The sequence below is a fragment of the Saccopteryx leptura genome, chromosome 6 (genome assembly GCF_036850995.1).
Source record: "Saccopteryx leptura isolate mSacLep1 chromosome 6, mSacLep1_pri_phased_curated, whole genome shotgun sequence".
Classification (NCBI taxonomy): Eukaryota; Metazoa; Chordata; class Mammalia; order Chiroptera; family Emballonuridae; genus Saccopteryx; species Saccopteryx leptura.
In genome coordinates, this window is record NC_089508.1 from 9105991 (window position 1) to 9166938 (window position 60948).

Genomic DNA, 60948 nt, shown 5'->3' on the forward strand with positions numbered 1-60948 from the left:
TCCAGAGGAGGAAGGGAGGGAGCCGGAGGAACATGTCCTCCTGGCCCCTCAGGCTCCTTGTCCTACAGTAAGTCGCATGTAGAGATGGACAGGACCCTTTAAAGCATGGGGCTCAGGGACGCCTCCCGCCCGGGCCTGCCCTGCCCTGAGAGGTGCCCACCTCCATCACAGCCACAGGCGCCTCTCTGCTCCCTCCTCGCTGTGGGCGGGCAGCCCACCTGAGGATCTTTACACTTTGTCAAGAAATCCAGATTTCCCATTGCTGTTGTCGTTGGCAACAAATTACCTTTCACAGCATTGTGCAGGCCGACAGGCTTTCTGGGTGAGCTCAGAGCGTTGGCCTTCCTGGCCTGAGCCCTTGGTTTCCACGTGATGACTTTGTGGAAATTTGTTGAACTGTACCCGTTAGGCTGTGTGCATTTTTCTGTCTGTATGTCATACTTCAATAGAAAGGTTTTTATTACAACAAAACAGTCATGCCCAGCCCCCTAGAGAAGAGGTCTGAGGACTCGGTTCGGCTCAGAACTCACCTTTGATTTTGCTGGGCAGGGTCTGGATGCACGCAAGGACATTTTGATCAATTTCCTGTGCCGTTTAGGGCTCTCCCTGGGTGGGAACATAAGCTTAATGGAGGAGGCATTTCTCATACAGTGGAGGGCAGAGAGGGGCCTGGAACCCACCCTGCCCAGTTGGCATCTTGACCTGTGCACATTTCTAACACCACACTGCCCCCTGCTGGCTGGGGCCCACTGCGTTTTTCCAGGGCTGGCAAGTCGTGGAACCGTCTGGGGGAAATTTTGAGGAATGAATTAAACACAACGGAGTGTTCTGGGCAATGCAGGATTTTGGATGGGTTTCTAGAGAGCGAGCCTCAGTGTGTTCTCTGTCTCTGCCGATCATCTTCTGTTTTGTTTCTTCTTTTGTTGTAAGAACACTTAACATAGGGATCTACCCTCCTAGCAAATTTAAAGTTTATGATATTGTGTTGTTAGTAATAGACAAGCTTGTTTATTTTGTCACAGATTTCACATTATTTAACTATTTCTTTATTTGCTTCTTGTCTACGTTTACCATCAGAATGTGGTAGATATACTTTCTTTTGTTCACTTACGCACCCCAGTATCTGGACGAGTGCCTGGCACGTAGTAGGTGCTCAATCATTAATCGATGGATAAGTGAATAGGTGAACCTCAGTTTTTTCTTCTACAAACTGGAGACTTGGCCTCTGGCCTGGGCTGCCAGCCTGCTTGGGAGCTCCTCCTCCGGTTCCGGTCACCTCCTGGCCCCCAGCGTTCCCCCTGTCCACACCTACACCCTACTGTCTTCAGCTGACCATTGGTACCCCCACCTCTGAGACAAAGAACGGGGTCCTGCATGGTTCCCTGTGATGTCAGAGCCCCGCCCGCAGAGGTGGTGTGGGAAGGGCCGGTGGATGGTGGTGGGGAGATGTCAGCTCAGGAGCGCCTGTCCAGAGGGTCAGTGCTGGACTGGGAAGTGCTTTGTAAACTCTAAGGGCAGCAGGGCCACAAGCGTTGGTTACCGTGGTAGTTAATAATGTCGTTCGTGTGGTTTGCAGAACAGGCCCGCAGCCGCCTTGTATAAAAATACTGATCACAGTAAATACGGATCACAGCTGTTTCTGCCGTGCCCGGCTCAGACCAGATCTGCTGGGGCCTGAATCAGAGTCAACAGGGGCCCGATGAGTCCCAGCGGAAAATTACCCACAGCCAAGCTCCCAGAGTCACTGGGGGCTCACTGTCTCGGGAACTGTCCCTCTCCTCCCTCTTCTGATTTTTTGATTTTTTTAGGATTTTATTTATTGATTTCAGAGGGGGGGCGGGGAAATGAGAAGCATTGACTCATAGCAGCTGCTTCTCACATGTGCCTTGACCGGACAAGCCCAGGGTTTCGAACCAGCGACCTCAGCATTCCAGGTGGACGCTTTCTCCACTGCGCCACCACAGGTCAGGCCCTCCTCCTCCTTTTCCTAAGAGCCTCTAGGCTCTGCCGGCTCCAGGAGGGAGTGTGTGTGTGTTGGGGGGAGGCATTCCACCAGGCACGGAGGGGAGGGGAGGCTGCATGTGCCATCCCAGCTCCTCTGGTTTCTGCACTCGCCCCTTCGTGTAGAGTATGTGCCTGGGCTGGGCGTTGTGGGGACACACGGGTGATTCTAAGGGGACTTTGCCCCCTGGTGGGACAGGCAGACTTGTCCAGGAGAGGGCAGCACACCTGCCCCTCCAGCTCAAGTGGCTCCTGGCCAGCCGTGAAGAGCTGTCTGGTTATTTATTGACAGGCCCGCTGACGGTCGCCCCAGGAAGCCCATCTTCTCAAACCAGTAAAGCACCAAGGCAGCAGGCAAACAATACAAACCTGTGTGTTCACAAAGTTATTATCAGTGCTATCAGGGACGGTGGCAGTGGGAGCAGGGGACATTTCTGGGATGGCTGGCCTCGCCGTCACCACTCAGAATGTAACGTAGCAGCACCGAACTGTGGGCTGCTGCTTTGTTTTCCTGAAAAAAAATCTTGCTATGAGCTGTCATTTCAAAATGACACTCCTCATGAGGAGATAGTCTCTCAGGTGGTGTCCGTTCCTCTGAGGTCTGCCTGCTGCCCGCTGCCGGAGGGCCCGAGGCTGGGCAGGGGGACTGAGACTGGGCAGGGGGACTGAGACTGGGCAGGGGACCCGAGACTGGGCAGGGGGACTGAGACTGGGCAGGGGGACTGAGACTGGGCAGGGGACCCGAGACTGGGCAGGGGGACTGAGACTGGGCAGGGGGACTGAGACTGGGCAGGGGGACTGAGACTGGGCAGGGGGACTGAGACTGGGCAGGGGACTGAGACTGGGCAGGGGGACTGAGACTGGGCAGGGGGACTGAGACTGGGCAGGGGGACTGAGACTGGGCAGGGGGACTGAGACTGGGCAGGGGGACTGAGACTGGGCAGGGGACTGAGACTGGGCAGGGGGACTGAGACTGGGCAGGGGGACTGAGACTGGGCAGGGGGACTTGGCAGGGGGACTGAGACTGGGCAGGGGGACTGAGCAGGGGGACTGAGACTGGGCAGGGGGCCCGGGGCTGGGCAGGGGGGCTGAGACTGGGCAGGGGGACTGAGACTGGGCAGGGGACCCGAGACTGGGCAGGGGGACTGAGACTGGGCAGGGGGACTGAGCAGGGGGACTGAGACTGGGCAGGGGGCCCGGGGCTGGGCAGGGGGGCTGAGACTGGGCAGGGGGACTGAGACTGGGCAGGGGGACTGAGACTGGGCAGGGGGACTGAGACTGGGCAGGGGGCCCGGGGCTGGGCAGGGGGGACTGAGACTGGGCAGGGGGACTGAGACTGGGCAGGGGGACTGAGACTGGGCAGGGGGCCCGGGGCTGGGCAGGGGGACTGAGACTGGGCAGGGGGACTGAGACTGGGCAGGGGGACTGAGACTGGGCAGGGGGCCCGGGGCTGGGCAGGGGACTGAGACTGGGCAGGGGGACTGAGACTGGGCAGGGGGACTGAGACTGGGCAGGGGGCCCGGGGCTGGGCAGGGGGACTGAGACTGGGCAGGGGGAGGGGGACTGGGCAGGGGGACTGAGACTGGGCAGGGGGACTGAGACTGGGCAGGGGGACTGAGACTGGGCAGGGGGACTGAGACTGGGCAGGGGACTGAGACTGGGCAGGGGGACTGAGACTGGGCAGGGGACTGAGACTGGGCAGGGGGACTGAGACTGGGCAGGGGACTGAGACTGGGCAGGGGGACTGAGACTGGGCAGGGGGACTGAGACTGGGCAGGGGGCCCGGGGCTGGGCAGGGGGACTGAGACTGGGCAGGGGGACTGAGACTGGGCAGGGGACTGAGACTGGGCAGGGGGACTGAGACTGGGCAGGGGGACTGAGACTGGGCAGGGGGCCCGGGGCTGGGCAGGGGGACTGAGACTGGGCAGGGGGACTGAGACTGGGCAGGGGGACTGAGACTGGGCAGGGGGCCCGGGGCTGGGCAGGGGGACTGAGACTGGGCAGGGGGACTGAGACTGGGCAGGGGGACTGGGCAGGGGGACTGAGACTGGGCAGGGGACTGAGACTGGGCAGGGGGGCTGAGACTGGGCAGGGGGGCTGAGACTGGGCAGGGGGACTGAGACTGGGCAGGGGGACTGAGACTGGGCAGGGGGACTGAGACTGGGCAGGGGGGCTGAGACTGGGCAGGGGGAATGAGACTGGGCAGGGGGGCTGAGACTGGGCAGGGGGACTGAGACTGGGCAGGGGACTGAGACTGGGCAGGGGACTGAGACTGGGCAGGGGGACTGAGACTGGGCAGGGGGACTGAGACTGGGCAGGGGACTGAGACTGGGCAGGGGGAGGGGGACTGGGCAGGGGACTGAGACTGGGCAGGGGGGCTGAGACTGGGCAGGGGACTGAGACTGGGCAGGGGGACTGAGACTGGGCAGGGGGCCCGGGGCTGGGCAGGGGGCCCGAGGCTGGGCAGGGGGCCCGAGGCTGGGCAGGGGGGCCGAGGCTGGGCAGGGGGCCCGAGCTGGGGGCAGGCAGAGGTGCTGGGGACGATGACCGGAGGCGCAGGTTTGAGAAGCCAATCGGGAGTCACTTCTCAGCTTCCTTGCTGTCTCCCATCCCAGACACGGTGCTTGGGTACATCGGATGGCAGCCCGTTGCCACCACGGCTCCTCCTCCTCACACTGACACTCAGGGCCACTTCAGGCTGGTTTCTTTTTCTTTCAATTAATTAATTAATTTTAGTGAGGCGAGAAAGAGAGAGAAGGGGTTGTGGGGGGGAGAGCAGGAAGCATCAACTCCCATATGTGCCTTGACCGGGCAAGCCCAGGGTTTCGAACCAGCAACCTCAGCGTTCCAGGTTGACCCTTGATCCACTGCTCTACCACAGGTCGGACAGGTCAAGCAGTTCAGGCTGGTTTCAATCACTGCCTTGACCTCCAGGTCCAGCCTGGCTTCCTGTAGTCCAAGCTGCAGTGCTGTGTGTGTGTGTGTGTGTGTGTGTGTGTGTGTGTGTGTGTTGGGGGTGGTGGGGGTGGAGGAAAGAGTACATTGACAACCCAAGGCTTCATGGTCATAAAACCCTTGACACTTCACCCATGAATCTCTGGACTGGCATACCCTCTCCTGCACCTGCTCCAAAGCTGGACCTTCCTACCCTTCAGGATGACCAGTCTTTAAGTTGGCACCCAGAGCTTTCGGTTCAAGCTCCACTAGCTGTCTGCTCCTGCATAAGCCACTGACCCCACCAGTCCTTAGCACCCACCCCCCACGGCGGACCTCCTTTAGGGGCTAGTCTGGAGTCTTCAGAAGGGATCCTGGTGCAGAACCCAGTACTTGGGTCCCTATCGTTTCAGCATGAAACACTTGACAGTGACGTTGTTTGTGCCCTTCTCTCCGCAGAACCGTGTTCCGGGGTAGAGCTGCTCACTGGCCCAGGTCCCTGCTCCTGGCACAGGGACCCCAACAGTCAGTGCCCAGCAAATGTTGAGACGGCATTTTACAGGCATCAGAGAATGGACTCTGAGCCAGTCCTGGATTCCGGTCCTGGTCGACCCTCACCAGCTGCACGGTCTTGGGTGAGACACCTCTCCACGCCTCAGTTGTCTCATCTGTAAAAACAGGACCACGGTAGTACCTCCTTCATACAGTGTTGTGATCAAGTGAGTTACTGCATGCGTCAAGAGCTCCCAGAAGTGCTACATGTTGGTTGTTATCAAGTACAGAATGAATCAAACTAACTGCACGCTCACGGTCCCAGCTTGTGTTGAGACTTACTGCGTGGGTCTTTCAGATGTCAGGCATCCATTCCCCGAGTGTGCTCGGTGTTTCCCACAAGCCAGGCACTGTGCTAGGTGCAAGGGGTAAAGCGTTGAATACGATAAACTGCTCTCAGGTGACTCAGCGGGCGGGGGTCATGTGTGATGGTAGGTGTGAGAGAGGAGAAACCAGAAGGATGCAGAGGAGAGGGGCCTGCCATGTCTGGGGTCTTACGCTCCACCCTGGGACCTCAGTGTTCAGGACGGAGGGAGCAAGGGCAGACAGAAAAGTTTGAACAATAACAAACCACAGCTGTGGACCTTCCTTGTTACCAGTTCCTTGAAATGAACTTGCAGTTCCAGAGAGAAGAACAAGTAATAAGTCAAGGACAGACCCTCCGGGCTCCTCTCTCACCCCCACCCCTCCCGGAGACACGAGTCCTGTAGGCCTGTAGGCAAAGAAGTCGCAGACAGCAGGCATTTGTCACGCGAGAGCTAAAGCTGTAAAGGTGTAGAAGATGTAAGGAATCTAACTCCAGGGATCACGTGTTTTGTTGCCTCTTTTGGGGTCACGCTGCTCCGCCAGCTAAATAAATCCTGCTTCCTTCATCACGTTGTCAGGGTGCCTTTGTCCCCTTTGCTTCCTGCGACAGGCGAGCAGAGCTTCTGGGAGTCGCTGCAGGTGTGACGATGGGGAGGCTCAGAGCGGGGGACACAGGGAGTGAGGGGACCATCCTGCCCGGGGGGGCAGGAGGAGCAGCAGAGTGGGGGTGACACTGAGCTGAGCCTCGCAGAGCCGTGCGGACCGTTCCCAAAGCACAGGCTGGACGCGGATTCCTTTTCTTTACTTTTAATTGTCATAATAGAAAATGATCACAACAGCAACAGTGCTAACAGGACACAGTTCCACAGCCACATGGTTACACCCATTGAAGTTAGATAGTTTTCATCCAAAGAGTACATTGAAACCCTACTTAAGAAATAGCCTTGTCACTGTAGTAAAGGTTTGTGAGTTTGAGTAGCAAAGGACTACGAGGAGAGTTAAAATATCTTTCTATTCAGTAAACCACTTACACGCTGATTATGAAAACGTTAGTAAAACATGGGAACGTTTCCAATTCTCCGGGAAGAACTGGTATCTGGGGGGAGGGGGGCTGGCTAGTTACAAGAATAAGTTTTCTGTAAGACTTTAGAGAGTAGAAAGAGTGTTAGTAAGCTTCCAACTAGGGGGCAGGGCAGGGTGCAGGGAGAGGGTCAGAAACAAGAGAACGCATAGCTTTGCCCAAAGGCTGGTAAGCAACCCCACTCCTGCCCTAACGAACCTTCTCCCCAAGCCATGCTTCACAGGGGCCTTGGCGGGACACCAAGTCCCTCACGGTCCCAGAGAGGCACCGTTACTGGGTGGGGGCACACGGGACAAGTTCAGCCCCACCCCGCCGCTTTGTAAGGTTTTCTGCTCCGTCCGGGCTGAGACGCCCCGTGAAAGGTGAAGACAGGGGAAACCCCAGGGATTTCCAAGGACGTGCTGGCTTCCGGATCACCGTCCTCGCTGGGACTGATGGCTGCTTTGCTCTGAGGAGCTTTGACTCAGTGGCTCACAGACAGAGGAGCGGGGACCTTGGGGCAACACCAGTTTTGGAACTGGAGATAGTGCAGGCACTGCTGGGGCTCCTAACCTCAGCGGCACTGGCATCTTGGGGCCAGAGATTTGCCATGGGGACTGTCCAGCTGTATCACTGACTTCTCTCCACCAGCTGCCAGGAGACCCCCTCGCTCCCCTGCAAGTGTGAAATGCAAAATTGTCTCCAGACCTTGCCAAAGGTCCCCTGGGGGACAACACTCTCCCCGGTTGAGAAGCAAAGGCCCAGTGGTTCAGAAATCTTGTAGACAGATGTCCTGTGCTCAAGACCCCCCTCTCCTGCTGGCCGGCCTGGCCTGGCAGCCCTCCAAACCTCTCAGAGACTCAGTTTTCTCAAGTGGGAAAGGTTGGAAGCTCCCTGCCTGCCAGTAAGGCGAGGCCTGGTCAGAACCACCTGGATGGTTGGGGCAATGCATTTCCCCAATTACAATGTCGGGGACAAGATGGCTAATGAGATGAACTCTGGGCCGTGGCGGCCGCTCCAGCACAGGAGGCGTGCGGTGAGGAATGGGGCCTGGTTCCCCCACAGACGTGAGCGGTCTGGGCAGGCGCAAGGCGGTGCCGTGCACAGTACACACCAGGCACCGTCCGCCTGCCCGCGGGCTTTCTCTGCCTTTATTGTGCATCTTGATAAAGAGTTATAACTTTTACAGCGACTCAGAACAGCGCAGACTTGCGTTCCAAAATTTATGCAGTCAATTTTATGCACTTCCAACCACTCCATTGCGCTCCTGATAGTGTTTCCTGGCTCTGGGGCAATCCTTCCTCTTGAGTCACTAGGGTCCTCACTGTGTTGTCCTCTGCTACCCCCATCCCTGACTCCACCCCACCCCCCCCCCAGCCCAGAAAAAGGGAAAGGACATGCTCAAGTCTCTGGGACCACCGCCCTCCGTTTAACTCCGGTTACCTGGGTTTCTCGGACTGGCTTCTGCTTGGAGAGGACAGGCTCTGTCCCTCAGTGTAGGGAAACGGCTGAGATTAGACTGCTGCCCTGAAACAAGTCTTGGGTGTGGACTTCGGAATGCCGCAAGCACTGGTAAGACTGTTTAAAGGAAGCAGCTGATCCCTATAGCCATTTCCAGCATACCCGAAAGGTATTAGTTCTGCACCTGAATCCATTCTAGGCTACTTCGACCCGGGCTCTGCTAGTTTGTTTGATGATTACAGAAACGAATAAACACGATGAGGCTGCAGAGATCTGGGCTCTCAGTTCTAGAGGCTGGGGGTCCCCTGTGCCCACCTTTTCTCTATGTTGTGTCGTGTGTGTTCTTTCTAAAGTCCTGCAGCGCCTTCCTCTCGTGCCCGCCCTCTGCCGAGCTGGTCTCTGCCTTGCGGCTCTCAGGGCTCAGTTCACCCGTCCTCTCCCTGGTCCCTCTCACTGAGTGACCCGGGTCAGGGCCCGAGGAGCAGGCAGGGCCCGAGAGGCGGCGGCAGACACTGAGCATTCCGGCACCATCTGCTCCGTCCAGCCCGAGCGCTGCCCCTTGGGCGTCCAGTCATGGCAACTCAGCTCGCTTGCTCTGGGGCCAAAGGGCCTTTGCCAGAACATGGCGAAGGAGCCAGGTGACAGCTGGCAGAGACCATGATGCCTGTCCCAGGGCTGGGGCTCACCTGGGGCCATCCCGGATCTCTGCTGAATGCCCAGCGTGCTGGGAGGTGGGGCCTGGGCCAGGCGTGGGGAGCCTTGTCAGCTCCCCACAAACTTACTGCGTGGCCCCAGCTGCCCTCCCCCAAATGGAAGGGCCTGATCAGAGGCTCCCGAAGGCCTATCACAGCTGGGAGGGCTGCCCGGCCCCTTCCAGAACTTAAACCGGAAATTCCTTCTCCAGGATCAAAACAAGCCCAGTTTCCGAGGTCCGTTCTGGACAGCCATTCATTCGGGGGCTCATCACGGAGGACGTGGACGCTGGGGGGTGTCGGGTGATTACTCGGCCTGGACAGCCGACAGCGCTGAGTCCCAGTCACAGCTCCTGAGCTGGGGGTTCTCGGGCACACAGCCCGGCCTCCGTTCCTCCACAGAGAAGTGGGACAATAATAAACAACGTGCATTTCTCCGCACCCTCACTCCTGCTCGAGGGGTGATGTGAGAATCAGTGATGTGAGAAAGCACACAGCACAGGAAGTTGCAGAATCAAGGACAGCAGGAAGGGTGATGGTATTAATATCACTAACAATGCAGGAAGGTCATGCTTGCTCCTGACGGAGTGCAGCCGGTCTGGAAGGTACCGACCGGGAGGCGCTGTGCGGACGGCGAACCTCCCCCGTCCCGAGGGACAGAGCCCGACACAAGCCAGGGGGCTGCTGGGTGCCCATGCCTTCCATTTAGAACAGGCTGGAAGAGGGCCTGTGGCTGCTCCCCCGAGTGCTACAAACCTGCCCTCCCTCGGCCCCCGGACTACGGTGTCTGGGAGAGATACAATCATCTCTCTCTAGGGAGGGGGTTAGAGAGGGTTAGGGGAGTCCATTTTGCCTCTTGACCTTGACCTCACAGGAATGGGGACGGGCAGTGGGGACAGAGCGGGAGGCGGCAGAGGTCACCTTGCCCAGGCCCCGACCGGAGGTGGGCCCCTTAGGACACACCAGGCTAACGTGTCCTCTGGCCTCTCCACCCACGCTCCAGGGACAAGACCCACAACCTCATAAAGCAGGTGTTCTGCAGTGTCCCTCCTGCAAACGAGCACCGGTGGGAGACCCCTACAACCTGCAAAAGGGAAATGGAGTTCCAATGTGCACGGAGAACGTTCTAGGAAATGCAGGACCCCTTCTCTAGGAGCAGCCATGGGAGAGGCCAGCCGCACCTCCTTCTCAGCACTGGCTCCTCAGGTCCAGGCGGGCTCTGGGGCCACCTCCCCCAGGAAAGCCCAGAACGGGAGTCCCAGGCTAGGGTCCGAGAGTACATGCCTGTCCTCCTGCTCCGGGGAGCCTCGGGGTTCAACAGGAAGCCCGAGCTCTGGCTGGAGCCCCACTTGCAACACAGACCATCCTACAACCCTCTCACAATCCTGCTGCATGCGCCTCACTCCTTGGGCCCTGGGTGGGTCTCCCCTCTGCATGCGTCCCGAGAAAGCTGGTCTCGGGGGGCTTCTCTGGCCATACAATCTGCTCACCTTTAAAGAGCAGGCAGGCTGCAGAGATCACCACCCGGAAGCCTGGGCAGAGAGAGGGTGTGGGGCAGGGGCATGAGCGTGGAAGGTCAGACTTCTACCTGTGGAAGCCAGAACTGGCCCAGGCCACAGCACGATGTGGGACTTTGGGAAATGACCTCTGTAGACTCAAGGACTGGTTTAAGTGTGCACTAGAGGTGCCAGCCAACCACTGGAGGCGGAATGGTGTTGCAGAAAAAGCCTGGCTTCAGCGCTGGATGGTGCAGGTTCAAATCCCAGCTCATCCCTTTCATGCTGCGTGGCCTCAGGCAACTTACTCCACTGCTCTGAGCTTCCGGTTCCTTATCATGTGTATGGGAGCAGTGATGCTGTAAGGTAACTGTGAGCATTAAATATGTGCATGCGAGTCTAGCACGGAGCCTGGGCATAAGTCTCGAACAATGATGTCCCATCTCTTTTTGTCCTTTACCTAAGATTCAACACAGAACCCCAACTCAGGAGGGAGAGCGCATAGCACTCTGGCTAAGAATTAATCACCCGCATCCATCCTCACTGTTATCTGAGCAGTGGGGGGCGGGCAGACAATGAACCCTAGGAGGCTGGGAGAAAATGACACTGCACAAGTCGTGTAATCTGCGAAATGCAAAGCTTGGGCAAGATGGTCCCTACAGCTCCTTCCTGCCTATCCACGGCCTTGACGCTGAAAAGAGATGAAGACAGGAAAGTTGAACTGAACTGACATTCACGCCAGGGGGACAAAAACAATTCAGGAGCAAGACCTCTGAGCCCGGAAGTACCCAGCGAACACCAGCAGCGAGGGCTGCGAGGAGGCTGAGGTCCTCCACCCTCCCCTCCCCACACCACGGGAAACAGAGAGCCGCCCTCCAGTGCCACCTCCGCAGGCCGTCTGGAGAACGGGGAGCTGCCACCTGCCTCTCCCAGGGCTGCAGGCTCCCCCCCCCCCCACCCGTGCCAGAAGACGAAGAATCAGAGTGTTTGGGCTGGAGTGACCTCCATGAAGATGTCACCTTGTCCCCGCTCCCTGGCTCTGACTTCCCTCCTTGGGATCTCCGTCTAAGAAAGACCTTGCTCATGGGCTTGATGGAGAAGAGTTTGGCTGGGACAAGGGGCAAGCAATGGCTACCTCACCAGCCCCGTCTCCAGGCTGGTCCTGCACAGAGCAGGACTGCATCGGTGATTCCAGAAGGCGTCCAGGCTGAAGGTCCCTCATCCCTTCCCCTCTCTGCAATGTCACACCAGCTCTCTGTGCTCCTGACCCTCCTGACTCAAGCCGAAGCATTTGTGGATGGCTATGCCGCTGCGGCGACAGATGTGACCAATAAAAGCCGGTGGCCATCTGCGAGCGCTGTCTGGAGGTCAGGCCGGTGATCCAGTTATCACGGCAGCTCAGGGCCAGTCTCCCCGAGGCGAGTGGCTGCCTCTGGACAATGAAGCTGTCCCTTTGCCTGTCAGCAGAATCACTCATTTCTCCTGAGTACAGTGACCAATTCAGCCTTTCTGCACAAGGGCTTCTTAACCAGTCTTTCTAGTTTCTCAACCACAGAAGGAGAGTTGGTGTCATTTATTTTGTCTTGTACAGAGCAGGGAGAAAGCAGAGAGACAGCCGCCGTGTGCCGTAGGGGAGTGTGCCCCACCTCTCCCGCTCTGTTGCACAGGGGGGCTGCCCGAAGAACGGGGTCCCGTGCAATGACCGTTCCTGAGGTCGGAAGGAAAACGAGCCCTTTCCCATGCTGCTTCCCCTGCATGTCCCATCCCACTCTGGTTGTCACATCGGGGCTCCCTGTTTGCCAGGCCCCCAGCTACTGACTTCTAAGACTGTAAGGAACCGACCCGGGCAGAACGCACTGACGTCTGCAACAGAGCACATGGTAGCCAAGCCGAGTTTACCCTGCAGGCGTCTGAATGCGCTGTCCACCTTGCACGCAGTTCAAGACCCTCTGGATACTGTCCCCGAGGACAGCTGAGAAGGCAGTACTCTGCTCAAGAGAGGGCTTAGAGAGAACCCTGAGCAGAGTCAGGTCGTGTCCCTCCTGATCTGGCTCTCCCGTGAGCATGCCCGGTGACCAGAGGCAAGCCACACCCCTCCCCCACCCCGCTGGGGCGGCCAGAGCCTCACGCATCTCTAAAATCCCGTGATTTCTCGCAGGACAAAGAACATCTTCGTGGGGGTGGCCTGGAGAGTTAACTAGCTGGCGGATCTAACTTGTCAAGGTGCCCTCTCCTGTTGTTAAGACGAAGAGAAAGTCCACCCGGCGGATGAAGTCTGCATCCTCAGGTTTCCTGATGCTTTTGTGTCTTAGAAGGGGCCAGGTCTCTGGTGAGAAAGGTGCTATTTACAAGTCAAATGAGGAATGTTCTATAGCCCTTCAAGTGACCACCACCTACATTCCCAGGGGGCTGTGATGCGGGTGGGCACGCTCAAGCTCTGAGGGGGCTCTTGCTCCAGCTCCCCACACACCGAGCGCGATCAGTCTGCATGAAAACAAGACACGTGGGTGATTATTTACTACCAGCAAGCGAGGGTCCGGCCGTGCCTGTGTTTTGAACCTCACCGGCAGTTCCCTCGGGTCTCTCGTTCTTGGAGAGCAGTTTTAATGATTCATTCTCCCATCTGCTCCTCGAAGGCCTCACACCATGGTACTTACAGGGGCTGGGAGACCAAGCTCCCTTGTTTTCTGGAGCAACATGGCCACAGCACGGTGTATTTGCGGGCAGGGCCGCTTGGGGAGAAATTCCAGACGCGTGGGCGCTTGCCCCTGGAGAAGGAGGGCGTGTGGTCGGAATGCCCGGTTCCAGGCCGTGGGCACAGCCAGAGCGGGCACCGGCGGGGAGCCCTGCGCGGGGTGGGCGGAGCCGGCGCTCAGAAGGTGAAGGCGTACACCACCCCCACCACCACAATGTTGCCCAGCGTCGCTATGATGGCAATCCAGAGCAGGACAGCGTCGTTGGAGGACCGCGGAGGCTCCTCCGGCGGGCCCTGGCCGTTGGAGGCCGCGTGGATGTTGGTGGAGGAGTTGAAGAGGGAGTACTCGGCGCCGAAGTCCTCGTTGGACGAGTCCATGAAGGCGCCTCCCATCATGGGCAGCTGTGGAGAGGGAGAGGGACAGTTAACCGGGGCCACGGGACTTGGGGACACTGCTCTCCACACAGGGACGTTGGCCTGGTCCAGCCGCCCCATGTGAAGAAACATCTCACAACGCTTTGCTTTTGCTTTTGTAACTGGTGGTGTTTACTTTAACCCATAAAAGTCAGCAGGCACAGAACCTGGGGAGGCTGGCACTCCCATTCCGCAGATAGAAAGCAGCATTAAGGCACAGACCTGCCCTTTTCCCACAGGACCCCCAGGGCCTTGAACATCACAGACACTCCGACAAACACACAAACAAAAAATAGGTGAACTAATGAATTCCAGGACCATCAGCCAAGAATCCTGAGGGCATGATGAGATTTGGCCCCAAAGCCAGCATGTCCTTGCTGTGTGGTCTAAGGCCATTTCTTAACCTTTCTGAGGTTCGGTGTCTCATTTTGAAGTGAGGAAATTAATATAAGCTTTCTCACGCATGACAGCAGTTTCACGATGTGAAAAACGCTTTCTAGAGGGGAAAGGCCAGCCACAAAATAAACTCAGGCACCGCCCCTGAAGTGAACAACGCCCCGACAGCATATTACTGTATGCAACTCATGGATCCACATATAACAGGTAAGTAAAACTGTAACTATGGACTGTGAACAGTGGTCCCCAACCCCCGGGCCACGGACCGGTACCGGTCCGTGGGCCATTTGGTACTGGTCCGCAGAGAAAGAATAAATAACTTACATTATTTCCATTTTATTTATATTTAAGTATGAATGATGTTTTATTTTTAAAAAATGACCAGATTCCCTCTGGTTACATCCATCTAAGACTCACTCTTGATGCTTGTCTCGTACGTTCGACAATTATATTTAAAAATACTACAGTTTTTAAGCCAGTCGCATAACTTTATTTTGTGCATTTATCCGTCCCACCCTAAAGGCCGGTCCGTGAAAATATTTTCTGACATTAAACCAGTCCGTGGCCCAAAAAAAGGTTGGGGACCACTGATTGTGAAGGTACAAGTCAGATCCACGATGGCAGCTGCCCCCGAGAAAGGGGGACGTGGGGACAAAGGAGACTGAGGTTGTCTGTCAAAGTTTATTATAAGAAAAAGGTGAGCAAACATGATGTAATACTTTTTTTAAAAAAGACCTATTCTGGTCCATAGGCAGAGGAATGTCCGTTCCTTTTTGGTATTTTTAAGCTTTCTAACCTTAGGAGCGATGCTTTAAGCGATGACACTGGGCTTAAGCATCGCTCCTAAGGTTAGAAAGCTTTAAGGTTTAACCTTAGGCGAGAGTGCGTCACACGAGATGGTTGTGATCCCCACGGTGGGACCGGTGGCTGTCTGCAGCCGGGATGGTGCCCCAGGCCGCAGTGTCCCGTCCCTCGTCTCGGGGTCACCACGGTGGTGAGCACTGTGTGTGGAGGGGTTCCCGGAGGGCACGGCTGTCGTGGACACTGGGGCCCCGCCCCCTGGAGGCCACACAGCCCTCACGCGTCCCTCCCTAGCAGAGCTGCTCAGAGGAAGGAGGCAGCCTCCTCGTCTCCATCTGCTCCTGCCGAGGAGACAGAGGTTAAATAAATCTCCCCTCAGCTGGGCCGTTCTTGGAAAAGGAACAGAAACGTCTTTCAAAAGAAGATCTTCAAAGCGCGGTCACCAGACGTGGCCCAGGCCCTTTCCTGACTAATGACCGTCCTTCGGGAGGGGACGTGGAAGCCAGAGAGAATGGGGTTTTGTTGGCAGAGGTTCCGGGAGGGGGGCTGCTGGCTGTACCCTGCTGTGAGCCCCCCTGCTTTGGGGAGGCCACCCTCTGGGCCCCGGCACTGCAGAGGCCAGGCCAAAATTAGAAATCCTCAAATAGGGAGATTTTAAAGTTAAATTTGTTCTGGGAGTAAAAACATTCATATTGTGCCCCCATCTCCTTGGGGCCAGGAGGTGGGGTTCTGGCCCCACGGGAGCCCTGCCCCCCTCTCTGGGCCTCCCTCCCTGGGGAGTGAGTGCCAAGGTCAAGTCCAGGGCTCAGAAGTCCTTGCCAGATACCGAGGAGGCAGCAGTCAGTGTCAGATGGCCCTAAGGTGGGAGCGTGGGTAGTGAAGACTGTCAGATAAACCCTTAGATAAAACCCTCAGAGGAAAAACAAGACACCCCGCTAAATCTGAATTTCAGATGAAACAACAACAAAATAACTTTTTTCTTTTTTTTTTGGTTAAATTTATCCCAAATATTGCACTGAACATCATTATAAGTAAAATTTCATACTTATCTTAAAAATAACATCTGACATTCACGTTAAACTGGGTGTCCTGTATTTTTATTTGCTAAATCTGGCAACTCTACGGGTAGCCAATCTAAGAAATAGCAACAATTTCAGAATTTGCTCAAGGGACCATGCCCTCAGTTTTGTCTGGTCAGAACACACCATCTATGGCCCAGGCTTGCTGGGTGACCTAGTTCATCGGAAAATTCCAGGGCTTCCTCCAGCCAGCCTGCAAACATTATATATAACTTCTTGTATCACTGAATTCTTACAGGGTCTCCGTGATCCAAATATAAGGGCTAGATAGATTCAGAGTGCCATCTGTCCATTCATTTATTCACTCAACAAATGCTGAAGGCCCACTCTGCTCCGGAAGGTGTTGGACAGATACTAGGATGCCGAGGGTAACCCGTGACCGCTAACCTGGAAGTACTCAACATGGAAAGGGAACACAGAACCAAACACGGTCATAAAATGGCATCACATATCACATGCCCTTTAACAGAGGTCAGGACCAGGTATGGGGGTCTCACACATAAAGCAGTGTGGGTTGGGGTGAATTCCTTGGAGTCGGGCATGACACTGGGCTTCTGTGCTGTTCCTTTCCGGCTGTGTGACATGGGCAAGTGCCTGACCCTCTCTGGGCCTTGATTCCTCTGTTTATAAAAAGTGGATGACAGCAGAGAGCACCCTGTACGGTGGTGTGGGGATGAAACACGCTCACGAGTCTGAAACGCGGCCGGCTGTAATACGCGACACCCACGAGCCACGGCTGTGAGTACCCTTCTCGCCGGGTGGGCCCAGGTGCCCAGGGGGACCGCCCGGCCTCGCCCTAGTGGAGCACTTTTGATTTTCTCCATTTTCCACTTGTGGATCGCACTCCTTTCCAGTGAATTCCGTTGGGAACACGCGAGTAGAAATGTTCTGAAGGTCTGGGTGAAGGCCCCAGGGCGGGGGCACCAGGGAGAGAGAGATGACCGGGCTCTCCCCTCTGCGCAACCTCATTAATCAGCACGGACTCCCAGGACGCCGGTGGGGACCCGGCTGCACACTGGCAAAGCCACTGGGCTCCTAACCCGGGAGCGGGGACACCATCGGCCAAGAACAGGCGGGAGATGCCTCCCAGGAGGACCCGTCCTCCTGGCTCTGGGTCCCACTGTGCTACTCCTGGGTCTGCTTACTCTCCACAGTGAGGATGACAGCCGCAGACCCAGGGGATCCTTATGAAAAAGTTAAAGTGCAGTTGACGGGCTTGGGGTGCCTGCCACGCCCAGTATAGAACACAGCAAGGCCCCCAGGACCTGCCAGGCGGGCAGTGGGGAGCAGGTGCTTTGGAGGAAGGAGAAATCGGGACACGCATTCTGGGTTCTCCTCCCTTATCTCCCAGTTTCTACAGCAAAAGCCCTCAGAGAAACCCCTACATTCTAGACAGAGGACTGGGAAGAGGGGCTTATGGGGCTGGAGAGTTTGAGGGGAACCCCCCAATTCTTTTCCCTTTATTCTTTTCTCTCTCCGGGCCCGCCCCAAGGACAGCCTCGGTCGCTGGGCTGCGTGGCTGTGGCAGTGATGGTGGTGGCGGGGACATGGGAGTCTAAACTGTAAGAGAAAACCCTTCTCTCCAGCCAGAGGCACCGAGGAAAGGGCCCTGTGGTCAGAAGAGAGTGGGGGAGTTTCCCTTGCCTCTTCTTTCTCGTTTTTCTCCTGCTTTTCCCAGCTGGCATGTGGCAGGGCAGAGCTGTGCCCTAGCACAGGACAATAACATGGACAGAGACACTGAATGTCTAGCCAGAGGGTTGGGAGAAAAGGCCGCTGGGAGCCAAGGAGTGTCCCAGGGGGAGAAGGCTGGCAAATGGGGACCTCTATCCTGTGTATAAACCTATACGGGTTCTGGGCTTGCCCCAAGCTGAGCAGGCATGGAAGTAACCCAAGGACACGTGGTCAAGTCTCTGAGGATGAAACTGAGGCATAAACCCCTGCCTGGGTGCAGACGCACCCCTGAGGGGTGGTGTATAGCAGTGGTCCCCAACCTTTTATGGGTCATGGACCGGTTTAATGTCAGAAAATATTTTCATGGACCGGCCTTTAGGGTGGGACGGATAAATGTATCACGTGACCAAGACAAGGGTCAAGAGTGAGTCTTAGACGGATGTAACAGAGGGAATCTGATCATTTTTTAATAATAAAACATCGTTCAGACTTAAATATAAATAAAACGGAAATAATGTAAGTTCTTTATTCTTTCTCTGCGGACCGGTACCAAATGACCCACGGACCGGTACCGGTCTGCAGCCTGGGGGTTGGGGACCACTGGTGTGTAGCACAGACCCGGACAGTGATGCCAAGGCTTCCCAGGGGGAATGGACATTGAGACCACAGTGTGCAGAACAGGTAAAAACGTCTTAGAAAAAAAAAAAAAAATCTCCAAATGGTTTCATTAGCCAATTCTACCAAAAATGTAAGGAAGAATAATACCCTTTCCACACAGTCTCTTTCAGGACACAGAAGAGGGGAGGACACTTTGCCTGTCATTTTACGGAACACTTCCCAAGTCACGTCAACGATGCCAGCATTACTCTGCCACCCAAACCAAAGACGTGACAAGAAAACTGCACATTACTTCAGGATAAAGCACAAACAAAAGGCAGACACAGATATTAGCAAATAGAATCCAACAATGTATAAAAAGGACAATGCGAGGCTGGCTCAACATTCAAATATCAATGAATGTCACTTATCACGCCAGCCTAAGTAAAAAGAAACATGCACCGTCCTATCAATAAATGCAGAAAAAATGGGGTGAAGCTAAGCATGTATTCAGGTAGAAACTCCTAGCGAACCAGTAGTAGAAGGGAACGCCCTAAATCTGATAAAGAACATCTACAAAAACACAAACTAACTAACAAAAAAACAGCCTAGAGATAACAGCATACTTAAAATATTAAAAAGAAATATAAATTGCATTTCTATTTTCAAGCAATAACGATTAGAATTAAAAAGTCCCAATTACAAGAGCGCCAAAATATAAAACACTAACTATAAATATAAACAATACAATATTGAATACAATATTGATGAAATAAATCAAAGGATACCTCAATAAATGCAAAGAAATACTACGGTCATGAACTGGAAGATTCATTATCGTTAAGATGGGAGTTCTTCCCCAATTGGTGTCTAAATTCAACACAATCCTAAACAAAATCCTAGCAGAAATTTTTATATGTATCGACCAACTGATTCCAACACAATATGCAAAGACAAAGGACCAAGTCTAGCCAAAAAAAAGTCTTGAAAAAGAAAAACAGAATTCATGAACTCACAGTACTTTACTTCAAGACTTACAATAAAGCTACTGTTATCAAGCTGGTGTCGTTTTGGCAAAAGAAAAAAAAAAGATACATAGATCAGTGGAACAGAACAGAGGGTCCAGAAAGAGACTCACATAATGATGGCCGATTAATACACACACACACACACACACACACACACGCGCACACACACATACACACACACACACACACTTTAAATTATGGTTGGCTGGAACTATGGCTCCATGTCTACAAAGCACAACCTAGCCCCTGACCACAGAGAAATACCAGCCCCAGATGTCCATAGTGTACAGGCTGAGAAATCCTAGTCTTTATGAAGGTCGAAAGCAGGCAAAACTGGTGTCAGATCAGGATGCGAGTCGCTCGCCCCCGGGTGCAGGGGGTGTAGGGGTGTGGGGTCTGGGAAGGGGCAGGAGGGGTTTCCAGCCGAGGGGCTGGCTATGTTCTGCTCTGGGCCCCGGTTTCCAGCCGAGGGGCTGGCTATGTTCTGCTCTGGGCCCCGGTTTCCAGCCGAGGGGCTGGCTATGTTCTGCTCTGGGTCCCGGTTTCCAGCCGAGGAGCTGGCTATGTTCTGCTCTGGGTCCCGGTTTCCAGCCGAGGGGCTGGCTATGTTCTGCTCTGGGTCCCGGTTTCCAGCCGAGGGGCTGGCTATGTTCTGCTCTGGGCCCCGGTTACCCGGGTACCTGCAGGGCGTGCAGAAGCTGTGCACTGTCCTGTGTTTATTGTCCCTCGGCAGTTGTCCTTCAGGAAGATGCAGGACAAGGCGGCCTCCCACAGGAATCTGGAATTTGATTCAAATGACTTTGGAGACGGAGCCTCCACTCAGACTGCTCACGCCGCCTGGGGTGTCACTTCCCCTTTCAACACGTCAGTGGCTCAGAACGAGCTCACCTGTCCTTGCACAGAGCAGAGCGTGCCAACGCGGCGGGCACCAACCCACACTGGTTAGCTGCCTGCCAGGGACTCGGCGGGCCCCAGGATGGCAAGATGGGGGGGTTGCGGGGCACCCTGAGGGCAGAGGCCAGAGCAGGAAGCAGGGAGGGCAGCTGCTGACCTGTCGCACCCTCAGCCTGGAGGCCCAGGGCTGCCAGGGACACAGGGAGGGTGCTTTTATTGATGCCGTCCACAGAAACTGCCTCCAGAAAGGGCTCGGGGGGCTGCCCAAGGTCGGTCCCTCAGCTGGCAAGGGCACGAGCCAGAAGTGCTGCGCGTGCGTGCATGCGTGAGTGTGTGCATGCATGTGTGTGTGTGTGACGGGACGGACACGTGTCACAAGAACACTTCTGCAAACAAGGGAATAAAACTCGCAATCCACAGACCAGTTCAAACTCAGAATCTCGGTCTACTGGTAACACGCCTTAAATGACACCTCTTCCCCCAAGGCCTCGTATTTCTACTAACAGGGTTTGCATTTTATCCCCCAAGGGCTTCCCTAGGGAGGGAGCCAGGAGAGAGGACGGGCTGGGGCAGAGGGGATGAGGAGATGAGGACAGGGCAGGGAAGCAGGTCCAGAGAGAAAGAGAGAGGGTGGGCTGAGTCCACTCCGGGGACCCAAGGGAAGGACAGCTGCTATGCCTTGTGGGACGCTAAGGAGGAAATCCTTCACTTAGAAAGTAACAAGCAGATGAAGATCATGGATTCTGGGCACCTAAGCGTTCACCTCCAAGGGTAACGCTCACCTCACTAAGGACAAACAGGGCCCTCCCCAGTGGGAACCTCCTCTGGCCAAAGGGCCCACAGCTCATGGGCTCCTAGCCCAGCTCTGGCTACCGGTGTTGAAGTCCAGGGGAACATTTCAACAAATCTGCCCAGCTGAACGCAAAAGGCAACTCCTGTCCCGAGAGCAGGGCTCTGGGCTGTGGGTATTTAGTGGAAAGAGCATGCTTTCTTGTTCTCTTGATTCCTTCTCATGAGATCTTTGGAAAGTGCTGGAAGAAATGCTAACGAGCACAGGTTTGACGACTTTGCCTTAATGAGGGGTTTATGCCAACAGCACCTTATAGACTTCCAGGTTGTGTGAAGGTTGACATGGCTTGAGCTGGGAAGAAGGGACCCCAAAATAGAGCAAGAGCCACCCCTCTGAAACAGCGCGTACTGAAGTCTTTTGAGATGGAAGAGGAAGGCTGCATCTCACGGAGTCCAGCTCAAAGCCATCAGTTTCCTTCCACTCCGCCTCGTGAGTAATTAACTCATGAAGGCCAGGTCGGATATCAGGCTCTGAACCCTGGGCTGTGGAGGCCAGTAGAAGAGGCCGAGGCCTTCACAAGCTGTCCCACCTGCCCAGGCCAGCTGACAGCTGCCTCAGCACCCCGAAGGCCACCATGCAGCCCTCTCGTGGCTCCTGCTCCGTGGCCATCCCATCCCTGTCCTCGTTAGCCGAAGTGCCTCGAAAGGAGGTGGTATTTCTCCATCATACAGATAACAAAACCAAGGACTCAATAAGTTCAACATTTCCAAAGTCCCAGAGCCTAAATTCAAACTGCTTGAGTATCATGGAGCTTGTTGTAATACTTCCAGGATTATTATTACGAAATCAGTAGTCTCCACCGTATTCCAGTGCTCAGCACCTGGAGCATCTAACGTGTTCAAGGTGACAAGGTAAATATTCCAGGATTATTGTTATGGAATCAGTAGTCTCCACTGTATCCCAGTGCTCGGCACCTGGGGCATCTTATGTGTTCAAGGTGACAAGGTAAATACTCCAGGATTATTACTATGAAATCAGTAGTCTCCACTGTATCTCAGTACTCGGCACCTGGGGCATCTAACGTGTTCAAGGTGACAAGGTAAATACTCCAGGATTATTATTATGAAATCAGTAGTCTCCACTGTATCCCAGTGCTCGGCACCTGGGGCATCTAACATGTTCAAGGTGACAAGGTAAATACTCCAGGATTATTATTATGGAATCAGTAGTCTCCACTGTATCTCAGTGCTCGGCACCTGGGGCATCTAACGTGTTCAAGGTGACAAGGTAAATACTCCAGGATTATTGTTATGGAATCAGTAGTCTCCACTGTATTCCAGTGCTCGGCACCTGGAGCATCTAACGTGTTCAAGGTGACAAGGTAAATACTCCAGGATTATTGTTATGGAATCAGTAGTCTCCACTGTATCCCAGTGCTCGGCACCTGGAGCATCTAACGTGTTCAAGGTGACAAGGTAAATACTCCAGGATTATTATTACGAAATCAGTAGTCTCCACTGTATCCCAGTGCTCGGCACCTGGGGCATCTAATGTGTTCAAGGTGACAAGGTAAATACTCCAGGATTATTATTACGAAATCAGTAGTCTCCACTGTATCCCAGTGCTCGGCACCTGGGGCATCTTATGTGTTCAAGGTGACAAGGTAAATACTCCAGGATTATTACTATGAAATCAGTAGTCTCCACTGTATCTCAGTACTCGGCACCTGGGGCATCTAACGTGTTCAAGGTGACAAGGTAAATACTCCAGGATTATTATTATGAAATCAGTAGTCTCCACTGTATCCCAGTGCTCGGCACCTGGGGCATCTAACATGTTCAAGGTGACAAGGTAAATACTCCAGGATTATTATTATGGAATCAGTAGTCTACACTGTATCTCAGTACTCGGCACCTGGAGCATCTAACATGTTCAAGGTGATAAGGTAAATACTCCAGGATTATTGTTATGGAATCAGTAGTCTCCACTGTATCCCAGTGCTCGGCACCTGGAGCATCTAACGTGTTCAAGGTGACAAGGTAAATACTCCAGGATTATTGTTATGGAATCAGTAGTCTCCACTGTATCCCAGTGCTCGGCACCTGGGGCATCTAATGTGTTCAAGGTGACAAGGTAAATACTCCAGGATTATTATTACGAAATCAGTAGTCTCCACTGTATCCCAGTGCTCGGCACCTGGGGCATCTAACGTGTTCAAGGTGACAAGGTAAATACTCCAGGATTATTATTACGAAATCAGTAGTCTCCACTGTATCCCAGTGCTCGGCACCTGGGGCATCTAACGTGTTCAAGGTGACAAGGTAAATACTCCAGGATTATTGTTACGGAATCAGTAGTCTCCACCGTATTCCAGTGCTCGGCACCTGGAGCATCTAACGTGTTCAAGGTGACAAGGTAAATACTCCAGGATTATTGTTATGGAATCAGTAGTCTCCACTGTATCCCAGTGCTCGGCACCTGGAGCATCTAACGTGTTCAAGGTGACAAGGTAAATACTCCAGGATTATTGTTATGGAATCAGTAGTCTCCACTGTATCCCAGTGCTCGGCACCTGGAGCATCTAACGTGTTCAAGGTGACAAGGTAAATACTCCAGGATTATTGTTATGGAATCAGTAGTCTCCACTGTATCCCAGTGCTCGGCACCTGGAGCATCTAACGTGTTCAAGGTGACAAGGTAAATACTCCAGGATTATTGTTATGAAATCAGTAGTCTCCACTGTATCCCAGTGCTCGGCACCTGGGGCATCTAACATGTTCAAGGTGACAAGGTAAATACTCCAGGATTATTATTACGAAAAAAGTAGTCTCCACTGTATCCCAGTGCTCGGCACCTGGGGCATCTAACATGTTCAAGGTGACAAGGTAAATACTCCAGGATTATTATTACGAAATCAGTAGTCTCCACTGTATTCCAGTGCTCGGCACCTGGAGCATCTAACGTGTTCAAGGTGACAAGGTAAATACTCCAGGATTATTGTTATGGAATCAGTAGTCTCCACCGTATTCCAGTGCTCGGCACCTGGAGCATCTAACATGTTCAAGGTGACAAGGTAAATACTCCAGGATTATTATTACGAAATCAGTAGTCTCCACTGTATTCCAGTGCTCGGCACCTGGAGCATCTAACGTGTTCAAGGTGACAAGGTAAATACTCCAGGATAATTGTTATGGAATCAGTAGTCTCCACCGTATTCCAGTGCTCGGCACCTGGAGCATCTAATGTGTTCAAGGTGACAAGGTACCAATGAATAGACACTGTCTACGGAAGCCTGAGGCACCGGCTTTTGCTGACGAATGCCATGTTCTTCCCACCATGCAGCCCAGCAGCTGCTCCTGACCCCACACATGTGGTGGTTCTGGTGGAGACAGAAACAGAGAGCTCCAAACAGACCCTTTGGAAGTGGCACCAGCAGGCAGGCTCTGTCTCCTTCTATACAAGCTGATGCTGACAGATGGAGTCAGTGCTGGCTGGTCGGTCATGAGCATCCACGACTCCACACCCCAAACCCCACAGACCTTCTCATTAGGTCCTCCAGCCCCAGGACACTTTGGGATGATGCCCTGCAGAGAACTGGCCTCCAAACTAAGCTACACTGTTGAAAGACCCAAAACAAGAGGCAGCGAGTTCTGCCCGCCCCTCAAACTTCGGCACACAGACCGCACCCCCGCCCACGTTTTCTCCCTGGTAGGCTGTCGGTAATGGCAACACGTGCTAATAGCTGCCCTGGTCATTCTTGATGACTAATGGGTACATGCTGAAGAGTTTTCAATTAAAGAAAATGTACGGAATAAAAATCAAAGCTATTATTTCCTGAGAGTCTGCTGTATGCCAGGTATCGACCGGGCACCTTATGGGCAGGAGTACATTTTATCACAGACACCCCCTGTGAGGTGGGTGCCATTCCCATGTTCGTTTGACTGGCCACAAACCCCACAACCATCTCTGTAACCACTGGGAGTGGATACCTCTGTGTGCCAACACCGTGCAGGACAGAGAAGCAACACTTCATTCCCTCTAAGGGGGAAAAGCAGAGGTCACACCCGCAGCACCCCAAGTGTGACAAGACACAATGACACAGCGACCTGCGCTGAGTGCACACCGAGAACTTCTAGAGCAGCGTCTGTGTCTATCTGAGTGCCACCCTCCGTAACCCTGAACCACTGTGGCAACCGTCTTGTTCAGCAGGGACTCTCACAGGGTTGCGTCCCAGCGTCCGGGGATGAAGATGGGCCGGGTCCAATTCCCTGCTCCGGCCTCACTGGCCTCCTCCCCTCCGCCCGAGCCGGTGTGCCCGGCGCTTTCACGCACCCACCTAGCTGCCCATGCTGCTGACTGCCACGTGCTCACTGCCCCCCGCTGCCTGTGGGTCCTCCTCCATCTGTGTCACGTCCTTTCCTGAGTGGGCTGAGCAGGGATGGGCAGTAGTTCCCAGTGAAGAGCGTCTCTGGACTGAGCGCTATAACCTCAGCACGTCGCCTCATCCTCAGCCCAGCCCAGCACGAGGTGGGTGGCGGGGGCTCAGAGGAGTGCAGTTGTTTTCCTGAGCTTGCACAGCTCACAAGTAACGGATCAGAAATCAAAATTCAGGTTTGCCTATTCCTAACCCTTATTGTCACTCTAGGTCAGGGGTCGGGAACCTATGGCTCATGAGCCAGATGTGGCTCTTTTGATGGCTGCATCTGGCTCCAAGACAAATCTTTAATAAAAAAAAAATAATAACGTTAAAAATATAAAACATTCTCATGTATTACAATCCATTCATTTCCTACCGCTCATGTTCATGGTTGTGGGTGGCTAGAGCCAATCACAGCTGTCCTCCAGGACAACACCAAATTTTATTGGATAATGCCTAATGTACACAGGTTGTTGTGAGGTCAGGAAGTAAACTTCCCTCCTTTTAATCAAGTAGTCAGCTAGCTAATTGCAGAAACCCTTTTGACAAAGAAGATGACTAAAAGAAAAAGAGATGAGGAGTATCGTACTTTTCAGCAGGAAATGAAGAGAGGAATTCGCCTTTGTGGAGAGAGCAGGTTCTGCAGTGTGTCTAATATGCAATGATAAAATTGCATCGATGAAACAGTCAAATATAAAGTGGCACTTCGACACACGCCATACTACATTTGCATTGAAATATCCAGCGGGGGACAGCAGGAAGAAAGCATGTCAAGAGCTACTGTGCAGAGTGCAAGCTAGTCAGCAGCAACTCCGTGTTTGGACCCAACAAGGTGACTGGAATTCGGCTAGCTTTGCTGGTGCTTTAGCAATTGTGAGAAACGGAAAGCCATTCACAGATGGGGAGTTATGCCAAAACATTCATGCTTGATGTTGCCAATGAACTTTTTGACGACTTTTCAGATAAAGACAAGATAATCAAATGAATAAAAGACATGCCTCTATTGGCAAGAACTGTTCATGATCGTACCATCATGACGGCAAATCAAATTGAGGCAACACAAGTGAAGGACATAAATGCAGCACCATTCTTCTCTCTCATTTTGAATGAGTCAACAGATGTAAGCCATTTATCCCAGTTCAGCGTGATTGCAAGGTATGCTGTCAGTGACACACTACGTGAGGAAAGTCTTGCTGTTTTGCCTATGAAAGAGACAACAAGAGGGGAGGATTTATTCAAGTCTTTAACTGAGTTCGCAAGAAAAAAAAATCTACCGATGGATAAACTTATTTCGGTGTGTACTGATGGTACTCTGTGCATGGTGGGGAAAAACAGAGGATTTGTAGAGCTTCTTCATGAACATGAAAAGAGACCCATTCTAAGTTTTCACTGCATCCTACATCAGGAGGCGCTTTGTGCTCAGATGTGTGGCAAGCAGCTTGGTGAGGTGATGTCGCTGGTCATTTGGGTGGTCAACTTTATTGTTGCCCGAGCTTTAAATGATCGCCAGTTTAGAACACTGCTGGATGAAGTTGGGAATAATTATCCTGGTCTGCTTCTGCACAGCAATGTGCGTTGGTTGTCAAGAGGGAAGGTGCTCAGCTGTTTCGCGGCTTGTCTGAGTGAAATCCGGACTTTCTTTTTTTTTTTTTTTCATTTTTCCGAAGCTGGAAACGGGGAGAGACAGTCAGACAGACTCCCGCATGCGCCCGACCGGGATCCACCTGGCATGCCCACCAGGGGGCGATGCTTTGCCCCTCTGGGGCGTCACTCTGTTGCGACCAGAGCCATTCTAGCGCCTGAGGCAGAGGCCACAGAGCCATCCCCAGCGCCCGGGCCATCTTTGCTCCAATGGAGCCTTGCTGCGGGAGGGGAAGAGAGAGAGAGGAAGGAGAGGGGGAGAGGGTGGAGAAGCAAATGGGCGCCTCTCCTGTGTGCCCTGGCTGGGAATCGAACCCGGGACTCCTGCACGCCAGGCCGACGCTCTACCACTGAGCCAAACGGCCAGGGCCTCGGACTTTTCTTGAAATGAAAAACGTCAAGGCCTGACCTGTGGTGGCACAGTGGATAAAGCATTGACCTGGAAATGCTGAGGTCGCTGGTTCGAAACCCTGGGCTTGCCTGGTCAAGGCATATATGGGAGTTGATGCTTCCAGCTCCTCCCCCCTTCTTTCTCTCTCTCTCCTCTCTAAAAATGAATAAATTAAAACAAAAGCAAAACGTCAAGCATCCTGAGTTAGCTAACACTGAGTGGCTCCTGATGTTGTACTATCTTATGGACATGACTGAACATCAGAACCAGCTCAATGTGAAAATGCAAGGCATTGGAAATACAGTTTTACCCCTTCAACAAGCAGTGTTTGCATTTGAAAATAACCTGGAACTCTTCATCGCCGACATTGAAACAGGTTGTTTACTACACTTTGAAAAACTGGGAGAGTTTAAAGATGCATGCACAGCAAGTGACCCTGCTCAACATCTTGATCTCCAGCAGCTAGTGGGCTTCACATCTAATCTCCTGCAGTCATTCAAAGTGCGCTTTGGAGAATTTCATGAGCGCATTCGTCTTTTTAAGTTCATCACCCATCCACACGAGTGTGCAGTGGACAGTGCCGACCTGAGTTACATCCCCGGTGTCTCCATCAGAGATTTTGAGCTACAAGCTGCTGACCTGAAGGCCTCAGATATGTGGGTGAATAAGTTCAAGTCACTGAATGAAGATTTGGAAAGACTTGCACGACAGCAAGCAGAGTTGGCGAGCAAACACAAGTGGGGAGAAATGAAAAAACTTCAACCCGCGAACCAGCTGATTGTCAAAACTTGGAACGCACTTCCCGTCACATATCACACCCTGCAGAGTGAGTATTGCTGTACTGACAATGTTTGGCTCTATGTATGTATATGAGCAGTCTTTTTCATATCTAAAGAATGTTAAGACCAACCTACAATCACATTTAATGGATGGAACTGTCAACGTTTGCATGAAGCTTAACCTCACCACGTAACAACCAGACTACAAGCCATCAGCAAAACCATGCGGCACCAGAAGTCGCATTAATGGTAAGAAGTACTTTACTCATCATTGGTTAGCAACAGCATAACAAAGTTATTAAAAAGAATTCAGAGACTCATTGTACTTTAACAGTGTTGGTCTTACATAAAATGCACACATTTACTTGTATTTAGTGTTAAACATATTATATGGCTCTCACGGAATGACATTTTAAAATATGTGGCGTTCGTGGCTCTCTCAGCCAGAAAGGTTCCCGACCCCTGCTCTAGGTGCATTAATGACTTCCTCCACTGTTGTGCCACATGAGCTTGTTTGTACACCTGGAAAAATTACTATATTATTATACTGCATTGTATTATTGTATATATTATAATATATAATCATAAAATTATTGCATTATATTTATCCCATTATTATATATTATGTTGCATTACATTACATGTTACATTACATTATAGTTAACTATGTGCTAACATTATATTATGCTATATGTTGTATGACTTTATAGTTGTGTGCTTTTATTACATTATATGACATTATGTTGTTACATTATATTACAGTTATATTATATTACAGTTAACTGTGTATTTCTATTACCTTGTTATGTTAGTTACATTATATTATATTATAGTTAGATATGTCCTAACATTACACTACAGCAGGGGTCCCCAAACTTTTTACACAGGGGGCCAGTTCACTGTCCCTCAGACCATTGGAGGGCCGGACTATAAAAAAAACTATGAACAAATCCCTATACACACTGCACATATCTTATTTTAAAGTAAAAAAACAAAACGGGAACAAATATAACATTTAAAATAAAGAACAAGTAAATTTAAATCAACAAACTGACCAGTATTTCAGTTGGAACTACGCTCCTCTCACTGACCACCAATGAAAGAGGTGCCCCTTCTGGAAGTGCGATAGGGGCCGGATAAATGGCCTCAGGGGGCCGCATGTGGCCCGCGGGCCGTAGTTTGGGGACCCCTGCACTACAGTATATTGTTATGTTACATTTTATTACATGAGACCATAGTTACCTGTGTACTTGTTTATTTTTCTTAGAGTCTGTGAGCTCTTTGAAGATACAAGCTGAATCTAGTGTCACTTCTCTTTGAATCCCCAGTACCCAGCACGTCAACTCACTAAACGGCAAAAACATGTTTTTATTTAAAAAATGTTAGTGCAGTGACTTGCTATGCACTCTTATTTCATACCATGATGATGGATGAGGTGGTTCTACGCTGTACGGCCAAACATATCTAGCCACACGGGACCCAAGCAAATAAGGATATTTTTGGAAAGGCTGAGAGCATTGCAGAATTAAGAGGACAAAGCAAATTCATCACTTTAGAAACTGTTGCCATAGAAACTCGGTACAACAGAGCAGGTGCAAACGCTGTCTCGTCAGAGCACATCAACTTGCATTACCAACCATGGAAGGAACACCGCCTTGAGGGACAGAGAGGCCAGACAGCGGTGGTCCAAGGCTCCCAGGGACCTGTTCCCACAGTGCGTCCATGGTCCACAGTGAAGAGTCAGGGCTCACCACTCATTTTTAGGGGAGGCTGGCTGAGCACCTAAAGGAGAAACAGCCCAGACCAGCGGGGGACGGTGCCGCCCCCCTTCCTGGCTGTGTCTGCTGACCCTTCACAAGAAGAGGCTTCCTGTGGGTGGAGGGGTGGCCCTGTCCTCAGCTGAGATGCTCCTGCCACCCTCCCTGCATATCAGCACTGGAGCAGACAGAGAACAACGGGGAGTTTCCCGTCTCCCTCAGGGAATAGCTGGCAAAGGGCGTCGTAAATCAGAACCTCTTCTGCCCTGATTAATTCAGTAGCTCCTTTGGAGTGATTCAACAGCAGCAGTGGAACCTCGCGGGTGTCCCTTGTGAGCTGGCACCTCCCTGAGGATACGAACTTCCCTTCCACGGAGTGGAATGAAGTCTCTGGGCCTGAGGGTGACTGGTGGGGAGTTTGTCCCCTTGTTCTCCTGCTCTTTAACCAAGCACCTACTATGTGCCCCAGGGAACTAAGGCAGCCAGAGGGGTAAAGAGTAAAACCGTGGGATCTCTGTTTTGGAGGAAGAGAAAGAAAAAAGAGGAGAGGAAGGGAGGGAGGAAGGTGGAGACAAGACCTAACAAAAGAAACACCATCAGAATACAGCCCTGCTGAGCACTGGTGAGCACACGCATCCCGGTGTGGAGGCGGCGCGGGTGACGGCAGGCCCGCGTCTCTACCTCCCTGCGTGGATCCTCTGGGTCACTTGGAATCTCCTCTCCTCTATACCGCAAAATCATTTTAAGTGGTAATCATGACATCAAACCAATAACAATAACAAGGGGCCAGACTCTCCTTGGAGGTACACGTCAGGATGTCGAGTCTCCCCCCTCGCACTTAGGAAGCTGCACCCCTTAGGCAGGAACAAGGGACATGGCACAAGGCTGGGCATGACCTGGAATGTCCAAGGAAGCTCCTGGAAGGCTTCCCTGAGGAGGTGTCTCTTGAGATGGGTCCTGATAGATGGACAAGAAGGGGTCGGTGAAGCAGAGCAAAGGGATCTAATTCTTGCTGCTGTTATGATTCGGGACCAGGTCAGTAGCTATCTCTCGCCGTCCCTTGTTGGCTGTGCTGGGTACTGTCTCAGAAAGCTGGGCTGTATGCAAGCCGGCTCAGGACACGTGCCACGTGCAGCTGTACTCACGGGTGTTTATTTCTGCATCCCCGATGGGGTCACAGCCAGAGAAAGAATCTTCTCCCCATCTGGGTCTGGATAGCCGTGTCAAATCCTGTGCACGAGATGGAGAGAGCCCTGTGTGTCGTGAAGGAAACAGGCACAGAGAGGGCGCCACATGCATGATCCTGGCCAGAGAGCAAGGCTGCTCACTGCTGGCCTGATGGGGTCCCAGCATGGAAAGGGCCATGCGCCAGGCAACCACAGAAAGACAGGACGTGACCTTTGTTATTCCTCAAAAAGACCCCATGGTCCTGCTCGTTGGGTCGAGAGGACTTTTTAAGAAGAACCTTGTAAAGCCAGTATCCACGGCCACCATCACAGCCGCCTGGCCCATGCAGGTTCGCATTGGACTTGGACAGACAGTAATGAAACAACGGAGCCAAGAACTGGTGGGCCATCATCTTTAATCCTAGCTTGCACCAGGCGGGCAAGTAAAAACACACACTGGGCTCCAAAACCCACTCACATTCAGTGCTCACAAAGCTACTGACTGATCTGAGTTTCCTAGAATCAAAGGTTTCTAGCTCACCAGACTTATTCACCTCTGTTCCCATCTCCTTCTCCCTGCACAAACTGCATCAACTGGCTTCTCCTTCAGCACTCTGCCATCTTGGCTGCTTCTCCTGGCCTCCTCCACGTGACCTTTATCTGCTCTCCTTTCTCTGCTCTCTCCTCTAATGCTAATCTCAGGAACTAAGAGAGCAAGCTCCCGGTCTGCCCCCATTTTACAGTGTAGAAATCAAAACCTTTAATCCAATATACAAATAAGAAAGTCTCTGATACAAAGTCACTTATCTGAGGCATGATGGGATTGCACCACCCCACATCAAAAAGGGTGGGAAAGGCTTAGTCCTAAAACCAAGCCCCAGGCTACAAGGATCCTGCCTACAGCCCGCCCCAACACACATTAATATAATCACGCTCATTCCAAGCAAGAAGGGCAACTAATATCACCTGGGTAACGGGCTTCCACGTGGGCAGCGCCATCTTTAACAAAGTGAGCATAATATAGTTTATCTGCCCAACAAACCTCAATTCTTTTTTCTTTTTCAGGTTGTGTGTCCAAGAGAAAGGGTACCGATACCCCTTCTTACTCCTGACGGCGACCATCCACTGTGGGGGGCTCGCCCGGGGACCAGGACAGCCGAGACCTCAGCTCACAGCTGCAAATCAACAGCGGCTTGAAAATCTCTCGGCCTCAGCTTCCCAAACTCTCAGACGGACGTGCGGGTCTCGGCCTCACCTGCCCCCGGGATGTTTCGTGAGCATCAGATGGAAAGATTTTTCTCTTTATGGGACAAAAGTCGTGACTCTGCCGTGTACGGACAACCTCTCATTTTGTGATTCAGGACGGGGGGGGGACCTGAGTCGTCTCCTTTGATCCTCAGTATCCTACACACAGCAGGGACTCAATAAATGTGCTCCCTGGATTGTTTGGGCAAAACCCAACAATCAGTCTGTGTGTGCTCCACAGAAACCCTGCCTGGTGAAGAGAGGTCGTCTCAGAGACAGGGCTGGCTCTCCCCAGGGGTGTGCGAGGGCCCTCTGAAGGCTAACGAGGCCTGGGGCGCCCAGGGAGCACGTGCGTGACCAGGAGCAAGGAAAGCACTCCGATCTCCTGCTGAAAAACCCTGGTCCCGGTTCAGCTGAAAAGTTTGGAAAACGGACTGGGGCCTGTTCCTTGTGGGGTCTGGCCAGGGGGCCGCTCAGAGGCGTGGCATTGAGAGGACCCTGATCTTGACTAGCGGCTGGAGGGAGCTGGGGAGCAGGAATTTCCTCCAAGAAGAGGTTGAAAGGCCCCGCTCTCCAGGGGTAAGGGCAGCCCCGGAGTCTCAGAGGACCACTGTGGAGATGCCCGTGGGCGGCTGTAACCCAGATGACAGCTTCCGCCACAGGCAGGGAGGAGAGGAGACAGACCACTGGGCGAGCCAAAGCTCCATTGGTGTTTTTGCCTATTTCCTCTTTCCTGATGAACTGGGAACAATCAGAGGCCACGATGTCTGTCACAGGGTGGAAGGGAAAGGAGGAGGGCTGGGGTTCAGGCCAGGGTGCCAGCCGGGCTCTGTGCCCGTGGACGGTGCAGCCACAGACCTGCGATCCCACCGCCCGTTCCCTCGCCTGACCTGGGGACCACCCCCAGCGGTGGCAGGCTCAGAGGGCTGCGCACAGCGGCAGGCAAAGCTGCAAGCAGATACGAGAGGCTTTCGGCTCCAAGCATGCAGAGCCCGGAGCTAGCCGGATCGAGGATTTAGCTTCGGGCCGTTTGAGTAACTCCTCATTAAAGGAGGGATGTGGTTACCGAGACAAAAGAGGAGGTATTAGGATAACTGTCCCGGGGAGGATTCGGCAGGAAGCTGTGGAATTATGCTGAGATGTATATTTCTTTGAATCTTGCTCCTCCGAAGGCACCGCCTGTTAGATACTGGTTATGTGGTCGCTAACGAGGTCTACTTGAAAGACAACACGGTGTCTTACACACACACACACACACACACACACACACACACACACACACACACACACACACGTCATCTCTATCAATGAGCTCAAAAGTCTTTGACTCCCAGCCCCACCAGTTGCACTGGGCTTTCCCGGTGGACGCGTCTGCTATTTGTCAAACACTTACACAAGAGGAAGCAGCGTCTCAAGTGAACTTATAACCTGAAATACGGGGCAACCGCACACGTGCCCGATGGCAACAACAAAACTGAACCCCAGCCACCCCAGCAGAGGGACAGTGCCGCACAACCGCTGGGCCGTCTGTATTCCACGCGCGATGTGGCTGCCACGGAGCCGGGTGCGCCTGGACCGGTCCATCCTCCCAGAGCCTTACGTTTCTCATCTACAGTACGGGGCTGAGAACACCCCCCTCATTGGGGCTCTAGGAGGACTTCAGGAGCCGACGGACGTCAAGACCTGAGCTCAGGGCTCGGCACGGGGCCGGGCGCCCGGTGGATAGTGATTTCATAAGCTGCCATATTTCTTAGTGGTGCTGTTATCATCAGTGGGAGTGGCTGCTGGTGGCCGAGTCTTTATTCTCACTACCTAACGATGGCGCACGCACTGGAAGAAGCACGTTCAAACTGTGGGACTATGAGCTCAATATTCTCCGTCCAACCTGAGCGCAGCAACGACGCGATGAGCTGAGGGCTGTGTTGGGGGGCTCTGGGAGCTGCCGACGTCTGCTGTGATGGGTATGGGGCTTATCCCTCTTCAGACAGACGTGCTTGGTGATTCCTGGTGGAGGGGAGATTCCCTGGGGTTGGACGAAGGAGGAAGACAAAGGCCGCTGGCTGAGGAGGAAGAGGAGTGAGGCAGGAGGCGAGCGAGGACAGCGGGAGAATGGACCGGCCCTGTGGCTCTGTGGAGCCCCGAGCGCCCGGCCCCTAGCAAGAGAGGGTGTGGCGGGTGCAAGCCACCTGCTCAGACAGACTCCACAGACTGTTCATCCGTGGGAGCAACACACACACAGAGCCCTGGGGACTCCACAGCCCAGCAAGCACATCTCCACTGGCTCAGCGTGTGCAGTGTTCCTGGATTCCCGGCTCTTGCATTCATTCCACTGGACCTGCGAGGAGACTGCAGCTCTGGGGGTGGGGGGGCAAAGACTTGTCCTGCAGCGAGTGGGGGGCCAGCTCTCACCTGGGTCGGCCACCCCAGTCCTACCTGCCTCATCTTCTGGGCAGGCAAGTAAAACAGGGTGGCGAACAGAGGGGCTGCCTCCCACATGCAAGGCTGAATCTCACCGGCCGCCCAGCGCCCTCCCGGACCCAGAGGAGCTCAAACGGGGTTTTCATATTGGAGATAAGGTTCCGGCTGGAGAAGGGTCTGGCCTGAGTCGCAGCCTTCACCAGCGGGAGCCGGGTGCAGAGCCACAGGGTCTGGCCTCTACTCCACTGTTGCCAGGGCGGCTCCAGCCGCCAGCCCCCAGCAGGGCTACTTCTCAAGCCCTAACCACCACACGACACCGCCTTCCTAAATGGAGCCCAGAGAAGGACGTCTGTCACTGTGCCCCAAGGTCATACAATATGCAAGCAGGTCCCAGGAGGTCCAGTTCCAAGCCTCCGCCACCTCTCAAGCCCCCAGACCAGAAGGAGGCCTCGGGCGGTCCCATATTCCTCACACAGAAGGTGCACAGGGGGCCCAGCCATCTGAAGGGCCCAATAAATCGCGACCGAATCTGCCAGCTTGCTGGGCGATCCTGCAGAACCAGCTCAGCCCCACGGTCCCTTTGTTTTGCTCTTCTCAGTCAGTTCCCTCCAGGAGCGGCTGGAAGGGCCACTTCGCTCGCCGGGCAGCAAACCCGTGCGCTCAGCCCCACACGGCGTCCCCGGAGCCTCCGGCCACCGCCACGCTCCACGGCGGCTCCGCTCAACACTCGGCACAAGTGGGCACGTTTTAAGCATTCCACGTCTGTCAACTCCTTCCATTCTTTCTTACACCCCCAGGCGGAGGGTTCTACGCTACAGACGGGGACGCAGAAGCTCAGATGTCAACCGGAGTTGGGGTCTCTGCTCCAAGTTCTCCCAACAACGGCTTCCCAGGTTCTCAGCGCTAGCTGGTGGGCTCAGGGCCAGGACGGTGACATTGCCCCATTCAACAGGTGAGAAGGGACAGGAGCCCACGGATCGAGTCAGGGAGGGATGGGAACGACAGGGGAGAGAGTACCAGAAGGGTGGGCGCCACATCCCGGTGGCTGCGGGTTCTGTTGTCCCCTCCCCGCGGTTTTCTCCACCCCGGGCTTAGTGAGGGCGCTTCAAGGATGCTGTTTAAAGAAACCCCTTAGAGCACGTCTGGGGGACAGGCATTACCTCTTTTTTAGGTTGTAGAAACTGAGGCTCGGAGACCTGTCGCTTGTCCAAGGCGACAACACAGTTCCGGAGTGGCCGGGCTGAGGTGCCAGCCCAGGTCTGTGCACCGCAGTTCGGAGAGAGAAGGAGAAATCTACTGTTGGGAGACAATTCTCCATGGGTCTCGGGTTCTGCACACTCTCTGAGTAAAGACAGTGACGGTTCTTACACTGGGTTACCTTCTCAGAGACGTCTGTGCAGTCAACAGTCCTAAAGAAAGAGCCAGACCAAGTCCCCTCTTGCACATCTGTTTCCTGACCAGGATGGTATCTCCCTCTGAGATAAAAGTATCTCCCCTAGAGACAAAGGCTGGGCAGGTTTGCAAGCAACTCTCTTTAAAGGAGTGGGGCTCCCTATGCGTGGGGCTCCTCGGCTGATGCACAAACTGACTGCTGGCCCAGAATCTGCCCGGCTGCTTCGCCCGGCCCCCCCGGGATGTGTAGGGCAAGGGGCAATGATGTGACCATGAAGCTCACGCTGTTGGCTGTGCCGTGAATAATAAAGCCCTTTATCAAGGAGCCACATGTCTTCTGTCAGCGCCTTTTAAATCGTGGCAGGTTAACTTGCAAGCAGGGTGAAATTTTAGACCCTTCATAGCTCCTGACCTATCTGTGCAAAGGTTCAAGAACATAAGTTGCACAAATTCTGGAAGGGTCAACTGGCAGAACAGCGGCACTTGGGAAAGAGACCTCTCCTCAGTAAGGGCCAAAGGTTCAGCATGACAGAAGGCAAATTCAGCCTCAGTGGCCACATTAATGGATGTATCAGAACTAGATTCAAGGAAGTGACAGATTGAACCACAACCTTGACTCGATCTAGGTGGTGCACTAAACTCTGGAAGACCATTTCCATCACCTGCAGGGTCGAAGAGCCCTTCTCAATCCCAGATGACCTCTGAGTAGGGTGTCCAATTACCCAGGTTCCCCTGGCACTGTGCAGGTTTCAGCACCCCAAGTCCTGCATCCTAGGAAACACCTCATTCCTGTGCAGGCCTGGATGGCTGGTGGCCTTCCCTCTGAGTCACCATTTTGTCAGTGAAGTCCAGGGGTTCAGAAGGGTCAACCTTCTGTTCAAACCCAAGTCCCATCCACTGTCGGCTTCAGAGGTCTTAACTGCTCTGGGCTCCATTCTCATTAGTAAACTGGGGACAACCACAGATAAAAACCATGGCCAGCATAGGTGGGCGCCATGACCAGAACAGATGGGCACCATGGCCAGCATAGGTTCACACCATGGTCTTTACGGTTCACACCATGGTCATCACAGTTCACACCACAGTCACACGGTTCACACATGGTCCTCAGAGGTTTGCACCATGGTCCACAGAGGTTCACACCACAGTCATCAAGGTTCACACCATCATCATCACAGTTCACACCACAGTCACACGGTTCACACATGGTCCTCAGAGGTTTGCACCATGGTCCACAGAGGTTCACACCACAGTCATCAAGGTTCACACCATCATCATCATGGTTCACACCATCATCATCACAGTTCACACCACAGTCACACGGTTCACACATGGTCCTCAGAGGTTTGCACCACGGTCCACAGAGGTTCACACCACAGTCATCAAAGTTCACACCATCATCATCGCAGTTCACACCACAGTCACACGGTTCACACATGGTCCTCAGAGGTTTGCACCACGGTCCACAGAGGTTCACACCACAGTCATCAGGGTTCAGACCATCATCATCATGGTTCACACCACGGTTATCATGGTTCACACCACGGTCACATAGTTTACACCATGGTCCTCAGAAGTTCACGCCATGGTCCTCAGAGGTTCATACAATGGGCTTGTTCAGAAAATGAAACAAAATGCTACCCAGAAAGCTGGTCTAGCAGCAGCATTCACCCCACAGGGGACAGTCATGTTCAGGGACAGGTGTAGGTGCTGCAGCAGGACTGGTGGCCTGGGGGAAAGCTACAATCCAGACCCCAGAAGGAAGCGCCAACAGGCTGACACAGACACGCCTTTCCGTCCAGCTTTTCTCCCAGTTCATCTATTAATTACTGAGTAGCCGTGGCCCTGGGCTGGGCAGCAGCGCTCCTGGCACAGAGGAGATGAGAACCTCTGTCCGAGGGGACCTCGGGCAGGAGGGATGCTCTGCTGGAGAGCCAGTCGGAGCTTTGGGGGCCCGGAGGGGGAGGAAGGGAAGATCCTTTGCAGAGGGAGCAAGTGTCCCCTTCTCCAGACCTCTCGCCCCCGGCCCACCCCCGTCTCTGGAGCCCGCAGGTCTGCACTTTGGAACAATTCACTTCGGCCTCAGCCCACTCTGTCCGCAGAGGCGCCAGGGAGGGAGACACGCACTAACAGAGGGCTCGCTGTGGAGGTCTGGGACACGGGGCCTCACGTGTTTGGGGCTCAGACCTCCCTCGCTCCCACATCAACAAGCTGTGGTCCGTCAGCAGTAGTCCAGCTTTGGTCCCGGGACCCTGGGCTCAGACCCAGTCTGGTCTTAGTGCTCCTATTGGGGTGACTCTGGGCCAGACCCTCAGTGTCCTCCTCTCTAAAGTGCGTGTGTGACAGTACCACCCTCCCAGGTGGTCGCAGCACAGAGCCCTGCCCTCATCTGCTCCCTGGTTCCCTTCTGCCCCCCGCAGGTGGGCTCCGGCCTCCCCTGTCTGTGGGCCGGAGAGCCGTGTCCCATATGTAATGTATGTAACATATGTAACGTATACTGGCAGGGTGTTGGGGAGGGCGACAAAGACAGGCTGGCAATGGCTCCTTGACGGCCCCCAACATAGCGCGGGGGTGTCTCCATGGCATGCCGGCCACATGGCCCACCCCACCTGCCTGATTTGGTTATTGGACTCTCCACAGGGAGGGAAGAAAGACTGCCGGATAGCAGAAAGGAGCCGGACGATGTGGGCGACTCTGCCACAGCTCAGCAAAGACAGGCGGGAGCGTAGTGGCCAGAGAGCACATCAGTCACCTCCCTCTGTCTCCCTCAAAGCCACTGGAAGCCAAATTATAACTTCTAATCAGCTCCCCACACTCTGCGCCGAGGAGATGGATGAGGGGCTGGTGTGGGGTCTGGAGAAACAAACAGAGTCCCAGCTGTTGGCTGCCACCCTGGCGGGGGTGAGGCTGGAGTAAGCTGCTCCCCAGCCTCTCACTTTCATCCTTCTGTGGAATGAGTCTCGCAAGGGCCCACGGGCCTGGGATGGAGGCCTAAGAGAAGCTAGCCCTGGTCACTGAGCGGCCCAACTCCCAGCTGCTGGCACACAGACCTCACATCGGGTCACCTTCAGTTTCTACCGATGTCTCATGGGACATCCTGTCACAAGACACCTTGAAGAAACCCCTGTGGCAAAGGAGGGGTGGAAAGAAATTCGGTCAGGCCATGCATGGTTTGGCGCTCCCATTCTGGTATCAGGACTCACCTGCTAGGTAAGTACATACATTCTCTGCATTGTATGACATTCAGAAGAGACAGGGAAGTGCTGAACCAGGTCCCATAGTTGGAAGGAAAGGTCGTGGATCAGGTTTAGACTCAGATGTCGAATTCCTTTCTCATAAGGGGAGGGAAGAAAGAGGGTGAGAATATAGCTGTTAAAAACACAAGCTTAACAGCTTGAGTGCAGACTCATCGGCTTGAATGCAGGATTGCTGGCTTGAGTGTGGGATCATTGACACGATCCCAAAGGTCACCAGCTTGAGACTAAAAGTCACTGGCTTGAAAGCCCAAGGTCGCTGGCTTGAGCCCAAAGGTCGCTGGCTTGAGCCAGGGATTGCTGCCTCGGCTTGAGCTCAAGGTCCGATCCCTGTTCAAGGCATGCACAAAAAGCAACAATGCACAACTAAAGAAAAGCAACTATGAAACCCCACAGACTTAAGATAACCCTGCTTCCAGCCAAGATGGAGAAATAGGATTTACCCTCCCAACTGAATCAACAACAACAAAAAAGGACAAAATATACAAAGATGGCTTTCAAACAATCGGACATTAGGCAATAAAGGACAGTGAGCGATGGAGAGATGAAACAAACATGGCGAGCCCTACAGCTGCCTCAGTGGACGGCCTGCGAGAGTTTCTGGGTTGTGGAACAGGGAAGAGAATCCCAGGAAGAGGCCGGTGGGCTCCCCGATTGAAGAAGAGACCGAGAGTCTCGGGAGACCAAGGCAGCTGGAGGCTACAGGGCAGAGTGTGGAGAGGAGAGAGCTGTACAGGCACAGAATTCGGAGATTTGCAAAAGGACTGCCCAGATATTGGGCAGAGGGCTGACACAAGCATGTGCATGAGGAAACCACGGAGAGAGGAAAGAATCACCGAAGGATTCCGGAAACTGCCTGGAGCATGCACAGGCCACAAATAGTGCTTGTTTCCACCAGCCTTTAAAAAAATACTCCTAATGCGGGGAGCATGGGCAGAATGTTCAGCACAGCCTCGCCTTGGTGGTGAGAAATAAGTACTCAGACTAAAGATGGCTCTGATCCCACCCGACAAATCTTACAAGCAAGACCCAAAGGACCCAACGGTTTCCAGATAGCATACCTGCATCCTGGAACAAAGCTTGAGAATACTTATAAGAATATGAGAATGTCCAGCATCCAACGAAGTAAAGTTCACAATGTCTGGCATCCAACTAAAATTTATTAGGCATTCCAAGCAGCAGGAAAGTGTGGTCCATGATGAAGAGAGAAAGCTATCAATCAAAGCCAGCCCAGAACTGACTCATATTTAGAATTGAGAAAAGACATTAAAATATTGTTATAACTCTATTCCTTATGTTCAAAAAGCTAGAGGAAATAGTGAATGTGTGAGGAAGAAATTGAAGTGTAAAAAAAGACCCAAATTAAGCTCTAGACAAGAAAACTACAACATCCAAGATCATACACTGGGTGTATATTGAAAGAAAATACTGGTGAACTTGAAGACATATCAATAATAACTATCCAAAATAAAAACAAACAGAAAAAAGACTAAAAAAAAAAAGAACAAGTATACAGGAGTTGTGAGACAGCTTCAGGCAGCCTACTATATGTGTAATCAACTCTCCAAAGAAGAACAGAGAGAGGGGAACAGAAAAAATATGTAAGGAAATAATGGCAAACTCAACTCAAGGGCAAAAACCAAACAATCCAACTGAAAAATGGGCAAAGTATTTGAATAGTCATTTTCCCCAAAGCAGATAGTCAGGTGGCCAACACACATAAAAATATACTCAGTATCACTACTCTTCAGAGAAATGTAAATCAAAACCACAGTGAGAGATGTACCCCATACCTGTTAGGATGGCTTATCATGAAAAAGACAACAGATAAAAGTGCTGGTTAGGATGTGGAATAAAAGGAACCATTGTGCCCTGTTGGTGGGAGTGTAAACTGGTGTAACCACTATGGAAAACAGTATGGGGGTTCAAACAATTAAATTTAAAAATTAAAAACATAACTACCATATGATCCAGCAATTCTACTTCTGGTTATGTCTCTGAAAGAAACAATGTCAGTATCCTGAAGAGGTATCTGCACCCCCATGTTCACTGCAGCAAACCACCTAAGTATCCATAGACCAGGGGTCAGGAACCTATGGCTCGTGAGCCAGATGTGGCTCTTTTGATGGCTGCATCTGGCTCCAAGACAAATCTTTAATTAAAGAAATAATAATGTTAAAAATATAAAACATTCTCATGTATTACAATCCATTCATTTCCTACCTCTCATGTTCATGGTTGTGGGTGGCTGGAGCCAATCACAGCTGTTCTCCAGGACAACACCAAATTTTTATTGGATAATGTGTAACATACACGGGTTGTTGTATGGCTCTCATGGAATTACATTTTAAAATATGTGGCGTTCATGGCTCTCTCAGCCAAAAAGGTTCACGACCACTGCCATAGACGAATGAATGGATAAAGGAAATCTCTCTCTCTCTCTTTCTCTCTCTCTCTCTCTCTCTCTCTCTCACACACACACACACACACACATATGCGCACACATGCGCGCACACACAAATACTATTCAACCATAAAAAGAAAGAAATCTTCTCATTTGTAACATTATAGATGGATCTTGAGGGCATTGTGCTAAATAAAATAAGTCAGGCAGAGAAAGAGAAATGCCAATATGATCTCCCTTATACATGGAATCTTAAAAAACTCAAACTCATAAAAACAGATCAAATTGGTAGTTGCCAGAGGCCAGCAGTGGGGGGATTGGGTGTAGGTAGTCAAAAGGTACAAACTTCCAGTTATAAGATAAACAAGTCCTGGGGATGTCACGCACAACATGGAAACTACAGTTAATAATTCTGTATTGTATATTTCAAACTTTCGGAGAGAGTAGATCTTTAAAGTTCTGGTCACAAAGAAATAGAATTGTATGTATATAAGAAATGAATGTTAATTAGATTTATTGTGATAATCACTTTTCCATATGTACATATATCAGTATGTCATTATGTTGAACACCTTAAACATATACGATGTTATATGTTAACTATATATCAATAAAACTGGGATGAAAGGGGAGAAAGAAATGACAGAAACATTTTCAAAGGTAAAGAGACGTATAAACACACACAGATGCAGTAAACTCCCAAACCCTAAGAACAAGAACCATGAAGAAAACAACATGAAGGCACATTATAGTCAACAAGCTCAAAATCAATAAAGGACAACTGCAAAAGAAGCCAAAGGGGTGGGGGGAGAAAGACACATTATATTCAGAGAAGTAAAATAAGGATGACAGCAAATTTTTCACTGGCAACAATGCAAGCAGGCAGGTGGTGGAGTAATATATGCACAGTCCTGAAAAACAAACTGTCAACCTCAAATTCTATGCCCAGTTTTTTAAAAAAAGACTTTCAAAAAAAGAAAGCCGAATGAGATTTTTTCCAGACAAATAAAAGCTGAAAGAATGCATTGCCAGCACTTCTGCTCCATTAGAAATGTTCAAGTCCACTAGGCAAAAATAAAATAAAATAAATAAAATAAAATAAAATAATAATAACTAGGAAATATAAATCTATACAAAGAAATAATAACTATATGGAAAAATATATAAGATTTCTTTCTTATTATTTCAATCTCTTTAAAAGATAAGTGACTTTTTAAAAACTTTCTTTTATTGGTTTTAGAGAGAGAGAGAAGGGGGGAGAGAGAGAGAGAAATATCAGTTTGTTGTTTCATGCAGTTGTGTATTCTTGGTTGATTCTTCTGTATGTGACCTGAACGGGAATTGAACCCCCCAACCTTGGGGTATAGGGATGATGATCTAACCCACTGAGCTAACAGGCCAGGAATAAAAGCTAACTGACTTTTAATAAGCATAACAATGTAGAGTAAGGTTTATAACATACGTAGAAGTGAAACCTGTGATAATAATAACATAAAAGTTGAGAGGGTAGAAACAGAAGTGTTATGGTAAGGTCCTCACACTATATGTAAAGAGAAACAATATCGCTTGCAGATAGGATGTGATAAATTATAGGTATAAACTCTACATCTGAAAGCAACCATTAAAATAATAAAACAAGAGTTATAGCTGATAGCTCTACAGAGGATATGATGTGGAATAAAAGTTTCTCAATCCAAAAGAGGGTTAAAAAAAAAAGGAAAAAGAAAACAAAGAACAGAGGGGACCCAATTAAAAAAAATAACAGTGAGATAGTAGATTTAAACCCAAATATATATCACATTAAATGTAAATGGTTTAAATACTCCAATTAGGAGGTAGAGATTGTCAGATTAGATTTTAAAAATAAGCTGAAGTGGCACACTGATCTGGGTTTGAATTTTAGTTGTGTGCCCTGAGCAAGTGACTTTGCCTCTGTAAGCCTCAGTTTCCTCATCTATAAAATGAGTCTTTAGATTGTCTATTCCATGACGCTCTTATAAGGGTTTAGTGAGGTTCTGTGTCTTGTTTAACACCCCGGAAATATCTGATCCATGGCAGCTATGATGTGTAGGCACAGGGACATCTTGAGCGGTTAGAATGGGGAGAGGGTGGGCAGGGTTGGATTTCCATCATCTCAGAATAGGAGAAGGTGGGGTTCAGTCCCCCCCAGAGCAGGGCTGAGCACACAGCAGATGCTCTTAAGCTTTTAATTGGAGACTTGCAATCCGCCCCCAGTTGTCCCAGTTTTCTGAGCTCTGTGAGATACAATGATTGCAAGTCAGATGGAATGCTTTGGCTCTTTTAAAAACACTACCTGTGCATTCGGTCTGCAAACAGCACTACCGATCTTTACTTTCCCCTTAACTACTCATCACACCCTGCAAACATGTACCCTACAGTTCTCTCCCGAGGCAGGTCTAATTGGAATGATAAAATATTAGATCTTTTCAACAGGAATTGGAAGAACAAGATGGGGCCCTTTGGTTAAAGACAATTGAGATAACGGACAATTTGTATTTTAATGACAATTCTTGCTTGAAGAAAAAGACCAGTCCCTAGCTGGGGACTGCTAAGAAGCAGATTGCCAGACTCCCTAGAATTCTGTTTTTCTGGGTAGGGCTGGCCTCCTCGGGGGAGGGAAAGCTTCTGCCAGTTTCTCGCAGATCTTTTGGAATAATAATCCCACAGGCCCTGAGTCTAGCCAGGACCATCCGAAGAGGTAACACAATTGCCTCTTCAACACCAGATGTCTTCCGTGGGGTTTTCTTTTCTCCATAAAAAATTATTAAAATGCAAATTAACTGTGAGCCTCCCAAGGTCCAGAGAAAGGGAGAGATGGAGAACAGGAGGCTGCTGGAGGATGTATCAGCGTCTCGGCATTAATTAGACCACACATGTTGTCTTCCAGAAAGACCCACCGTGTCAACACCATGCTCCAGGTGTGAGCGTGCCCCTCCCCCCAGCAGGACCAATCAGGAAGAAGTGGAGAGGCAATGGCCCACTCTTTCAATGCGGGAGGTCCCCCTCAGAAGTCCCCAGCAGGCAGTGACCCTGCCACTGTCCACCCATGCCTCTTCACACCACCCCACGCCCCACAGCAACTCTTGCCTCCACAACACAAGGAAGTTACTGTCTTACCACGTAGGACATGTTAGACTGGCTATATGAAATTGCCATTTGGTAGGTCAGAAACATAGCCATGGCCCACCTCCTTAGTAATAATTTACTTCTCTCCAGGCTTGGCTGTTTACTACAAGGTTTCGCCAAGCTCTGTCCGCCGCCGTCCAGTCTAGAGAGATCACGCTGGCGGCCCCGGGGTGAGCGCAGCCCACACACCCGTTCTGTTTGGTCCATGGGGTAGCCAGTCTCCAAAGACGGCTGCCGCCCATTGCCTTACTCCCTCCTGGGCACCCACGCGGCTCCCACGGCAGCGGGTCAAATCGGATCCCTGCTCCTCAAATCTAGGCTGGCAGCAGGACTTTCTTGACCAAAAGGAAATAGAGTAAGTGCAAGCCTGGGACTTCCGAGGCTAGGTCATAAACAGCTCTGCAGCTTCTACCTGGGAATGCATCTTGGAGGGGAGGCAGCGCCACACAAGAAGCACAGACCCTGAGACCGCCACCCCGGGAGGAAGCGCTGCCTGCAGAAACGCTCGCAGAACTAAATGTCAGGTGCAGAGGACGGCCAGGTTGCTCGGGGCGCCGGACGTGTGTGTGTGTGTGTGTGTGTGTGTGTGTGTGTGTGTGTGTGAAGAGGCCACACCGGAAGCCGAGGTCCAGCCCCGGCTGACACCCTCAGAGAAGCACACTGCCCGAGTCCCTCCCATAATCTGGTCCCGCAAAAGCATGAGCAGAGTAAAAATTAGTGCTTTGAGCTACTAAATAACTGAAGTAAAAAACATTAAGTAACTGAGACAGCTCATATCATAGTTGGTTGGCTTGTTAAAAAAAATTAATTAGTTGTCAAGATCTGGACATGCAGACTGCATGCACAAATCTGATTTTCAGTTTTCTTAAAGCCCCAGGAGAGCCGGCTTCCAGGGCTCACGTGTCTGCATGGCACATGCTCCCCGCCGGCCGGGCCCCTGCTCCCGAGTCACCCAGCCACTCGCCCTGTTCCGTTTCAGTGCCCGACGTCACCTGCCTGGCCCCACCCCCGTGGTTTTATCACCCACCTCCTCCCCAGCCTTGGTCCAACCACATGGACACTTACAACACCCACAGCCAGTAGGAGACCCCATTTCCAGCCCCACGCCACCTCAGCCTTCACAGTGCATTTCCTCTGCCGGGAGCTTCCTCTCTCCTCGTCTACGGAACAGCTAAGCATCCTTCCAACTCAGCTCAGCCCGGCCTCTGGAGCTGGGTTAGATGTCCCCTGCCGGCTGCCAGGCCCCTGTGCTTACCTCCGCCCTGTCCTGTCTCGTGCAGCAGCGCCTGTGACCCCTACCTCCCTGGCAACTAGTGAACAGCTGGAGAGGCAGTTCCATCCCCATTTCACAGGTGATAGAACTGAGGCTCGGACAGGCGATCTGCCTATGGCCTCTCTAAGACCTGTGGCCAGTAACACAGTCATCAAGATCTTATTCTTTATGGGTCTTTAGACCATGATCTGGGTTGAATTTCATCTCCCAAAGAGATATATGGAAATCCCAGCTCCTGTTTCCTGTGCATGTGACCTTCTTTAAAAAGGGGATCTCTGCAATGGAACAGAACGGAGAACCCAGAAATAAACCCACAGCTCTACGGACAACTGATATTTGACAAAGGAGGTAAGGGCATACAATGGACATGCCACTCACCCTGCCACAGCCTCTTCAACAAATGGTGTTGGGAAAATTGGACAGCAACCTGCAAAAAAATGAAACTAGACCACCAACTTATACCATTCACAAAAATAAACTCAAAATGGATAAAAGACTTAAATGTAAGCCGTGAAACCATAAGCATCTTAGAAGAAAACATAGGCAGTAAGCTCTCCGACATCTCTCGCAGTGATATATTTGCTGATTTATCTCCACGGGCAAGGGAAATAAAAGACAGGATAAACAAATGGGACTATATCAAACTAAAAAGCTTTTGCACAGCCAAAGACAATAAGAACAGAATAAAAAGACAAACTACACAATGGGAGAACATATTTGACAGTACGTCTGATAAGGGGTTAATAACCAAAATTTATAAAGAACTTGTAAATCTCAACACCAGAAAGACAAACAATCCAATCAAAAAATGGGCAGAAGAAATGAATAAACACTTCTCCAAAGAGGACATACAGATGGCCAATAGGCAGATGAAAAAATGCTCAACATCATTAATCATTAGAGAAATGCAAATTAAAAGCACAATGAGATATCACCTCACACCAGTCAGAATGGCGCTCATCAGCAGAACAACACAGAATAAGTGCTGGGGAGGATGTGAAGAAAAGGGAACCCTCCTACACTGCTGGTGGGAATGCAGACTAGTGCAGCCTCTGTGGAAAACAGTATGGAGATTCCTCAAAAAATTGAAAATCGAATTGCCTTTTGACCCACCCATCCCATTTTTAGGAATATACCCCGAGAACACCATAGAACGGTTCCAGAAGGAGAAATGCACTCCCATGTTTATGGCAGCATTGTTCACAATAGCGAAGATCTGGAAACAGCCCAAGTGTCCCTCAGTGGACGAGTGGATTAAAAAGCTTTGGTACATATATACTATGGAATACTCCTCAGCCATAAGAAATGATGACATCGGATCATTCACAATAACATGGATGGACCTTGATAACATTATACGGAGTGAAATAAATAAATCAGAAAAAACTAAGAACTATATGAACTCATACATAGATGGGACATAAAAATGAGACTCAGAGACATGGACAAGAATGTGATGGTAACAGGGGGTGGGGTGGAGGGGTGGGGAGGGGGCGAGGAAGGAGAGGGAGAGGGTAGGGGGAGGGGAGGGGCACAAAGAAAACCAGATAGAAGGTGACAGAAGACAATTTGACTTTGGGTGAGGGGTATGCAGCATAATCAAATGTCAAAATAATCTGGAGATGTTTTCTTGGAACATATGTACCCTGATTTATCAATGTCGTTGCATTAAAATTAATAAAAATAAGATAAAAAACCCAGAAAAAAACAAACAAAAAAATTAATAAAAATAAGATAAAAAAATAAAAAGGAGATCTCTGTAGATAGACTCTAGTTAAGATGAGGTCACTAGGGTAGGTCCTCATCCAATATGACCGGCAGAGACTGGCGTGATGCATCCACAAGCCAGGAAGGCCGAGGCTGCCGGCAACAGCGTGAGGCTACGGTGGGGGCATGAGAACCGTTCTCCCGCAGCCTCCGGAGGGACCCGGCCGGCCACCCTTAATCCTGCAGGTTTCCAGCCTACAGAACTGGGAGAGATCACATACATTTCTGTTTTAAGCCACTCAATTTGTGGCAATTTGTTTCAGCAGCCCAAGGAAATAAATACAGACCTTTTTAATGAATTGTTTAAAAACGTATATAAACCCAACATTTGGTGCACCTCAGAGGATCCACAGTCCCTGACGCTGATCTGCAGGGCATCCCTGGTCAGTCCACGGCCCCCCCCCCCCCCCGCAGCACCCAGACTGCTCTTCGAGGTGGCAGGTGACAGGAAAGCATGGCCCTGTGATCAGCAGACAGGGTTTCCCAGTTCTTGCCCCCCCTGCCTTGCGGCCAAGCCACCCGACCTCCACCTCCCTGTCTGTGCCGTGGGGGCAATGAAGGCAGCCACCCCAGACGGCAGGTTTGCACCTGTGGCAGGTGTGGGCTGGAGGAAGGGGGGACCTTAACTTTGGAGCAAGTTCCCAGGTGTAGTATTCTGGACCTCACTATTTGAAATGGCTGAATCAGTACTGGGGTGACTTCCAGGGACCCTATGACTTTCACAACCTAAAAAGGACCAAAGATCTGTTCTATCCTGAGAAGGGGAGGGGACAGTCCTACAGCGAGGGCATAGCCCCGGGCCTCAACCCTGACCGCACACTGGAATCAACCGGGGAGTGAAAAGGAACTGCCACTGCCCGCTCCCAGTGCCCGGCTCTGCCGCGGTGTCTGTGGTGGGACCCGGCTGCAGGGCTCTTAAAACCCCCCCGGTGGTTCTAATGGCTGCAGCATTTGGGAACTCCTGGGGTCAGGCAAGTCACTGCAGGGACAGTGCTAGGCAAGACAAGGCTGTCTTTCCTGCCACAGGCGAGCTTGTTCCACAGGGCGCCACAGCCAGGGAAAGGGAAAATGTGCGCGGGCACTTCGTGTCCCTCTGGTTGGGCCCTTGCACTGGTCCAGCACACAGTAGGCTCCTTAAATGTTCACTCCCTTCCTGCAGGGTGGAAGCCTGAGGGTCTCTGCCTTTCTTGCCCGACGGTAGACTTCCTTCAGAGGAAACATTCCAAGAGACCTGGGAGGAAGCTGCAAGCTTCCTCCAAGCTAATCTCAGCAGTCCCAGCATGCCACTCAGACAGCACTGTCTTTGTCAAGAAAGTCACTAAGGCCAGCCCAGCTGTAAGCGGAGAGGATCAGATGTCCCCCTGACGTGGGGGCCAGCACAAACATCCAGGGAGGAGGGGAGCAATGAGTGGAGCCTCCTGTGGAGATGGCACAGGGACTTGGGCTCAGCTTTCCAAGTCCATAATTCTCCGGTCCCTGAGGGTCTGGGTGGCTTTGCCCTCCTGGCTACCTCTGGCCGTAGAGATATGGATACTCCTGTTCACTGTCGAACCCTCCGGAGTCTCCAGGGACCCAGGAACTGTGCAGTTTGGGGCTGGGTGTTTCCAGGGTGGAAGAGGGTGGCTGAACACATCCAGGGCTCAGGGTGAGGTAGAGTTCATGAGCTGAGTCTTTATACCCACAGCCCCTTCTAAGCCCTAACACACAGCCCTGTGTGCCCACCGCAGGGAGGGCGCGACGGCCTCAGAGGATTTTCCGGGTAACTGATGTCCACCTTGTACGTCCAAAAAAGGTGTTTCGTAATACTTAGCTTTTGAGGGAGAAATCTTCCTGAAATGGATTATATCCTCTGGGCCTTTTACAACCACGGGCGAGAATCACTCTTCACAACATTCCAAAGGGGAAGGGGCTTGGGTTTGGGGCTCACAAGGATCTGGCTTCTTTAGCTGGACACATCAGTCAAGCAGGGGCGCGCTCCTGACTCCACCTACCCCTCTTGTTTCCGTTTTCTGCTGGGGGTGTTCCCAAGCCGTTGTTTCTATTATAGACCAGCCCCTGTGCAGTGACCTGAAGTGGCCCCCACCGCCTGCTGATTGAGGGGACTCAGCCCCCCGTGGGGCACCTTCTGTAAGCTGGCTCTCCCTGCCCTCCCTGGCTCTCCTGTGCCCCTCCCTCCAACTCCCTCAGGGATTCTGGGATCAGATTCTGGGCCTCCTACCTTCATGCCTCTGCCTAGAAGGCCCTCACTCCCGGCCCACCCCGGGGGAACCTGCAGTTCTCAGCATCAGAACCTCCATCCTCAAAGTCCCGACGATGACAGGTGTTTGGAAGGAGAACACTTGCCACCTCAAATTCACTGTCTCTTCTGGAGAATGTCTACTCATGGGCATGCCTACATCTTGTCTGGCCTTCATCCAGTCATCTAACAAATGCCTGTGAAGGACCTACTATGTGCCAGCCACCTTGGTCACCCTTGCTGGGGATGGCTGGCTCATCACATATCCAATACCTTGGGAGCACCCAGAAACTAAGTCTACATCCCACTCATGTCTGTCCCCCAGCCTCCCCGTCCCAGTGCCAGACACAGAGCTCGGCACAAGGCAGGTACTCAACATATGCTGAACAGATGAATGGAGACCCCGCCCTTTCTCTGTCAATCTGCCCACGGCTGATGCATGGGGACAGTGACTCGGTCACACACACTGGCTGGTCCCTGCACACTCACAGCATGTCCTGGGCACTCCTGTTGGCCAAGTACTGTTAATGCTACAGATAAAGGGATAAAAGTTTCCTGCTCCCTGTGGGACAGGGCAACACCAGCAAGCCACCCACTGAGTACAACACACCACGGTCGGACCACTTCCCTGGGTCCCAGAAGAAGAGATGAGTCATCTTTAAGTATGTCTGCCCTGTCCCTTATGTGGTGTCTTCAGGGTGAAACGATAAGGTGCGAATCTGGGTCTGAGCATCAGCTAAGACTCGCAGCCCCAGATCGAAAACCCAGCTCTTCCCCCTGCTAATGGCGCATCCTGGGAAAATTACTCAGTCGTGCTAGAAGTTTGATCTCCTGATCTGTGAAATGAGGACAGCAGCGCCTAGGTCCCAGACCTGTAAGAAAGTGTGCACGTGACTAGTGTCTGGCACACAGCAGGTGCTCAATAAACCTTAAGAGTCTCTTCCCACTGAACGGCACTTCCTGTGTCTGTCCCTTTCTGCTAGCTCAGGACTGAGCATGTAATTAATGCCCAAACATCTGTCCATGGGAATAAACTGACCACATGCAACTTGAATTATAAACAAAAGAAGAAAACAGAACCCATTCTCTGCAGAGGCTCAACCTATAGGCTCTAAAAAGCCCTATGTTTATTTAGTCACGTTACCATAGCAACTCAGGATGCTCCAGACAGCCCCAGGGTTAGCAGAGATCAATTTATTTTTTAACCTCAGAGATGCCAGCTGTTGGTGGGATCCAGAGGGGAGGGCAGACAGACATTGTGTGAGCTCCTGCCCCTCTAGAAATAAATCCAGTGAGGACACTTTGGTTCCCATGTAGCTCAAGTCACCACTGCATAAAATGATGTCCACACGACAATTATTTTAAACATGGGTTTAGAAACAGGAGACAAAAATGAGGCATAAAAGCCCAGCAATACTCATGGGAGCAATTAGCATTATGGAAAACTTGTCAAGAGGCTGCCAAGAACTGGATTCGGGTCCCTTGGAGCCAATCTGTGAAATCTGCATCATTTTTGCCTGTATCTGGGGACTCGCTGTCCCTACAGCCTAGATCTTCCTGTTACTTTTTAAACTGGCTTCTACCACAGTGACATTTGGGGGTAAAGGAGAGTGTCCCCTCAAACTCTGCTCCCTGAAATGTTAAACAGCAGCAAGTAGGGCCCCTGCCACACACCCAGGAGACAGAGGGAACCTGGTGGCCTTCCCACCGCTGGGTTCTCAACTAAGCCACCTCATAGAAGGTGCTAGGCCTGGATTTGGAACCCTGGGACACACTTTCCCAGACCAAACGTGGCCCTTCCCTGAAGCCACACTGGCACTGGGTGCTCAGAAGGCCACAGACAGCTAGAGAAAGCGGTGTGTGCCTTTGTTCTGGTTCACGAGAGTTAAGGCGTAGAAGCATAAACATCACCCAACCTCAGAACAGGATTCTCTTGTTGCAAAGCTCAAGCGATGAGAAATCCGTTTTGTGTCTGGCGGCTGGGAATCTGTTTTGTGTCAAGGGAAGAGTTATGGTCGCACGGGCACTGATGGCTACAGACTCGGCACAAAGCCTAACAGGAAAAAAAAAACGGTCGATGTGTTTGGCGCCTGGCGGGTCACAAAGCGGCTGTCTTGCTGGGGCTCCGGTCTCAGGTAAAGAGGTAGGGGGCGGGGAGGGGGGGGACAGTGACAGATTACTCGGCAGCTCGGTAAGATACAGAAAAGGGAAGAGCGAGGTTGCCCGCCCAACCCAGAATCATACATCTGAGCTGCCAGACCATGAAGGGCTCCAGGGTATTCGAAAGGGACAGCAAGTGGGGGTGGACAGGGAGAGAGCGACTCAAACTGCCAGGGCCCTCCCAGCCTGGGGACAATGAACCCAATGAGCTCTGGGCTCATGGCCTGCCCCACCCCATAGGGACCGAGCTCGTTATCCCAGACGCGCGCACCCGGTCAGGATGCCCGACGCTGGACAAAGGAACAGGAGGTGGATCCCAGATGGCGCCACCCTCCGGCCCCAACCTTCCTGGCTCACCCAGCTCCGATGGGGAGGGCGAGACCGTAGCCCCGAATCTGCCCAAACTTGGTGTTCGGGGCGCTCAGGGAAGGCGTCCGGTTACCTGCGCGGCCATAAAGGACAGATCCATGGTGCCACCGTCGCCGCGGCTGCTGCTGCCGCCTGCGCTCGGATCGTCTCTGCTGCTGCTGCTGGTCCAGCCGCTTGCACAGCTGGTCGGGAGCGAGCTGAGCAGCAAGCAGGTGTCCGCGACCCTGCGGCTACCGCGCAGACCTGAGCAGCCCCAGCGTGGCGGCGCGGAGGGAGCCGGACCTGCGCTCAGCGCTCCTAGTTCCAGACAGCGACGGGGCGGAGGACCCAGAGCGCGGGGGCGGGGCGGGGCGGGGCTCGCGGCCGGGTGCCCCTCCACGTGACCGTGCTCGGCCCCACCCCCGGAGTGTGAGCGCTCACGATTAGCTCTCTGCGTGGGCCGGAAAAGGAAACTGAGGCCTGAGGTCGCCCAGCTGGTTGGTGCTGGACCCAGCCTTGAACCCAAGTTCGGGACTCTTGGCAGCCCCTCCCGGTGCTGTAGTCAAGCCCGTTCGGGGCAGCGAGCAGAGCTCTACTGGAGCTGGCATGCCTTGTTCCCTGGCCTGAAGATCAGGGTCTGGGAGACCCAGCTTTCTGTGCCAGCTCAGCGCACCGAGTCCGGCGTGCTCGGGCTCTGGAACTGGGCAGAAGGAACTTTAAATCCTAGTTCTGCTTTTCCTGTGGCTCGGGCCAGGCAGTGTCTCTCTGAGCCTGGGCTTCCTCACCTGCAAAATGAAGTTGACAGGACCTGAGAATTAAATGACAAAATGCATCTGACACATAGTGTCACATAGAAACGGGAGCTCTGACACGGCTAATAAGTTAACAGAGACTAAGCTGCGAATCATGACGTGTAGGATTGCACAGTGCCAACTTGCACAACTGTTCTCTGTTAATGATCTTCCCTCAGACAGGCACCCTAAACCACGCAGTGCCATAGCTAGGATGAGGACAACAGCAGAGATGCCCAAAGGGGTCTATTCCCTCGTGAGTGTGTGTGTGTGTGTGTGTGTGTGTGTGTGCGCGCGCGCGCGCGCGCGCTCACGCAGACATCCCAGGCTTGGTTGTGGGTCCCCAAAAGAGCTGTTGCGAGCTTTGCCGTTCTGTTCTCTAAGCTCTCTCACTGGTAGGGGATGCGTTGTGATCTGATGGGTCTTGATGTGTATTACTTGTTTCCTCTTGGTGATGTCCCTCTCAGGGACTTTTATTCACATCATGAGCTTCTAGACTGCTTGTGAGGAAGGTGGCTCAGGGACTCTGAGGCTTTGTCAAGGGCAAGTAAACTGTAGCAGAGAGAGATGGAGGGGGTTGTTCAAGGCCACCCAGTAGCTGGGCGCCCAGCATGGTCTGTGGGAGTAGGACCAGTGTTTCACTGACTACCAGAGACTGTGTGATCCCCAATGTGATCACGTTTGGAGATGGGGCCTTTGAGAAGTAATTATTAGGTCATGAGGGTGGAGCTCTCATGATAGGATTAGTGCCCTTATAAGAAGAAACACAGAATCAAAGATCTTAATTTTTAATTTTGTCAAAGTTTATTAACATTTTTCTATATAATTAGCCCTTGTTTAAGAATTCCTTTCCCAGCTTGAGATACTCTGCTGTAGTTATTTTATTTTAGTTTTTGTATTTCGGCCCTGTTGTAACTGATTATTTTTGTTGGGGGTTAAGGAAGCAATTTAATTTTTCTCATGTCAGTAATCAACGATCCCAGCCTCGTTATTGGCCATTCCAGCCCTTTCTTCTTGTCAGGTCTGCATCTAGGCGTGGGTCTGTTTCTCTGTGGTCTGTTCGGTTCCATTGGTTGTTCATCTCTCCCTTCGTTAATTAATTCTATTCTGATTTTCTTATCCCGATGGTTCATTTTACGTGTCAGCATGACTGGGCCATAGGATTCCAGATAACTGGTTAGACTTTACTTCTGAATTTGCCCATGAGGGTGTTTCTGGAAGAGACAGATGTTTCAATGGGTGGACTGAGCAAAGCAGATGGTCCTGCCCGATGTGGGTGGGCAGCATCCATCTCTGCGAGGCCTGAATAGGACAAAAAGGCAGAGGAAGGTTGAACATTCTCTCTGCTCGGCCTACCTTGAGCTGTCTGAAATTTTGATGGAACCCAATTTATTACTGTTTACTGTGTGTGTGTGTGTGTGTGTGTGTGTGTGTGTGTGTGTGTATTTTTCCGAAGTGAGAAGCAGGGAGGTAGTCAGACAGACTCCCGTATACGCCCCACCAGCAGGAGGTGCTCTGCCCATCTGGGGCGTTGCTCTGTTGCTCTGTTGCTCTAGCGCCTGAGCCTTCCTTAGTGACCGGGCCAACTTTGCTCCAGTGGAGCCTTGGCTGCAGGAGGGGAAGAGAGAGACAGAGAGGAAGGAGAGGGGGAAGGGTGGAGAAGCAGATGGGTGCTTCTCTTGTGTGCCCTGGCTGGGAATTGAACCCAGGACTTCCACACACTGGGCTGACGCTCTACCGATGAGTCAACCCGCCAGGGCTTATTGCTGTTTACTTTTAAGGGTTCTACTCTTGGTGTTAACTCTGGGAACTCTTTGCCTAGCCATAGACCCTGAAGATTTTCTTCTATACTGTATTCTAAAATATTTGCAGTTTTATGTTTACATTTAAGTCCGTGATCCATTTTGTGTTAATATAAATATTATACTTATATCAAGTATGAGACTTCTGTAGAGGCTCATATTTTGCTTATGGATGGATTATGAAAAGGACTGTCTTTCCTCTACTGAGTTTTTATATTCTGATCACAATCAGTTCGACATATTTGTGTGGGTCTATTTCTGGATTCTGGGTTCTGGCCCACTGATCTGTGTGTTTGTCCCCTGTTGATACTGCAGCCTAGCCAGATGATGCATCTTGAAATGGGGTTGAATGATTTCTCTTACTTCATTCTTCTTTTTCAGAAGTGTTTAAACTATTCCATTTCTGTTTTACCTATCTTGTCTATGTCCACCAAAACTCCTGCTGGGGTGGATCTGTTAAATATTATATATGTATCGTACTGGGAGGAAATGACCTCTGGACTATGTAAGTCTTCAAATCCTTGAAGAGAGCATGTCTCTCTACTTATTTAGGTCGTCTTTGATTTTTTTCATCAGTATTATGGAGTTTGCAGCGTACAAGCCCTAGATGTGTTTGTTAAATTCACATCTAAATATTTCTTTCTTTTTTTTTTAAGTGATTGTAAATAATATCGTACTTTTAATTTTGGTGTCTCTGTGTTGATTGCTAATACAGTGGTCCCCCCTTACCCACAGCTTTTCTTTCCTCGGTTTCAATGACCTATGATTAACTGCTGTCCAAAAACATTAAATGAAAACTTCTAGAAATAGACAACTCACAGTTTTTCATTGCACACTGTTCTGAGTAGCGTGATGAAATCTCACAGCATCCTGCTTTTGTCTGCATGGGACATAACTCATCCCTTTGTCGGCTCCCCACCCAGCAGTCGCTGAGTAGCCCTCCCAGATAGCAGATCAGCTGTCTCAGTATCGCAGTCACCCTTATTTTTACTTAGTCATGGCCCCACACCATGAGAGTATTGATGCTGGCAATTCAGGTAAGCCAGGAGAATCTATCATGTGCTTCCTTTAACTGAAAAGTACGTAAGAATGGAGGGAAAAAACATTTTGCGTGCCTGCGTGTGCGCACACACACATACACACACATACACACACACGTGGACATGGTTTAAAACCATGAGGTTTCCAGAATCCATCTGGGGGTCCTGGAATGTGTCCCTTATGGATAAGGAAGAGGGGCTACTGTATATAGAAATATTTATTTTATCAATCTCGCACCCTGTAACCTAAAATTCCTTGCCTTGCCTTGCCTGTTGCACTGACCAGAACCGCTATCACTATGTTCAGTGAGTGGTGAGCGCAGACATTCATGTCTCCATTTGCTTCTCATGAGCACCTGGGTGGCCCTCAGGACAATGATGAAGGGGGAGAACCCTGGGCGAGGTGACTCTGCCCAGGAGCGGAGCATTTTCTCCTGCAGCCCTCACTGCCCACGTGACCATGGAGTGTAGGACCGGCTTGAGCAATGACCTGCCTCACAGGCCTGTCCTCGCTCAGGGGAGCCCAGACCTCTCCCAGGACTCGGCCATGAAGACAGTAACAGACGGACTGGAAGAGAGCTGAGACTGTCTCTTTGTTTTTTTATGTTTTAAACCCAAACCTCCCTGAGCGACACCTTGGAGTCAATACCTACATCAAGTGCCCTCGGATGAGCCTGTTTTTCTCTCTGGGCCCAGTTCCCTCACCCCTAAAAGAAGGGGAGACACGGACCTGCCCACTGTGAGTCTGTATTTAAAACCTCCTGTGTCCTTCTGGTGAACAGAACTATTTGATCACAATGTGCTTGAAGAAAGAAAACGTCTTGCATTGTTTACCACCTTCAGAATGAGAAGGAGGACCAGGGGAATGAAATGAAGTCGTTTTAAATCACTCCACTGGTGTATAATTTTTGTACATGTAACCATGTTACATCTACAGGTTAAGGACTCATGACACGTATACACACCCATGTAACCAGAACTCCAGTCAAGAATGCGATCATCCCTCTCACCCCGGCGGGTCCCCTCTAGTCCCTCTGCAGTCACCCAACCCCCACAGGTTCCTGTTTCCCACGGCACCCAACCACTGGCCAGGTAGGTACCTCCCACTACAGACTGGATTTGTCTTTTCTAGATTTTTCTATAGATGAAATCATCTAGAACGTGCCTTTTCTCTGGCTTCTTTCGTTGCCCATAATGTTTCTGAGAATCACTCACATTGTTGCATTTGTCAGTAGCTTTTTTATTCCTGCATAGCGTTCCGATGTATAGGTGTTCTGCAGTTGGATTAGCATTCGGACGCGTGGGTGTTCCGCGGTTGGGTTAGTGTTCCGACGCGTGGGTGTTCCGCGGTTGGGTTAGCGTTCGGACGCGTGGGTGTTCTGCAGTTGGATTAGCATTCGGACGCGTGGGTGTTCCGCGGTTGGGTTAGCGTTCGGACGCGTGGGTGTTCCGCAGTTGGTTTACCCATTCTCCCGTTGATGGATATTTGAGTTGTTTCCATGTGTTTGGCCATTATGAATAAAGCACCTATGAACATTTGTGTACAAGTCTTTGTGTAGACATTTTGTGCCCATTTTCTGGACAGTAACATAGGAGTGGGACTGCTGGGTTTTACGTTTGTAAGAAGTTGCCAAACTGTTTACAAAGTGTGCATGTTTCATTCCCAACACAGTGTGTGAGAACGCTGCTTGCTTCAGAGTCTCACCAACCCTTGGTGTTTCCATCGATTTTAATTTAGCTCTTCTAGTGGGTGTAAACTGGTACTTAATTATAGTTTTAAATGTGTGTTTCCTGATGACTAATGGTGCCGGGCATATTATCTACTTGCTCACTATCGACCACACATGTCGATATGTGTTCTTTATGTGTTTTGAATACAAGATCTCTGTCAGATTTGTGTACTGCAAATATTTTCTGTCAGTCTGTGGCTTTTTATTTTCTTAATAATGTTTTTTTTCACAGGAAAGCTCTTAGTTTTGATAAAATCCATTTGACCTTTTTTTTTCTTTTATGACTCATGATTTTTGGGACCTAGCTAAGACAACTTTGCCTATCTCAAGGTCATAAAGATTTTCTCCCTCCCCTTTTTACCCCAGACGTTTTATAAGTACAGCATTTATGTTTATGTCTATGGCCTATTATTGGTATTCTATATGATGTGAATTAAAGGTCAAGGTTGTTGTTGTTTTTTTTTAATTTTATTTTTTCCCAAAAGGATGGCCAACTGTGCCAGCACCATTTATTGTAATGACTTCTCTTTTCTCTATTAAATCATCCAGGACTAAGACTAGATTAAAGGAGTCTCGAAATTTAAGGTGGCACGCATTTTCAGGTGCCAATGCTGCACTTGGGCAACCCTGAGAGTGCATGATTCCTTAAATTTTGATGACTAGGCACCTTGCTGACTGCACCCACTGACTAGTAAGCACCTCACAGAACCATACATTAGAAATATCACTCTCTTCTCTATAACTTTGACTGGGTGATCTCGCTCAGGCCTGTTATGACCCAGTGAGGACATGCAGACTCCAGACAGGTACATCCATTTGTCTACTCAACACTTTCTCCTGTATGGCTAAGAGCATCTCAAATTTAACTGGGCAGGCAATGAGCTGCGATTTCCCCCTTCCACCCGGGGGCATCACAGCAGATAGTGGCACTACCCAGGTCTTCTACGCACAACTGTGCGTGCTGCACGGTGCCCACGGTGCCTGGCAGGAAGGCGTGGGGTATAGGGGTGGTTGGTAGATAAATCCAGCCGTGGTCTCCGGTGAGAGGCTGTGTCTGCCCAGAGGGAGGGGGTGCCTTTGCTTATTGCCCAGAGGCCTCACAAGGGCCTTCCCTCTTCCTGCCACCCTCTCTCAGCCCTGTCAGCCTATCACTACCTGTGCTCTGGCCACACAGAAATGCATTCCCCTTCAGGGCCATAGCCTTTGCTATTCCTTCTGCTTGGAACTCTCTTCTTCCATGATCTTTCTTTTGATGGTTCAGATTTTATTTCAAAAGCCACCTCCTCCAGGAGGCCTTTCTAGCTTAACCAACTTGTCTGTAAAATAAACAGTACCTTATGTTACTGTTTTCATAGCGTTTCTCCATTTTTGAATTTATTTGTTTGTTGGGAGAGGCCCTGAGTGTCCTGGGTTTCAGGCCATCTGCAAGTTCCCGGCCCTGGCAGCTTGGCACAGCACGGGGCGCGATAGGGAAGGGGATGCATCTTTGCACAGAGCACTCAGAGGATTTGGGTTCCAGGAACAATCTCCAGGCTGCTGCGATGCCAAGTACTGGATACATAATTCATGGGCACAGATAATTTGGGATCCTGTGAGGAGGAGGAACATTCCATTCCTTCAAAGGTTCTCAGTCTGAAGCTCAAAGCAGGGGGCCTGCCCTTGTCATTTGAGCCTCATCTGGGATGCAGATGGCCAGGGTAGGGGGCCACAGAGACCCTGCCTTCCTGGGAGGCCCCTTAAAAGGGTTTAAGAACACATGAGATTCTCACTGAGTGACTTGATAAATTATTCAAGGCACGTCGCTGGGGGCGGAGACGGCCCAGGACCCCTCCTCTTTTTATCAGGCAGACAAAACTGAGGGTAGCAGCAGGGACAGCAAAGTGCACAGAAAATCCTGCAGTCCTTTGAGGCCTGGTCCCAATGCTCCTCGGTCAACTCTCTCAGTAAGACACACTTTTTCCCCCTGAATATTCACTCTGGGGGTGTGGGGGGTCCCCCCCCTCAGTATTTTTCCCTAGATCAGTAACCAGATCCCCGGGGACCTTAATAAAAAGCAGATTCTCTTTGAGTCAGACTTTCTGGAAGGGGACTAGGCAAGCAGGATCGTACCTGCTTCCCAAGTGACTCCGACGCCACCCCAGCTTCCTGCCAGCCAGAACGAGCTCCACTCCTCCAGGCCGCCCTGGGACTCGGTGATAGACTCGCAGTCGGATTCCACTCCATGTAAGAGGGCTTCACTGAACACCAGTGGCAGCACCTTGCCTCCAAACCCCAGAAAACACAGGCTCAGAAAGGCTAAGAAAGCCACTCAGGTCACTCAGCAAGTCAGGGCCAGGTCAAGATTTGAACTCAGATCCAGATGACTGCATAGTCACATGTCATCTACCTTATAGTCCCTGCTCGTAAGGCATCTATATTTTAGTCAGATCAGTGCAAAAACAAATCATTATCAACTGAGGGAGGACTCATTCATTTCTTCTTTAACTCAGCAAGTACTTCATTCGTCCATTCAGAAGGTGTTTCCAGAGTACCTACCTACTGAGTTCTGGGCACTGGGCGCCTGGAAGGGGTGGAGAGCTGGTTTGGACCCCAGTGCAGGGCCCAAAGCTCCCCGTGTGGGGAGGCTGAAGAACAGCGTTTGCATAGTGGCGATGCCATTGGCTGGCTGGGTGACATCAGGCCAGCTGTTTAACCTTTCTGAGCTGGATTTTTTTTTATCTCCAGAAGTGAGGGTAGGGGTTGAATGAGATGATAAAAACAGTGCCCGACACTACCCTGGCACATGGTGAGAATACAGGCAATGTAAGCGGGGAAGGAAGGCGGGTCCATGGGAGAAGGAAGGTGTCAGTTTTACCTGGCGCTTGCCCGGCTGCTGTGTTTATTCTAGCTCGTTCATGTTCTTCTAGAACAGGTGCTGCAGAGG

General features: G+C 51.5%; 1 protein-coding gene across 1 annotated transcript; it reads right to left on the minus strand.

The window, feature by feature from the left end:
• Positions 1-6587: 6587 nt before the first annotated feature.
• Positions 6588-60669, minus strand: C6H14orf132 (chromosome 6 C14orf132 homolog). The gene is made up of 5 exons (XM_066341557.1): positions 60561-60669; positions 60135-60287; positions 53448-53470; positions 52757-53113; positions 6588-13599 (listed from the first exon to the last, which is right to left on the minus strand). Exons 1-5 carry the CDS (start codon positions 60667-60669, stop codon positions 13375-13377), a joined length of 867 nt encoding a protein of 288 aa, XP_066197654.1. The 3' UTR covers positions 6588-13374.
• Positions 60670-60948: the final 279 nt, after the last annotated feature.

Bases quoted from the DNA above. Each gene is read 5' to 3' on its own strand.
- C6H14orf132 (XM_066341557.1), bottom strand. From the start codon at position 60,669: ATGCAAACGCTGTTCTTCAGCCTCCCCACACGGGGAGCTTTGGGCCCT. The intron at 53,114-53,447 runs GTGAGGAAGCCC...CGGCCCACGCAG, and splicing joins CTGTCAACTTCATTTTGCAG to AGAGCTAATCGTGAGCGCTC. The intron at 13,600-52,756 runs GTAACCGGACGC...CCCTCTCCACAG, and splicing joins TGTCCTTTATGGCCGCGCAG to CTGCCCATGATGGGAGGCGC.